Source organism: Capsicum annuum, chromosome 3, assembly GCF_002878395.1.
Source record: "Capsicum annuum cultivar UCD-10X-F1 chromosome 3, UCD10Xv1.1, whole genome shotgun sequence".
NCBI lineage: Eukaryota > Viridiplantae > Streptophyta > Magnoliopsida > Solanales > Solanaceae > Capsicum > Capsicum annuum.
Window position 1 is genome coordinate 222,158,950 of NC_061113.1, and position 72,089 is coordinate 222,231,038.

A 72,089-nucleotide genomic window follows, 5' to 3' on the forward strand; every position below is an offset into this window, starting at 1 on the left:
CATATCGTGAGCACCTACACCTATTTCTTCCTCAAAAGGTGTATCAAGCGGTGCCGGAGGCGAAGACACACGGGTATATCTACTACTTGAATTACCTCTACCACTAGTAATTCATTTTTTACTACCACTACCACTTCCGGGACAAAAAATTTTAACACCTTTAGTAGTGAGGTTTCTTAATTTATCCATAGTATAAATTAAATTAAACTAAAAAAAATAAAAATATGCAAATATAATAAAATTAAATATGAAACAATTAATAAAATAAATAAAAATTAAACATAAGAGATGGAACGACAATACCAAATTTTGGAAGTATCCGAAGGTTGCGACTTTAGAAACTTCTGCTCGTACTTTGTAAATGCAAAATTAAAAAATTAAAGTGAATACTTTAAGAAATTAAATATATTGAATATTTGAGAATTGAGAATTGAGAATTGAGATTTGAGAGAGAATGAGATTTGAGAGAGTAAAAAATTGTGTGAAAAATGATTTGAAGGTGTAGGGTATTTATAGAATTTTTTTTGGATTAAAAAATAATTTTTAAAGTATTTTTTTTTTAAAGAAATGGACCCAAACTAGCTGTATGGACCCAAAAACGGCTATATAGCCTTAGGGCCAACGGCTAGTTTGGCCCAAAATCAAAAAAAAAAAATAGATTTCGGGCCGGATCGAGCCGGTTAACCGATGGGCTTGGTCCGGGCCGGGTTAACCGAACCCAAATTAAAAAAATAACCAGCCCGAAACCAGGAACCCTAAAGCCCTAGGGCTTACCGGGCCAGGTCAAACTGGGCCAGCCCGACCCACTTAACAGGCTTAGGAAAGATAATTATAGAATGCTAACTTTTTCCTCTCTCTACTAACCACCACTTATTTAATACTTAACATCAGAATGTCCAACTTTAGCCTTGGGTTCATCAGCTTTGGATATTATTTTTTTGCCTTCTTCGTAGAAACACTCTCTATCCCTCCCTCCGGACCCCACTTGTCACTTTTAGGGACTATACTGGATATGTTGTTGTAGTAGTTTTTCAGCTCATTATGAGCAAACTATATAGCAGAGTAATTGATGTTCATTTGGCTAGCTACATTTCTTGCTCAATTTACGTTGTCAATTATACGACATATACAATAGAATGTGTATGCCTTTGGAGGACATCAAAAAATTTTGAAATGTGAGAAACCATACAAACACAAAAACACTATTATAAACTTCTATTATTTGTCACACCCCTTTTTTAATCAAAAAGATTATTTTTAAGTTTGAAAAGGATTTTTATTATTAAGTGAGAAGAAGAAAATAATTTATTTCGAAAAGAACTTTTAACAATCAAAACTCAGAGTCACCACCTGACATAAATCTGGTGTGCCAAGTCACATTCGAAAATCCTTTTTCAAAATGATTTTTGACTCTTTAAAACTGGTTTGCAAACAGAGATTCCGGCTAAGGAATTCTGTTGATCAAGGGGAAGGTGTTAGGAACCTCTCGATCCCATGCTTCGACCACAGTCGCTTCATGGAGTATATCGGCTAGCATGAATACTATGAATGTATAAACCAACAAATACATAAACAGGAAATAAATAATCAAACAAACAAAACCAATATTAGTGTCCAGTTCAATTCATTACAGACCCAAAATAAAAAGGTACTGAAATATAAACCTATGGTAACCTACACTAGTCCTAAACTACACTCCAATGCTTTACCCGATACCTCGGGCCTTGATCACGAGCCTCCTTTGCGTACAGATACTTTGGGGCATTTTCTGGTGAATAAGTACAAATGACCACGGGGCATTCCCCGACTAAATGAATACATTTTCCAGATGAGAGAAAAACAAAATCATTCAACAAACATTCCAAATACTCAACAATCCACAATTCCTAAGTTTTGCCTACCCGAGCCTACCGTTTGCCTACTCAACTTGACCTACCAGGGTACTATTGCGTTTCACAATATCAATACTTATTCCGAATTAACCAAACATCACCGAATCAAAATAATCAATATTCACTTTATCAAATTTTCAATTCTCGTCCCACTTATTCCCAATTGAGATATCATTTCATCACAATCCATAATCAAGTAAATCAACGTTACATCAAAACAAACAATTATTCATCGACAACAGGGATCAACTAACCAACAAATGATGTTCAATTCAATGCACCAAATATAACCAACAAAGAAATAAAAAGCTGGAAGGAGTAGAATTGGACCTCAATTTGATGCTTTCGAACTCAAATATTATTTGAATGAGAAGATGAAACTAGCATCCGAAGACCCTGGGTCAAACCTCAATATGAACAAACCGAATTCGGTACTATTTTTTCCAACATGAACCAGTAATTATGGAAAGAGGCAAAGCACACGTGCTTATGCGATCTGGTCACCGAATTTTGTGGGTTTTTCGACAAGATAGAAGATGGTTGACGGTTCTTGGATGGTTATCAGTGGAAAATCACCTAAATTACATGAATAAGGCTGTCTTGGTAGAAATGGGGATCAATAGTTGCAGGTTGGTGCTTTTCGGTAGGTTTTCGTCGAGACCTCGCTAAAAAATCTGACAACCCCATTGTTCCGACCAACTCTCTCTATTTTTCACCGGTTTTGTCCACTGTTCTCAGCTTGGTTTTCTCCCTTTTTCCTTATTTCTTTTCTCTCTGTGTATTAATGGTGAAGAAATAACAAAATCCCTTCTTAATTTTCTTTCCTCCTCACTATTTCAGTGTGTTTCGATAAAAATCCCTCAGGTGGGTATTGTATAGTGTGTATCTATTTCTCCCTATATGTGTGTATTGATGTGTTGTGTGTGATGTCGTCTGTGTGAGGTATGTAATGCGTTGTGAATTGTGTGTGTGGCATGTGGAAATCTCTGTGTATCAATGGTGAGGTCTTGTGTATGTTTCCCAATTGAGATCTGTGTGTATTTTTCTATATTTGGTCAATTGATGGAGTATCTATATGTGTCAAAGTTGATGGCCAAAAAAAAATGTAAAAAGGTAGGTAGGGGGTCACGTGGGTAGGGTGTGGGGTGGTGATATGAGGTGTCAAAATTTTACTGAGGGGAGTGATTAATTTTGTTATAAAAAGAATATTGGGGATTAAATTTGTTAGGGGTTTGTTATTTTGTCTTCTAGTGGAAAAATTATCACATGGGTGAAGGTATGTGGTAAGACGGGATAAAAATAGGTAAAAATATACTCTCAGGAGGGATAAAATTATGTGTCTACATCATGCCCTTTTTTGGATGTAAACACAAAGTGTTTTCAAACAAAGAAGTTGACACGACACCGAATTTTGATTTTGAAAAGGATCATTTACAATTAAATTCAGAGTTGCCACTTGACATAAATTGGGTGTGCCAAGTCACCTTTGGAAATTCTTTTTTAAAACGGTTTTTGACTCTTTAAAACTAGTTTGCGAACAGAGATTCTGGCTAAGAACTTTTGTTGATCGAGGGGAAGGTGTTAGGCACCCCTCAAGCCTTTGGTTCAACCACGGTCTCTTCATGGAGTATATCAGCTAGCATGAACACTATGAATGTATAAACCAACAAACACATAAACACGAAACAAACAATCAAACAAACAAAACCAAAATTAGTGTCCAGTCCAATTTATTATAGACCCAAAATTAAAAGGTACTGAAATATAAACCTAAGCTAACCTACACTAGTCCTAAACTACACTCCAATGCTTTACCCGATGCCTCGGGCCTTGATCACGAGCCTTCTTTGCATACATCATACTTCGGGGCATTTCCCGGTGTATAAGTACAAATGACCACGGGGCATTCCCCGACTAAATGAATACATTTTCCAGATGAGAGAAAAACAAAGTCATTCAACAAACATTCCAAACACTCAACAATCCACAATCTCTAAGTTTTGCCTACCCGAGCCTACCGTTTGCCTACCCGGCTCGACCTACCAGGATACTATTGTGTTTAACAACATCAATATTTATTCCTAATTAACCAAACATCACCAAATAAAAATAATCAATATTCACTTTATCAATTTTTTAATTTTCGTCCCACTTATCCCCAATTGAGATATCATTTCATCACAATCCATAATCAAGTAAATCAACGTTGCATCAACATAAACAATTATTCATCGACAACAGGGATCAACTAACCAACAAATAATGTTCAATCCAACGCATCAAATATCACCAACAATGAAATAAAAATATGGAAGGAGTAGAATTGGACCTCAACTTGACGCTTTCAAACTCAAATATTATTCGAATGAGAAGACAAAACCCGCATCCGAAGACCTCGAGTCGAACCTCAATATGAACAAACCAAATTTTGTATACCCTTTACTATTTTTGCCAACACGAACTAGTAATTGCGGAAAGAGACGAAGCACACCTGCTTATGCGATTTGGTCACCGAATTTTGTGGGTTTTCCGACGAGATAGAAGATGGTTGACAATTCTCGAATGGTTATCGGTGGAAAATTGCTGAAATTACATGAATGAGGCTGTTTTGGTTAGAAATGGGGATCGACAGTTGCAGGTTGGTGCTTTCTGGCAGGTTTTCGTTGAGACCTCGTCGAAAAATTTGACAACCCATCTGTTCCAACCAACTCTCTCTATTTTTCATCAAATTTTTCCACTGTTCTCAACTTGTTTTTCTCCTTTTTTCCTTATTATTGTTCTCTCTGTGTATTAATAGCGAAGAAACAACAAATTCCTCCTCAATTTTCTTCTCTCCTCACTATTTTAGTGTGTTCCGATGGAAATCCCTCAAATAGGTATTGTATAGTATGTATCTATTTCTCCCTATATGTGTATCGATGTATTGTGTGTGATGTCGTCTGTGTGAGGTATGTGATGTGTTATGAATTGTGTGTGTGGCGTATGGAAATTTCTATGTATCGACGGTGAGGTCTTGTGTGTGTATCCCAATTGAGATCTATGTGTTTTTTCTATATTTGGTCTATTGATGGAATCTCTATATGTGTCAAAGGTGATGGCAAAAAAAATATGTAAAAAGGTAGGTAGGGGGGTCACGTGGGTAGGAGGTGGCGTAGGGTGTGGGGGGTGATATGGGGTGTCAAAATTTTATTGAGGGGAGTGGTTAATCTTGTTATAAAAAGAATATTGAGGATTGAATTTGTTAGGAGTTTGTTATTTTGTCCTCTAGTGGAAAAATTATCACATGAGTGAAGGTACGTGGTAAGACGAAATAAAATGGGTAAAAATGCACTCTCGGGAGGGACAAAATTACGTGTCTCATAGTTCACAGAAACATGTTCCACATAGTAGCAAAGTTCCTTATCCTGACAACTTACATGAGCTAAGATTTAATAATATATCAAAATCAAGAACATAGAAGGAAAACAGAAAATTACTGCATGGCAGTAAGAAAATAAAGTCTTAAAAATTTATGAGAAGTTACAGTCCAAATGACACCAAAAAATTAAAATTAAAATTTCAAGTGAATTCCAAAGGAAGTATAAAGAACTGAAATCAGTATTCTTAGAAATTGAACCAATCTAGATTGATATTTGTACTACCGAGTGATTAAGTGCGAGTCACAAAAAAAAAAAGAATTATTTCATTAAAAAATGGGAGAAGAAAAAAAACAGAATAGAAAAAAGAGGCTTAAATTGGATTGTTTACCAATAAAAAAATTAAAAAAATAACAAGACATTCACATAAAAATAACTTTGAATTGTCATTTCACATTTGTGAGTCTCCTATCAAATACAAAATTCAAGAAACACCAAACAGTAAAAAGTCATAAAATGACATGCAAACAACTAATATGAACTTCTTCAAATTAATGAGAGCCATTAAACTAAATTATCAACACTTAAAAAGGCATGCGACTCTAGATCATTATCGTTTCAATAGTTTAATATAAAATATTCATAATTATTTTAAAAACAATTAATGAGAAAATGAAAACTTAACCAATACAAAGACAAAAAAACAAAAAACTTTTCAAGCAACACCGAATCAATTTAGAATAAATAAATTACTACTTCAATTTCACAGAGAATCTATATACATACATACATACATACATATATATATATATATATATATATATATATATATATATATATAAAGAAAGAAAAAACACAAGGCTGCTGATGTGGTATGCCTCTAAAGTCACAATTCATATTTATCTTTTTTCTGATTTTTTGGAGCTTTTGTTCCATTTTAATTATTTTCTTTAAATTTTCGTTGTTTTTTCTTTAATTAACCATTTAAGTGTCATTTATTGTTATCACAAATAGTATTTGAACCACACAAATAACGTACACAATTTTTGCCATTTTGAAAAAAAACACTTCTTCTTCACCTTCTTCTCTCACCAACAATCATTAATCCTCAGAAATTGTCCATGTTCTATAATGATAAAGATTTAAAGATTGAATTAGCAATAAAACTTCACAAATCAGTAAATTAGACTAAATGACCGAATGAAGAAATTTGATTGTTGAGTGAGTCAACCTTCTCCGACAGTAATACATCATCCTATTTCAAGTTAGTTTTTATGTGTTTTTTCAAGAATGAAAATATGTTAATTTAACTATTTTTTTTATTATATTGATATGAGAAAAATTAAAATTTTAGTACTTTTAGTGCTTTTTATTGTTAGTTGGTTTATTAAAAGCTGGAATCTTTCCAGTTTTGATGAGTATCTCGTGAATTTTTTTTTTACTTTTAAGGTCAAAGTTAAAGGGTAATATGAGTTAGATTTGGTCTTGATTTGATAAATAATCAAGAGAAATTGATGTTTGAGATTTGCATGTATGTACGTTTTTGTCATGTGTGAAATGATGTATGCATAAGTATTAGATGTTCGATTGGGTTTAGCTGTGAGTTTTGGTTTCTATTTTTGGATTAAATGTTCTGTTTCGCCTTGATCCTGTTGTTGTAACTCAGAAGCAGTTAATTATATCATAAATTTATTGTGGTTTCTGATTTTTATGTGTTGTTTGTTGGTTTATTAAAAGCTGGAGTCTTTCCAATTTTGATGGGTATTTTGTGAAAAATTTCTACTTTTCAGGGCAATATTGAAGGGTAAGTTGGGATAGATTTGGTCTTGGTTTGATAAATAAGCAAGGAAAATTGATGTTTGAGATTTGAATGTCTTTGTATGGACGATTTTTGAAGTTCTTTATGTGTGTTTTTCATGTGCTATATGATGTACGCTTAATTAATTGGATGTTCTCTTGTTTTCTGTTTTTGAATTGGATGTTATATTTCACCCCGATGCTGTTGTTGTAACTCTGAAGTAGTTAATTATATCATAAATTTGTTGTGATTTGTGATTTTTTTGAGTTGTGTCAGTTGATCTCTTTAAAGTTGGATCTTTTCTATTTTTTGATGGGTATTTTTGTAACTTTTCTACTTTTCAAGTCAACACTGAAGGGTAATCTGAGTCAGATTTGGTAAATAAGCAAGGAAAATGGTTAAAATCGAGACCTTGAGAAGTTAGGTGATGAATTTATTCAACTATTTAAAAAAGTAGAAAGTAACCAATAAGCAAGAAAAATGGTTGAATTCGAGATCTTGAGAAATTAGGTGATGAATTAATTCAACTGATTGGAAAATAGAAAGTAAAAATCAGAATTATATGGGTAAAGTGTCATCCAATGATGGTCAATCCAAGACTCCAAAACAGAAAAAGCAGTCGAGGAGTACCAAGGGAAAGTATTTGAGACCAGGAGCTTTGGCACAACTACATTACACTAAGGTAGCCGCTGCTAAATCTTGTGCGGATCTTGGGAAAAAAAGGGTAATTGTAATAACTTCAGATGAAACAAAGGATCAAGCTGCACTTCAAAATGATGTTATTGATAAAAGTTCCATATTTTTATCACCCATGAAATTTTGTTATGATTCTGGGAATACACCCATTGATGTATCTAAGCAGAATAAATTGCAAAGGACACCAAAAACACCTGGTGCATCTGAGTGCATAGCAGAGTCAAGGCTCGAGTCTCTTCCAATGAATTTATTGGTATAGAGAGTTCTATTCCTTTTGCTTTCATTTAATTGTTGATCATATTCTATACTTGTGTGTCAAATGGTCTGGTTAACATTTGTTTTTGTTTTTTTTGGCTAGAATAAGAAAGCTTTTAAAAATTCAATGCCTATAGAAAGAATTTATGCCTTTCTTTAGAAGTCAATCACCAATTAACTTGGTAAGACTTGAACAAGTAAATATCCTCCAGAAAATATAGAAGACCCAATTTATGGAGCCATAATAGGCCATAATATTGTTTCCATCAATACACACATTCACAAAACTTTTTATATTTTTGCTTTTTGTACAATGTTATCTCAACCTGATTCACTTCTAAAATAAAATTCAATGATATTAGGATCAGCAGAGATGAAGGGTAACACCACACCGTTAACTAATGGACATCAAAAATCGACTGAAGATGGCAAATGTAAAACACCGAGGCACTTATGATGGACCAGGAAAGAAACACTTATTCTCATACAAGGGAAAAAGGTTGCAGAGGAAAGAGCTCTTAGGGGGCATATATCCAATTTCATTTTTAGTTCAGACAAGCCGAAACCCAAATAGGACTCGGTCTCCTCTTACTGCATGCAATATGGAGCAGACAGAGGACCTGTTCAATGCAGAAAATGCTAGAGCAACATGATTAGTGATTTCAAGAAAATTAAAACATGGGAGTCACAGACAAATGAAAGCAATGAATCTTATTGGATTATTAGCAACGATCTCAGGCGAGAGAAAAGGCTACCAGGTTCTTTTGATAGAGAAGTCTATAATGTCTTGGATGGGAAGGAAGTCTCAGTGAAAGCATACCAACTAACTCTGGTAACCTAATCATAGATGATAAATTTAGCTATGGTATAGAAACAGTCGAAGAAGAGAAAGCGGAAGAGGAAGAGGAAGAGAAAGAGGAAGAGAATGCCGATGTTTCTCATACAAGGGAATATAACATGGAAGATAATGTTTTGCCTCCAGCCACGGAGGAAGTTGGAAGCAACCCACAGAAGGAAGGCGACATCAAAGATAAAAAAAAAAAAAAAAAAAAGCTAAGTTCATTCCCTCTCCAACACCTATATCAGGTAAATTAGAAGTGTTTCAAAAATTTGTTTTGTTTTCAACCAGAACTTCAGCACATATTTACACAGACTTCTGTACAAACTCTTTTTTCTTGCTTGATTTGTAACAGCGAAAGTACATGTTGTCTTTTCACGAATATACTGTCCGATTAACATCATTTTGTGAACTTGTATGTTTTGAACTCTGTGTGTTGTATCTTGTAAATAAATAACAACATTAATCCCTTAATCCTTCTATTGTGTTTCAAATTTTGACACTTATTTTTTACAAAAATTTAACCAATCCAAAAATTCAACTCATTATTTATAAGAATTGAATATTGAGCATAATCAAGAAAGGGGAAAAGTTGTACAAATACTACAAATAAATTCATAGCAGTGAAATAGACCATTTATCTTCCTACTCATTATCTGGACATAGTGCTTGATTAGAGTTAGTTTTTCTAATATTTTGAATTTGGCAAACACTTATGCAGAATGCTACAATAGATTAAAATAAATAGATCATGAACAGCAAATTAGTTTGAAAAAATTGTAAAGATAAATTATTGATGGTAACTTTATTAACCATATATATCTAAATGTTCGCACGAAATGCGGCCACATTCCCTAGTTTAATAGTAAGGGAGATGCAAAATAAGTGGGAGAAAAGAGAGGAATATGGAAGGATCATAGTACTAATTAATTCTAAGAAAGGAGAAGAGAGTGAAGCAATAGTGCTAGAGACTAAAAAATAAAATTAGGTGTGGATATCAGATGGCCCCCACACAGTTGATAGAAAGACAACCACGTGCATTTAATGTTTTTTGACAGTACAATTAATATTTCTTTCAGTACAACAATTCAATGCAACGTTGGTTCTCAGCTTTTGGCTTATATAATAGACTAGTTATATAAGATTCGTGTTAAGCTCGGGTCCAAACTCAAAATATTAAAATAATTAATTTAATCAAAGAATTATATTTGGCCTTTAACATTCTAACTTATGCTGCGGATGATGGAATCTTTGTATTTTACTGTGTCATCCTTAAATTTTTTAAGCCGATAATCTATCGAAAATAACTTATCAACCTCCAAAGATAAGGGGTAAGGTCTGTTACGCATATCCTCTTCATGCCTAATTTTAAATGATATTGAGTATGTTGTTATTATTGTTGATGATTTTTTTTTTATTCAAACTCAAGCTCACTTGTTTTGGACTCTTTTAAAATGTTAATACTATTTGAATCATCTAAATAACATAATAAACTTTTCACCAAAAGTTTATACGTAATATTTACAATCTTAATTTAGAGTCATTAGACAAATTAACTTAACAAAATTATAAGGATATTAATAAATAACAATTCAAATACATTATAAAGTAGAAAATTTTAAAACTATATTAGAAAATGATCCTAGGATAGATCTATGCACATATGAACTCTCTAAAAAAGTAACTTTTTGGAAGTTTAAATAAAGGCGGAGTCAGAGTTTCAACTAAGAGGATTCAATATTTGAAGAAAATCTAGTCGAAGGGCTTCAAAAACTATTACAAATACATAAAAGTTAATTTTAATTATGTATAAATGATATATTTTTCCGTCAAAAGGGGCTCATCAAATCCCCTACCAAAAGGGCCTGACTCCACCCCTAAGTTTAAAACAAAGAGATATAGAGAGAAACGTACGACATGTGACATGTTTAAATGTAAAGTAAAATTTAATAAATTTTTCTTTTTGAAAAAGATAAATTGACTACAAAATTATCTAAATTTTACAAAAAAAAGAAAAGAAAAAAAAACATTTAGTACAACAATAATAGGGTTTTATATAATTAAAAAAAGTATTTCTAAAACCCTTTTTATCCTTATTTAAATAAGTGAATCTTTATATAACGAAGAAATCATACCAAATAAATACTATTTAATAAAGAATAATTTAGTGAAAAACAGATTTTAGTTTTTTTAGAAGTGAGTAATTTCTTAAGGGTTGTGTCCGAACTAAAAACGCTATGTAATATACTTTTAATGTTCCAAAATAAATGAACTTTAGAGTTTTTTTTATGATAAAAAATGAATGAATTTTTCAAAGTCTAAAAATATATTAATTCTTCTTCTCCTTTTTTATGGGAGTCTAAATTATCTGTAATTTCAAAAATATAAAAAGACAATATTAATAAATTACGTACTATTATTTAATTGATATCATTAACTAAGATATTATACTTGAAATTTATTTTAGCAGAGAATAAACTGGAATAAGGTGCAAGAAAAAAAAATTCTCACAAAATTATACTGTTCTCCAATTGTAAAGACAGAAGTGACACTGCACCTTAAGAAATGAATATGGACGAAAAATGGCTAGCCACGTATTAAACTGTCATTCTTAATTATTCTATTGTAAAAAAAAAAATTGGAATACATGATAAAAGACCATTACAACAATCACTTGCAAGCTTAAGACTGGCCATCTAAGAATGTGAGGACTACCAAAGTAAGGCATTCTACCTTATATATAAGTAAAACTAGAGTAAAAATATTTGTGCAATTACCACTAATAATGTGAATATGCTTGGTCATTGGATTTAGGATCTGTTATTTTTTATTCCTTTCCCTATTTTTACTTATCTACTATTAATTTGACACATATTTTAAAAAATAATAAGTAATAGGGGTAATTTTAATTTTGTTTTAACTGTTGTAGGACTCTAATACTCTAATGGATCATTTGGTAGCTATTTAGAATTAGAGAAAATGGTCTGTTACCCCAACCTTTAGTCGAAATTTCAACTACACACTCAACCTTTTAATGTGACCTATTACTCCCCTGAACTTATTTTTCCCGAATTTATTACCCCCAGTTGCTGACGTGTCATTGGACGTGACTACACGCGCCCATAAGCTCGTTAGTTGACTTTTTTTCTCTTTAAAATCATTATTTTTTATTGCCACATCATTATTTTTAATAATAATTATTTTTTCTTAATAAATATTGGCTTCTTCTTCAATGGCTTCTTCTTCTTCTTCTCCTCGTCCTCCTCCTCCTCCTCCTCCTCCTCCTTCTTCTTCTTCTTTAATGTCTTCTTCTTCTTCTTCTTCTTCTTCTTCTTCTTCTTCTTCTTCTTCTTCTCCTTCTCCTTCTCCTTCTCCTTCTCCTTCTCCTTCTCCTTCTCCTTCTTCTTCTTCTTCTTCTTCAACGCCTTCTTCTTCTTCTTCAATGCCTTCAATGGTGCAGCTTCAATGGTAAAATGTTGAAAAATTCAAAATTCCGTCGACTTTTTTTTTGATGAATTTCACGTAATTCGATTCAACATTTTGATTCAACATGTTGATTCAACATTCGATTTAGCTTCACGTAATCAATGGCATTCGAATTTTTTGATTTAAAATTCTCACATAATTTGAGTTCTTGGAGGCCATTGAAGAAGAAGAAGAAGAAGAAGAAGAAGAAGAAGAAGAAGAAGAAGAAATGTCATTAATGAGTTCTCACTTGAACTAAGAACTTCGATTCAAAAAACTTGAAAAAAATTAAGAACTTGAATTCTTGAATGAGGAGATGAGGAAGATGATAAATTAATTTTGAATGCCATTGATTAGTTCTTGGATGCTATTGAAGAATAAATGCCATTGAACCCGAATTAACTTGAAAAAATTTAAGAACTTGAATTCTTGAATAAGGAGATGATGAAGATGATAAATTAATCTTGAATGTCATTGATGAGTTCTTGGATGCTATTGATGAAGAAATGTCATTGATGGGTTCTTGGATGCCATTGAAGAAGAAGAAGAAAAAGAAGAAGAAGAAGAAGAAGAAGAAGAAGAAGAAGAAGAGGAAAGAAAAATAATAATTACCATTGATGGGTTCTTGGGTGCCATTGAAGAAGAAAAAGAATTAGAGAAGAAGAAGAATTGAAGAAGAAGAAATAAAGAAGAAGAACTGAAAAAGAAGAAAGAAAATTAATAATTGGGAAATAATAATGTTAAATTATTATTTTTTTTAGAGTAAAAAATAAAAAATGATGTGGCAATGATGTGGCATGACGTGGTGGCGCGTGCATCACACCATATTTGCAATGACTGGTTGCCAGTTTTGGGAGGTTTAATAATTCCACTTAAAAATAGTTCAGGGAGATAATAATTCCACTTTAAAATAGTTCAAGAGGGTAATAGGTCACCTTTAAAAGTTGAGTGTGTAGTTGGGATTTGAGGTAAAGGTTGGGGGGTAACAGACCATTTTCTCTTTAGAATTATACCGCTATTAGTAATGCAGATATTAATTATGCGGGTGATTGGTATACAAGTATTAATTATTCCATCTTCTACCCCGCATAAGATAATACACAAATTTCCTTATAGCTTCTATATCCATTAGTTAGTTATGTGTGTATCAAAATTGCAAACCAGACATCATATTAATTTTGTATATGAATAACTTACTTTCTAACTAACTCCAAACATTGTACAACTCATACAAAATTAATACATGAATAATTACCTCTTTATTAGCTACCAAATGATCCCCACTTGTTGAAGGAATTAAGGCAATACTACTTTTTAAAGCCCTATCATTAATGAAAATTTGAATTAACTTTTTATGTGTTATAAATGTATTTACATTATAATGAATGTCTATCAAGATCTACTTTGATATCTATTAGGATTTGAATCATCTGTCTTTTACTCAGATTATGAGTAAATTTTCCCTATAAATAGAAAGGTTCATTCATTGTAAATTACCCCTCAAGAATCCCCCAAGAGAAATAACAAATTACTCTCTATTCTCTCTCTACTCTTCTTCTTTGTTCTTTAATATTTTATAACACATTATCAGTACGATGCTCTGACCAAAATCAAATATCAACGTCTGGCGAAGGTATGAATAAGGGTGGAGTAACTTTGAATTTGATATCAGATTCAAAAAGAAACTCAACTAGTTTGAATTGATTGTTTCTTGATGCTAAGCGTGACATGTGGCATAATGCTTCTCAACATATCAATTGACATGTGTCAATTTGAAGCAACAATTTTCATTATTACATATAGCTCAAGTTATATATTGATTAATTAAAGTTTATACCCCTTAGAAATTTGAGAGTTAAAAAGAATCAGAAAAAAAGGTAATCGATGTTGTGATTTTATTTGGCAGAGTAATATATTGTGGTGTTTTCACTTCCAAGGTATAGAAACTTATAAGCTGTCAGATTGAATCTACGTATAGTTTGATATTCTAATAGGCACTAGAAACTTATTGCAAAATTATATTAGTATTGATGAGATTACAGAAATATATTTTTATCATTTTTGTTTGCTAATATGATTCGTAGGAATCATCATGTGATGTGATCTTTTTTTTTGTTAATTATTAATTTTTTATATATACAAAGCCAATTGCATGCTGGATCTAAGAGAACTAACCGCCTTCTCAAATTTGAAGGCTAAGGTATTATTTTATTTCTTTTATATGATTAATAATCTTACAAAACTTGAGTTTATTGCCTCGAGAAAGAATTACCTCTCATGGATGTTGGATGCTGAAATCTACTTAGATGTTATGGGTCTTGGGGATGCCATAAAAAAATACAGCATCTAATCAAAATCGTGCTTAGGTTATGATTTTCTTGCGTCACCATCTTACTACTAAGGATCCACTTGTTTTGTGGAATAGCCTAAAAGAAAGATTTGACCACTTGAAGTTGGTCATCCTCCCAAAAGCACAATATGAATGCATACACTATGAAAATAAGATGTTGGGTTCAAACCCCATCGATTTATTGCCTATGACGCCTTTGTATGGATAAGACATCGATTTTGAATCTCAATGCACCATATTATTGATATAATGATAGCTAAGGCAAAATAATGTGTTTTTGTGAAAAGTCACGAAAGAAACATGTCTTATTGAATATGCTCCATTCCCTGGAGTGAATGTGGTAGCAATGCATAATATGATAAATCTGAAAGTTGAAAACTTACTTCATCCTTGAAAGAAGACAGGTGATTGAATGCACGAATATAAGCGTGGAGAGACAAATATGATAATAATCATCAAAAGTGATAATATTTTTACACGCTTATTATGATTATAAGATATGATTAGATAAAAATTCTCTACACGATATGCATGCCTCGATTTGCTCTTGAAGTAGCAATATCATGAAAGAGGTTATAAGCTATCAAAATTTGATAGACTTAGGGCATGATTATATTCCATTCCTGGGGAATGAAAATTTCAGTTGTTTCAATACAAACGTGCACTTAATTGTGATGGTATCACAACTCACCTCCGAATAAGGGATAATAACTGAGAAGAGTTATTTTGAAATAAAGAGTTATTCTAAAATCTACCTCTAAAGTAGTAAATTCAAAAATTTTCATGTAGTAGTAAATCTAAAATTTACTAAAGTGAAAAATACATGTCATGGTAAACGTGGAGTTTACTAGTATAAAAGTTCATAAATTGACATGAAGGATTGCGACATCTTAAAGATGTGCATATTAAGTATTAAGCATGTATTGAAGAATTCAAAAATTCTTCATGAACTTTAATTTTGCTTGTTCTCATGATACGTTGGTTGGACCAACTAATTTTGGGATTGGATCCCTTAAAATCTGAAAAATATAAAAGGTGAATATGGGTCCGTTCACCATTCATGTGATCAATTAAGATGCATCGATATGAGATGATCATTTATACGTTTATTGTCAACCTTGTAACACCCCGCATCGTCCATGTGTTAGCTCGTGGTAATATGCTCTTAGAGTTAAAGATTTTTTTTAGTGTCAGAGAGACTTAAGCCTCATTTTTTTTTACTTTCAAAGTGAGTAAAGTTTAAACCATGTATATAATTTTTCTTATTTTGACTTTTCATCACATGAGAAATTTGATAAGATTTTCGCCGATTTAAGATTCTCCCAAATCCGATACTCGGGTAAGAAATTATGGCTAATTTAAGTTCTAGTCTAAAAACACCGTCATTTTAGTGCTTGGCGCATCGCGGAGGGGGTCTATTTAACAATTGTCAAATTCCGTAGCCTAAAGCGATTTTGGCACGTCGCGCTGAAGTTCCAAGTCCCAACCAATAGGACAACGCAATGGCTCTGCATCACAGTGACCCTAAGAATCTCATTCGTTAATTTCCAGTGAGCCACCGCGATTGTGGCGCGTCGCGGTGGCCCATAAAATTGGGCTCCCAGTTGTATTTTATTTCGTTTCATTAAGGGTATATTAGGTATTTTCACCCCCTTATCAGCTTAAACATGGGATTATACTCCCAAGTGACCTCATTATTCATATTTTCTTCAAAAAAATTCACAAGAACACTCTCTAGGTTTTCAAACTAAAAACTCAATTAACTCAAGATTCAACCGTGGGTTTTCAAAACTGAGTGAAGATTTGGAATCCCCAAATCGTAGGCTTCAAAAATCATCCATCAAATTTCTAAATTGAGGTACGTGGGGTTTATCCTAAAAAACTACATGGGCTTGTAAACGCTAGAACATGATTTGAATTTTATCAAGCATGAATTTTAAAGGGGTTTTGAAACTTATGCTTTAAATTTTGCATTATGGATGCTTGGATAATGTTATTGTTTTGGTCTTTAGGCCTTTTCCCCTTAAATTGATTTAAACCTATATGAATAGGTATGATGTTGAGGATTTGATTGAGAGCATTATTATTCAAATCCCTCTCTTTGATGATTTAGAGTTGATAAACTTGTTGGGAATGATTTAAGATGCTTGTTTAATGTTTTGAAGCGGATATTTTCAATATATAAGTATTTAACATGATTTTGATGATGATGAGAGGGAGTTTCTTGATATAATTTCGTTCTTGTGTTAAAAAAAAGAATTTCATGTAATGGATATCTTTGACATGACCACCTTGTGTATTTGAAATGTTGAAAAATAGAGTTTCTTGCATATATTTACATGAGCTTTAAGAAAGAGTTTCTTTGAAGTGATTTATTGATACGGTAGTCCTAGATTTACGTTTTGAAACAGAGATTATTATATGCTAATAATGGCTCAGAGAATGTGACTTGCAAGTCAATGGTATGACGATACCATAAGTATTTATGCCATAACAGAGTATGTTTTTCAGAGTTTAATTTTAGAGAATGCATGTTTTAAAGAATTAAAACTGGGCTAAAAGAGGGTTAGGTGGTTACTCGAAGAAGGTTTGAGTTCAAGTAACTCTTAACCTAAAATAGTGATTTGCAATCCGGGTATACTATTTTACGATGGCGACGGCCGTGTGGCGTAGCAGAGTCAGAGACTCCAACCCCTTGCGTCACACTTGGGTTGGGGGTTTCCCCGTCGATTCAATGACGGATTTCATATAGCCCGCAGAATTTTAGATTTGTAGGGTATACCACCTAGCGCAAAAGTAAAACAAAGAGTGTCACAGAATTCATATGATTTTACAGAGTCTTTCAGAAATGCCCATGAGATTTCTTACTATATGATATGTTTATGAAATGTTTTAAATTGCTCTCATATATGTTGAATATAAATTATTATTTTGGATTTGCTCTGCGTACCAGTACAATTGTATTGACCCCCTACCTCCCAGGTTCGGAGGCTCAGTCTAGGGGTCCGGCTAATCAGTAGAGTATCCAGGGAGAAGTGATCCGTGCAGTGGTGAGCCTTCTTTGTTCCAAAAGGCCTATCATTTCAAATTATGTTATTCCTTTGTTTTGGTCTACTAGGGGCCTTGTCCCAGCTTTTCAGACAGTTATCTTTAGATCATGTAGTAGAGATTTTGCAGACTGTTCCAGAGTTGTTTAGTTGATTTCGGATTTCATTCTGTATGGTTAAACTGAATCCAGAGTATGACCATGTTTCCGTATTAGATTATAATCTGCATTTTCTTCTATTATATGAATGTTGTACATGATTACTAGATCAGATAGAGTAGGACATCCGGGCTTTCATGGTTCAGGATGTCCGTCACGGCCAGGCCCTAGTTCGGGTCGTGAAAAAACTTCAGTTTGACATTAATAAAGTTGTTTGCTCAATAAAATTGAGTTAAGAATATAACTTTCAAATTTTGTAATCAAGACAATTCATCTTGCATTGATGATGATGGTTTGACATTAAATGTCTTCGATAAATAATTAAACCATTACTATGAGAACAAAGCTTCATGTGTTGGTCCAAAATCTGATATGTTGCATACAATATCATTTGTATGCATTAGACCAATAAATTATAATTATTTCTTCCCTCTCAATTGGTTCAAGGTCAGGAACCAACTATTCTATCTAATAGTTTTGATGTGTGGCATACGATTAAATAATATATCATGATGCACAAAGTTGGATTCCTCAAAGAAGGTGAATGATGTATGTTAGTTTTCCTAACATAAGGGGAAGGTTATAAGCAGCTATGAAATATGTTAGAAATTATCATAAGATCCTCATTCATAAGATAATTCAAGTCATATGCCGAAAACATCTCATATTTAAGCTGCAAGTGCTCCTATTTTGTGTCCTTGAAGGATAAAGTCTATGCATACATGAAGCATGGTAGACTAATTGGTTCCAACTGAAAAAAAGGAGCAAATAATCATAATAAGAAGGCAATGTGCTCTTGAAGAGCCTACGACATAACACTTCATGAAACCTTATGATAGGTTCAAGTACCTGAAAATAATAAAGTGATGAGATCTCAAAATGTTATGTCACATTGAGAACCGATACAAAATGAGAAACCATCAACGATATTTTTAATACAATATTGGCATAATATTGTGAAAGATTATGAGGATTTGAATTCTACATTTATTTAAGCATACCGACGTAGAAAAATTTATCAAGTGACATGAAAGAATGCATCTTAGTAAGCATAAAACTTATTTGATTTTGTAATGCCTCAAATCTGGTATCCGAAATGCTATACAGTGCTCATAATCCCAAAGGACCACAAGCTAACCCATGGCTGATATCTGTAACTGAGCACTGAATAATAATATTAATATTGTAAATGCGGAAACATGAACTGAAAGGCCATAAGGTTCAATAATGATACATAACTGAAAATATGGTATAACAATACCAAAATAACTGAAATAATTGTTTGAACATGTTATAGTTTGAAAGCCTCAAAATAATTTAAAATTTGAGGAGTTGATAGGACATGTCCCCAACTAACTCCGAACTACGAAAATAATAAAAAAAAAAATAATCATGTTATCCTTGAATAATGAGGACTCATTGCTAGTCTGGCTACTGAACGTCTGATCTACTAAGGATGCTCGAGAGCTCGAGCTTCTAAACCGATAGTATAAAACACCATAGCGCAAATGCGGCAGTACGATTGAATGTACTGGTATGCAAGTGAGGTAGGCTGAATGCAATAGTTTATATGCATGAACAATACTAACTGACTGAATAACATGAACGTGAGAATACATGCATGAATACGTAACTGTAACTGAGATCGTGATAACACTTACTCATGAATTTTGATAACGTGGATTTACTGATATCTGAGTACTAATACTGGGATACTGAATGACTAAGTCTATTGAGTGCTGAGGAACTGATGTCATATTACTGATAAAGAAATGATTATTTCTGACAGTTCTGATTATGAAGAACTGGTCTGATTGACTGTATCTGACAATCCTAAAATCTGAATACTGGTAATATGAATTTTGTATAATTAATATATTATTAACTGAGTGATTGTGTCTAACAGTCCTGATTCAGATGGAACTAGCTGAGTTCCGTACTGAGCTGAGCAACTATATCTAATAGTCCTGAAATTATAGAATTGAACTGAGTTTTATTACTGAGACTGGATTCAAAACTAAGACTGTGGAGGGTAATCATCTAACCGACATTCCCCAAAACTGAACTGGTCGAGTCCAACCTGTAACCCCAACTAGAAGAGTGTCACTACCGTGCCATAGGTAAAGACAAGCTGTGAGTAAATTCTCCCTGGTAGAGAGATCTTCCATCAACCCCTCCTGTAAGAAAAACTCAAATGAGATGTATAGTCCCTAGACTCGTAGGGGTACATCTCAACCTATGCTGGCTACGTAGTTCTGGAACGCAGGGATTGCTACTAAGTATCACACCCTCTACTGGCCGACAGTGTGTGTCCTCATCCCTAGGTTCACTCGGTGCTGAATTCTACTCCCAACTGAAAATAGACATCAAACTAATTTCCTAGTTCATACTAAGTTGGACTGATCTATTACTGATTTTTCTAATTAACTAGATTGAACTGCGTTCACCGGATTTCCATTGACTGAGGAAATACTACTGAATTCTGTTAACTGATAAAATGCTACTGAGTTCTACTAGCTGACTGAGTTTACTAAGGTCTGAACTAAATACTACTGAGACATGATGACTGACTGAGATCACTGAGATTCCTGAGATTACTGAATGGGACTGGACTGATACTGAATTTACTAAATTTTCCTCAGTCACATGACTGACTGAGTTCTACTGATCAAGGCTTGACTGTGAGTATCATGAAAACTGACATTGGATCTAGGCACATAGCTAAATTGTTGGGTACAAGTACCCCCAGGACTCGATAGCATGAAACTGACAAGACTTGATACTTCTTAAACACGTGACCAATTCAACAATTCGTAATACAATAAGTTGGGTATTTCATGAAGCGCGTGGTTATCATAATATTGTACAAGGATGGAATTGCATATAGACATGTCATACTTTCATCGAACTAATCTCATGAACATTTCATCAAATACTCATAATGCACACAATATCATGGAAGTCATTCTTGGTCATAAGGGTAAAGCATGCATTTATTATTTGAGTCACAATTGAGCTATAATACACAATTTCTATCCTCTTAGGCATTTTGTCAAACACTTTACATGAACAACTTAGGGCATAGGTGCAATCATCAACTTACACATCATAAACAACTCAATTTCATGTATTTCAACTTGCATGCAAATGTAGTTTCAAAAAAAACACATAAAGCTTCCAACTTGAGAATCATACAACAAGATAAACATGGTTACAAATAACCCACAACATAAATATCATGTTTTATAATTTGAAAGAGGGTTCTTGGAATTCATAGATGAAAGGAATCCATAAATCAACACTTAACATACCTTAGTTCTTGATTTTACGAAGACTGATGGAGAGATTCTTGAATTTGAGTATTGAATTTGAATCCTTAATTAAAAATCCTAACTTGTTCTTGAGAGAAACTTAAGAGAGACACTATATTTTGGTTGAATTGGGGCTAAATCCCATGTTTTAGACTTATATAGTTGACGCATCGCGCCATCATTACGTTGAGTCTCAGTACTTTGACCCTGGCAACCTGCAATAATATCAACCAACGTGATTGGCGATGTGGCGCACCAAGATCGCATTGGTCCACTGTTTTGGGCTTCCAAACGTGGTCTAAATGTGATCCAAAAAACCCGAAACTTGTTCGGGACCATGTATGGACCTCTCTGATCATGAATTAATGAAAAGTATTCGTGGGATTGAAACGTAAAGCATGCGTAAGTATCGGGAGGGTTGAAGTACAAAACTTTGCACTGAGGTAGGAATGGGTTGGGAATCATTTTCCCTTATTGATTTTCTACATATACTGGCATTACTACTAGAATTTGAAGGCCTGACTTTTTGAGATATCATATCCGAACAGTTACTAAATACCTATCGGGTTGTGTTACACTGTCTCACTAGGGTAGAGACTGGAAAAGGTCCTATTAATATTTGGTCTGACCCTAAAGTTGACTGATATGAAAGGAGTTATAAAAGAAAAGAAGATCCTGAATTTGAAGAAACATGATATGTAAATGAGGGATCTGTAGTATACCAGTGGCTGCACCAGGAGGACTTTTCTGATCCTGGTCGGGGAACTCCTTTGGACCCTCTTCAGAATTAGAACCGGAGAATAAGAGAGAATTCATTTAGGTGAAGTCCCCAAATCCTGGCTGCAGCTGAATTGGCCACTGGGTTGGCTGGAATAACAGCTGGACGTTCATTCTGAGCTGTGACTGAATTGGCTAGAGTAGTGAATGCAGCCCTAAATTCTGTATGAAAGATATATTCGCCTAAAGGGTTAGGCTGATCGGGCTGAGGGGCTGGCTGATCTCCCATTCCTCTTTCCTGAGTCCTCTTTGGAGGCATGTTCTGTAAATGGGAGAACAAAAAGGATTAAACTAAGAGTTTGGTTGGAGCTCAATTCTCACTCACACGATATGAATACTAACAGAAGGGAAATCATTCCTAAAATATCTCATAGCCTCTTGCACATAAGTGTGGTGCACAACACACCCATGTACAAGACTCTACTAGATGCGGCTTTTCAGACTTTCTAGGATACTGTTAAACCTTAGGCTCTGATACCAAGTTTATAACACCCCGAATCAGATACCCGGAACGCTATATGGTGCTCATAATCTCGAAGGACCACAAGCTAATCCATGACTGATATCTGTAACTGAGCACTAAATAATAATAATAATATCATAAATGCGAAACATGAACTGAAAGGTCATAAGGTTCAATACTGATACATAACTAAAAATATGGTATAATAATACCAAAACAACTAAAATAACTATCTGAATATGCTATAGTCTGAAAGACTGTAAACTGCCTGAAATATGAAGAGTTGATGGGACATGTCCCCAACTAACTTTGAACTACTAAAATAATAAGGAAATAAAATAATCATGTTATCCTCGAATGATGAGGACTCATTGCTAGTCTGGTTGCTGAATGTCTGATCTACTAAGAATGCTAGGAAGCTCGTGCTTTTAAACCTATGGTATAAAATACCATAGCGCAAATATGTCAGTACAATTGAATGTACTGGTATGCAAGTGAGGTAGGTTGAATGCATGGTTCATATGCATGAACAATACTAACTGACTAAATAACATGAATGTGAGAATACATGTATGAATACGTAACTATATTTGAGATTGTGATATTCTGATAATGTGGATTTACTGATATCTTAGTACTAATACTGGGATACTGAATGACTAAGTCTATTGAGTACTGAGGAACTGATGTTATATTACTGATAAAGGAATGACTATTTCTGATAGTTTTGATTATGAAGAACTGGTCTGATTGACTGTATCTGACAGTCCTGAAATTTGAATACTAGTAACATGAATTTTATATAATTAATATACTATTAACTGGATGACTGTGTCTGACAGTCCTGATTCTGATGGAACTAGCTAAGCTTCATACTGATCTGAGCGACTGTATCTAACAATCCTGAAATTGTAGAACTGAACTGAGTTCTATTACTGAGAGTGGATTCAAAACGGAGATTGTGAGAGGTAATCATCTAACCGATATTCCCTGAAACTGAACTGGTGGGGTATAACCTGTAACCCCAGCTGGATGGGTGTCAGTACTGTGCCATGAGTAAAGAAAAGCTGTGAGTAAACCCTCTCTAACAGGAAGCTCTTCCATTAACCCCTCTTGTAAGGAAAACTCAAATAAGATGTATAGTCCCTAGACTCGTAGGGGTACATCTCAACATACGCTGGCTACGTAGTTCTGAAATGCAGGGATTGCTACTAAGGATCACACCCTCTACTGGATGACAGTGTGTGTCCTTATCCCTCGATTCACTCGATGCTGAATCCTACTCCCAACTGAATAGACACAGAACTGATTTCCTAGTTCATACTAGGTTGGACTGATCTGTTATTGATTTTTCTGATTAACTAGATTGAACTAAGTTCATTGGATTTTCATTGACTGATGGAATACTACTGAATTCTGTTAACTGACAGAATGCTACTGAGTTCTACTAGCTGACTGAGTTTACTAATGTCTGAACTGAATAATACTAAGACATGATGACTGACTGAGATCACTGAGATTCCTGAGATTACTGAATGGGACTAGACTGATACTAAATTTTCCTGAGTCACGTAACTGATTGAGTTCTACTGATCATAACTTGACTGTGAGTATCGTGAAAATTAATACTAGATCTAGGCACACAGCTAAATTATCGAGTACAAGTACCCTCAGGACTCGATAGCATGAAACTGACAAGACTTGACACTTCTTGAACACGTGACCAATGTCAACAATTCATAGTACAATAAGTTAGGGATTTCATGAAGCACATGGTTATCATAATATTATACAAGGATGGAATTGCATATAGACATGTCATACTTTCATCAAACTAATCTCATGAACATTCCATCAAATACTCATAATGCACACAATATTATGGAAGTCATTCTTGGTCATAAGGGTAAAGCATGCATTTATTATTTGAGTCACAATTGAGCTATAATATATAATTTCTATCCTCTTAGGCATTTTGTGAAACACTTTACATGTACAACTTAGGTCATAGGTACAATCATCAACTTACACATCATAAACAACTCAATTTTATGGATTTCAACTTGCATAAAATGTAGTTTCATAAAAAAACACATAAAGATTCCAACTTGGGAATCATACAACAAGATATACATGGTTACAAACAACCCACAACATAAATATCATATTTTATTATTTGAAAGAGGGTTCTTGGACTTTATGGATGAAAGAAATCTATAAATCAACACTTGACATACCTTAGTTCTTGATTTTATGAAGATTGGTAAAGAGATTCGTGAATTTGAGTATTGAATTTGAATCCTTAATTGAAAATCCTAACTTGTTCTTGAGATAAAATTGAGAGAGACACTATATTTTGGTTGAATTGGGGCTAAATTTCACGTTTTAGACTTATATAGTCGACGCATCGCGCCATCATTACGTCGAGTCTCAGTACTTTGACCCTGGCAACCTGCAACAATATCAACCAACGTGATTGGTGATGTGGCGTACCAAGATCTCATTGGTCCACCGTTTTGGGCTTTCAAACGTGGTCTAAACGTGATCCAAAAAATCCAAAACTTGTTCGGGACCACGTATGGACCTCTCTGATCATGAATTAATGAAAATGCAGACCAGTAAAGGACGTTAAGTGGCGAAATGAGATTGCCAACTTTCGAAGACCAATAATAGGCTAAGTCTGGGAACTTAGTTAGAATTTTTTTTCCAAAGTCTAGGACCCCTTGACAAGCTTAAAGGCCTGAATTAAGCTTAGCAATTTTACGGGGTCTTATAGATTTGCAATCCAAACCCTTGAAGATGTCACTAATAAAATGTTGAATATTGTCAATTGACAACATTTACATGAAAACTTTTAAGGATTCAAAATGTTTGAAGCATATAAAAGTTTCTGGGAAACTTATTTATAATCCTTATATTGTATAAGCTTATCACTAGCTTGAAAATTATTGGAACTCTTGGAGAATTTTCAAAAGGAATAGATTATTTGCTGAAATAAGAAATATATCAAACTGAATTGGTTATGGAGTACCATATCTTAGTACAATTGATGTACTAATATATCTTGCATATACTACAAGACCTGATATAGCCTTTTCAGTCAATTTGTTTGCAAGGTATACTTCTGCTCCTACTGGGAGACATCAAAATAGGATCAAACACGTGATCTTATTTTATTTTAAAGATTGCAGTCCCGGTCTTGTTGGATATTTTGATGTTGGGTACTTATCTAATCCGTATAAAGATCGGTCTCAAATAAGCTATGTGTTCATATATAGGGATAATGTCATATCTTGGAGATATATAAAACAGTCTATCATAGCCAACTCATCGAACCATACTGAGATAATAGCTATTCATGAAGCAAACCGAGAATCTGTCCACGATACATCTCATTCACGAAAAATATAATTTGACATGTGATAAAGTACCCATGATTTTTATGAAAATAATGCAGCATGCATAGCATATCTTAATAGAGGATTCATAAAAGGAGAAGAAAGAAGCACACTTTATCAAAGCTTTTCTATACATGAGCTTTAAAAGAATGGTGATATTAACGTGCAACAAATTCATTCAAGTGGCAATGTGCTTGATTTATTCAACAAACTTCCAACTGTAATTTTCATGAAGATGATGCACAAGATCGAGATGCAAAGGCTCAGGGATGTTATAAATTACAATAATTAAAAACTTAAATTGTTTTAATGATTGATTACTTAAATTCTATTTTTGTCACATAAATTGAGTTAAAAATAGGAAAAAGGACACTCTATAGCACTTTTTAAAACAAATAGCCCAAGTTTGAAAACTTTCCAAAAAGTGTCCAATCAGATATATTATTTTCGCTTTATAGTCATTTCCTAATTTGGGTCATTTTGGCCTACGTAGTCCATATACAATACTGATACAGTCTATATACAATATTGATACAGTATTCAACTTGGGCAATTTGACCCTTTTAAAAATATTTCAATTTTTTTTTTGCTATAAATTTTTTAAATGATCAAATATTCTTCTTTTTTTTATTGTTTATAAATAATAATTAAATTATATAGAAACGATATAATTGTTAAATAGAATATGTATCTATATAAGATATATGTATAGAAATTGTATAGTTCTATCAAATATGTATATGTATTAAATATATATAAAAAATATATAGAAAGTGTATGAAAATTATATAATTTTTGTATAAAACGTGCAAAATAAATATACAATTATTGTATAAATTGTGAATTAAAATTGTATAATTTTCGTATAGAATATTTATATGTATAAGATTTGTATAGAAACTGTATAGAAGGTGTGTAGAAACGGTATAGAAAAAGCCAGTAAATTGAAATGGTTAGAAAGTAGAATTTAAATTTCATGGTCATTTTCATGAAAATAGTTTAATTTAAAGTGTCGTTTATGTCCTTTCTCTAAAAAATAACATATATTGGGTCCGTACTAACGCAAGTAGCCAATATCTAATTTTTATAAAAAGAAAAATTTGATATTTTTCCAACATAAAAGCCGACCCATGTGATGCAAAGCAAATATATATAGTCAAAAACTCAGTAAGCTAAGGGTCTTTTTGTGTAGTACCTATTTTAGGCCAGGCAAGGAATTGCGTACCGTGGGCACATTCATTTGTTGGTCTTGCTAGTGCTCGCATGCATTTAGTTAACAAGTATTAGTATTCAGGGGTTTTGGGCTGTAGGTAACAAAAAAGTTTTAAAATGAGGTGTTGGTGACACAAGTCTTAATTATTGAGTGGAGATGACAATTAGTTTATTATGAATTAAGAAAGTTGGAAAAGATTGAAAATAGCCCAGAAGTTTTTAAATTTATACTTTGATCCAAATGTTTACCTAATATAACGGGAAACAGAAGGAAAAAAAGGTGTCTTTCTCTCTCTCTTCTCATCCATTGTTGTTTTCTCTCTCTTAGCGATTTTTGTTGTTCATTGTTGCTGCTGCTTTATTTATCATTTTCTGCTTCATTATCATCATCTTCTACTTCATTATCATCTTCATCTTCTTCTTGTTGACCATTGTCGTTGTTGTTGTTGTTGTTACCGCTACTGTTGCTATTTGATCAATTTCTTAGGTCAAATTGTATTTCGTACATCACTTTCCACTTTGGCATTACTTCATAAGAGACTTTGGTAAGTCAAATTATGATTTTTAGTTGAATTTTTCATCTAGGTAACTACTATTGTGCTATTTTTCCAGCAATGGATAAAACCCGATCATGAATCCAACATAAAAGTCATCTGTTTAAATAGTTAAATTATCTGTTGCGACATATGAGACATCTGTTTCAACGAAAGACTGATATGTTGGATTCATGTTTATGGTTCTATAGGTCATAACATGAATCGAATAGATGGGTCATTAGTTGCAACAGATGATTTATCTATTTAAGCAAATTAGTTATCTGGTGCAACGTGATAAATATCAGTTGCAATAGATTATTAACCTGTTGCAACAGAACCTGAACTTGATTGCAACAGACAATAAATATCTGTTGCAATATATTAGTAACCTATTGTGATAGAACCTGACCTCAATTCCAACAGATCGTCGTCTGTTGTAACAGGTAAGTCATCTGTCGTAATAGGTTAATTATCTATTACAACATGTCACTCATCTATTGGAATCAGCTTCAAAGGTGCCTCAGTACTGTAATATCAATCCCAACAGATATATAGTTTGTTGCAACATATGATTCACCTGTTACAACAGATGACTCATCTATTGAAATCAGCTTCAGGAGTGTATCATGAATCCCAACAGGTAAATAATCTGTTGCGACTGCTTACATATCTATTGGGATTAATTTACGGTACTATGAAATCACTATTAACTTATTTTAATAAATGACTTTATTTAGGTACCACTAATGAAGGGATCAATAACAATAGGGGTGGATTGTCATGGTCAATGGATCGAGAAGAGCAATCGATATGTATGGCATTGGAATGAGGGTGAAATGCTAGAGACGATAGCTATGACAGTCCAAAGTGATATTTCGTATGATGATTTTGTGAACTTAATTATTAGTTATTGTGGACTGAATTTTCAATTGGAAGAACTCATTATCAGCTACATGCATAGCTCCTTTGAAAATCGGAGGGTACTGCCTTTCAAGATAACCGATCAAGTTTGGTTGCGTGCTTGTCTTAGTAATTTATCCAGGCCAGTGTTAAGGGTGTACGTGGTTGAAAAGACGATAGAGAATGAGAACCAGAACGTAGAAGAAGAAAAACAACAAGAAATCTTTGATGATAGGTTGGATGAACTAGACACGAATATTCCAGATGATGATCAAACACCTACGCCCATTGATGCGACCAATACGGAGGGTAGTTCTTCTCAATCGACACAGTCTGGAAATCTTCAAGACGATAAAACTATTTTTTTATTGGAATGTCATTCAAAGAAAAGAATGAACTATCTACCACTTTGTTTATTTCTTGCTTGAAAAAAGATTTCAGAATAAAGAAGGTGATTAATTCGAGCAGTGTCTTTTGCTTCAAATGTGCTAATGTGAACTGCAAATGGCGGTTGAGAGCAGTAAAGTATGAAAGTTCTGACAGATTCGTCATTCATAAACATGAAAAGCATCACACATGTGGTTCAAAGAACATCTCGAGCCAAAATCCTCACGCCACGGCAAAGGTCCTCGGTGAATATTTCAGGAGTAGTTTCCCCGATGGCAAAGGCCATTTAACAAGGGTTATGGCCAATCAAATCCTTACGAAATTGGGTATCCTGGTCATTTATTGGAAGATATATATGGCCATGGGTATTGCCAAAGACTTGGTTAGGGGGACACACAAGCATGGGTATACAGTCATGGAGGCCTACCGTTACATGATTGAGTCCACAAATCCCGGAAGTAAGACGACATTGCTTGTTGATGAAAATAGAAGGTTCAAGTACTTTTTTGTATCCTATGGTTCTTAGATTCAAGGTTTTCAAAATTTGAGAAAAGTCGTAGCCATCGATGGTACCTTCTTGAGGAGCAGGTATAATGGAGTTCTGCTAGCAGCGGTGGTGCATGATGAGGAGAATCACATCTTTCCTGTCGCTTTTTATGTAGCGGACAAGGAATGTGATGCCTCTTATGGATTTTTTTTGAACAACTGCTAAGCTGCGTCGAAGATACCGAAAAGTTGTGTTTTATTTTGGATAGGCATCTAAGTATTCCAAAGATGGGTTCAATTTTCTTCACTTCATCTTACTTTAGTTGTTGCATCAGGCATCTTGGAGAGAACATGTGGACCAACTATCACAATAAAAGGGTCGTGACCTTTTTGTATAGAGCCGCTAAAGCATATAGTAGAGAGGAGTTTTAGACCATTTCAATCAAATAACGGATGTGAATCCCAAGGTAGCAGAACTTCTCGTACATGTCATTTTTTAGAGATGGAGCCGGGCATTCTGTCCGGCAGATAGGTACATTCTTATGAATTCAATGTCTTATTTGAGTTACAAGTTTAGTATGATGTCGTACTAAGTGATTATTTTGTATAGGTACAATATTATGACATCAAACATAGCTAAATCGGTGAATTCATTGTTTGGCAATGAAAGAGAATTTTCCATCAAGGCTATGTTTGAAGTAATAAACAAGAAGTATGGCCAATTTTTTAACGAAAGACGTGTGTAGTTCAAGGGCCCAAAAAGAATCCGATTTGTTCTCAAAATTAAAAAAATAATATTAACGAACGTCAGTTTGGAAAATAGGTTATTATCTCATAAAATAGCAGAATACAAATTCAGTTTCACCGGTCATGGTGATGTTGCCACGGTCGATCATCAAATAAGATCTTGTACGTGCAGAGTTTTTGACTTGGAAAAAATACCCTTTCCACATGCCATGACAGCACTTCGAGCTCAAGACGGTCCAAAAAATAGATCTAAAGTTTACAAGCACTCCTCTCAATATTATTCGGTGGAAGAATATAAAATGGCATATAGTGGGCATATTACTCCGGTACCTCCTGAAGGATCTTGGGTTGTTCCTGCAGAGATTTTGGGGGAGATTAATACCTCCTTAATATATTGACCCAAGCACTATCAAATCAGGAAGAAAGCCATATAAGAGGAGGCGTGGAGTTGGAGAATTATTTTCATCATGAAGAAACAAGTGCTTCGTATGTAAGAGCGCTTGTCATAAAAGAACTACATGCCCTAATCGTAGTCCACCATGATCGTTGTAATTGCAGAAACTTATGTAGTTGTTTGTTGTGGACTTTTATATATTTAACTCATTGTTGTAAACGTAATGCTATCATTTATTATATATAAAATATCTTTTTTAATAACTTGCACATCGATAAAAAGAGGCAAAATATGAACTAAATAATACAACAGACCACAATTATTCTCAACAGATTAACCATCTGTGGCAATAGATGGACATTAGCCGAAAGAACACAACACAGTTCCATCAAACTGGAATGGTTTCCTCCAACAGATGACAAACATGTCGCAACAGATGGATAATCCATTGACAGAAACCCAACAGATGACCAATCTGTTCCAACACATGATCCATCTATTGAAAGAACTGAAGAGCCAAAATTGCTATTGCTACTGGATTCAAAATTACTCCTTACCTCCAATCATCGACATGTTAACATTAACATGTATGCTTAGAAGAAATAGACAGAATGAAAATTGAATAAGAATTAAAAAACCAAAGTCAACTAAAAATAAATATTTCATTAAACGAAAAATAAAATACATTAGGTATAGATCCGATATGAAAAACTAAAATACATACGCTAAAAGAAAAAATACATTCTAATTCTAATTATTATTATCATCATCATCATCATGATTAATGATAGTCGGCCAATCAACTCACAGCAGCAAGGCCCTCATCAGCCTCTGCATCTCTCTAAACATTGTCGCTCTCACTGCGACCAACTCCCTCTATAGGTCATTAACCTGCCTCTGAAGTTTCTGCACTATGTCGCATAAAATAGCAATGTCCCAAACAGGATCAGCCATATCTAGAACACACGTGTATTGACAAATGTAAAGAAAAAGAGTCCAAATATAATACAATGTATCCTACCAACTAGTAGATTTACACCAGAAAAAAAACTTACCTCAACGAGAAAGGAATATGTTCTTTGAAGAGAAGTGGCTAAAGATGTCACATGAAAAGAAATAATGCAAGAAATAAATAAATTTTAGTAGAATGAATAGATTAAGGAGGAACCTATTTATAGAGGATTGAATCTGAATGTGTCAGGCCAAAAGGCATGACTGTTAAGCTCCATTGTATTAATTACATTCAAACTGGTGGCATTTTATCTTCTGTGAAAAGTCATGACTTTTTCTTTTACATTAATACTTCTCACCTTTTCAAAATGATTTTGAGACTTGATAACAACCCTTATTATTGAGTTGTTGCAACAGATCGTCCATTTGTCGCAACAAATTTACCATCTGTTGCAATAGATTATTTGTATGTGTAATAGATGATTTGTCAAAATAGATTTACCATCTGTTGCAACAGATGGTTTGTATGTGAAATAGATGAGACATATGTTGTAATATATGTATTATATGTTGTGATAGATGGACCATATTTTGGAGATGTTTTGATTACTTCTAACAATTGATTCATCAGTTGTAACAGATACAGAATTCGATTCATCAGCTGTTTTAAATATGTTAGATAAAAAGTCATGACTACCTCTTTTATAATATTTATCACATTCGTGCAGATAAATAAACATTGTCTGGTCTGTCGTAACAGATTTACCATCTGTTGCAATATGTAGATTATCTATTATGGCAGATGAATTATATATTGGAGGAGATGTTTTAATTTCTTCTAACAGTTGATTCATCAGTTGCAGCAGATGGAGAATTCGATTCATCATCTATTTTGAATGTGTTAGATAAAAAGCCATGACTCTTCATCTCTTTTTTAATAGTCATCACATGCATACAGATAAATAAATAATGTCTAGTCTGTTGCAACAGACTTACCATCTATTGTAACATATGGATTATTTATTACGACAGATGGACCATATGTTGTAGGAGATATTTTAATTTCTTCCAACAGTTGATTCATCATTTGCAACAGATAGAGATTTTGATTCATTAGCTGTTTTGAATATGTTAAGATAAAAGGTCATGACTCTTTACACCTCTTCTTTAATAGTCATCACATGCGTGCATATGAATAAACAACACTGTCTGACATGTCTTGATGGGGTAGGAAGAATAAGGTGCGTGCTATGGATCTACTTTCATGTATGGGAGTTATGTATTATTGATCAGGCTACTGTGACAAACACACATAAAGTGCAATGATTTTGTGAATGCATTTTCTTACCTATTAGACATTGATCCTTCAAATAAAATCCTGCATTATACAGTTTAGTTTGATAGGTGCGAACTGATAAGGCCGAAGGGTTTCAAGAGGTGGTGTCGATACCCTGTTATAATTTACTGATGGTCTATGCTCATGTTTTTGTGTCAAGTTTGGGGAAGGGTTCAATTTTTTAGCAGCAGTGTAAATATCCAATAGTGATTGGACCAGTTTTAATGGCGCAATGGATTTCTTGAAAGGCCTTCGAAGCCTCGTACTACAGCAAAAAATGATGGAATCAATAAAAATTCCCCGGGTCCAAATTTATATGGATGGATTGCTAGAAAAGACTTTTATACAATAGAAGGTGCTTGGGAGAATACCTGTGCAGGAAGCGGGAGGTGGAGAAGGCCATATATCATCTTAGACCTTGTTTAGGAGGAAACACATAAAAGCAAGTAAGGAACTTCAAGCGAATCTGGCCAATAAAATTAACATGAGAAACAGTAAAACTGGATGAGCTTCAAATGTGGAAGTGTATCTAAATATAAAAATCTGCCAGTCATTGAAAAAAAAAGAATGGTCAACAGGACTGGAGCTGGACACTTTGCTCGAGAATGCAACTAGCAAGCGTGGCCTCAATGAAGACTCTCACAAAGTGCAGGACCAAAACTCTAAGGAAGAAGCTTCATGAGCACAGGAAATTGATACGATTGTCTGTCAGAATTAAAAACTGAACAAATAACTCCTGAATAAAAAATAAGGAAAGCCAAGGCGTCAATTTCTGAAGTCTAACTTGCATGCCATGCCTTCTATTTGTGGCTATGATCAGGTCAATGGCATTAGAAATAAAAAGGTCTGAAGTTGGCAGAAATCTCATGCCTTGTTGTTTCTACTGCCTTTGACCTGACCAGAGCCATAAACAGGAGGCATGGGATGCAAGTTTAACTTGATAAATTGCCACCTTGGCTTGATCCTGTATTTTTAATTAGTTGGTTCAGGGTTCAATTCTGGCCGACAATCTTACCACCTTCTGTGCTCATGAAGCTGCTTTCTTTGAGTTTTAGTCCTTCATTTTGTGGGTTTTCATTGAGGCCACGCTCGCTAGTTGCAGTCTCTAGCAAAGTGACCAGCTCCAGTCCTCTTGACCATTCTTTTTTTTCTTCGACGACTGATGGATTTTCATTTTTTGATACACTTTCACATTCGCAGCTCATCCAATTTTTTCATTTTTCATGTCAATTTTATCAGCCAATTTTGCTACACTTTCCTTCCTACCCTGTGTTTCCTTTTAAACAAGGTCTGAGATTATATATGGCTTTCTCAACCTCCCTCTTCCTATATAGGTTTTCTCTCAAGAACCTATTGCTGTATAATAGTCTCCTCCAGTAATCCATCCATATAAATTTGGACCAGAGAAATTTCTATTGGTTTCATCGTTGTTTGCTGCAGTGTGACTCTTCAGAGGCCTTTCAAGAAGTCCATTGAGCCATTAAAATTGGTCCAAACACTACTGGATATTTACACTACCGTCAAAAACTTGAACTCTTTCTTAAAATTGACACAAAAACATGAGCATAAATGGTCATTAAATTATAACAGGGTATCGACACCACCTACATGGTCCCTCAGCCTTACCAGTTCGAACCTAATAATCTTAACTGTAAAATGCCATATCTTATTTGAAGGATTAATGCCTAATAGGTAAAGAACAAATATTCACAAGATCATTGTACTGCATATGTGTTTTCACGATAGGTTGATCAGTAATACATACCTTCCATATATGAAGTGGTTCCGTCTAGAAGCAGCTTATTCTTTTGAACCCATATTTACTCTAGCCTTTAATGTTTGTCGAGCAAAAGTGGAACCAGTTTTACTTCCTTTTATCTGCAAACAAGAGAAATATATTTGACGTCAAACAAGAGAAAAATAAAAATAACATTACAAAAGGGTAACACAAAATTGAGCAAATCGACAGATGACCAATCTGATGCAATAGATTACCAATCTACCCAACTGATGAGGTATCTGTTACGACAGATGGATGACATGTTGCAACAGATGAGTCATCTGTTAGAATAAATCAAACCAGCCTTGCTACTGGTTTGATTTTTTCAAACAGTTGTTCCATCTGTACAAAAAGGTAAACACAAAATTAAGTGAATCAACAGATGTCAATTTGATGCAACAGATTACTCATCTGTTCAACCGATGAAGCATTTTGAAATAGATATAAAAAACAACGGTTCGTTCATTCAAGACTTAAAAGTCACCTTTCCTTCAATTTTCTCAATAAATAGTGTCACACCCCTTTTACGTACTCTAAAAGATTTATATTTTAAGTTCGAAAGAGTTTTTATTAAAGTGATAAAATGAAGATTGGTTCCGAAAAAGAATTATTTTTATATTCAAAATCAGAGTTGCCACTTGGCATAATCTGGTGTGCCAAGTCACCATTGGAAAAATTCTTTTTGAAACCATTTGACTCTTTAAACCGGTTTGCGAATAGAGATTCTGGCTAAGGAATTCTGTTGACCGAAGGGAAGGTGTTAGGCACCCCTCGATCCTGTGGTTCGACCACGGTCTCTTGGTGGAACGTATCAGCTAATTTTGACACTATGAATGTACAAACCACACAAACACGTAAAACCAAACAAACAAACAGACAAAAACAAAATGAATCAAAATATAGTGTCCAGTCCAATTTATACAGTCCAAAATAAAAAAATGCTAAGATAAATCCTAGCTAACTTATGCTACTACTAACTACGCTCCCGCTACCCTACGCCTCGGGACTTATTCTCGATCCGCCTTTGCCAACATAGTACGTCGGGGCATTTCCTGGTGAATAAATATATATACAAATACTTCGGGGCATTCCCCGGCCAAATGAATACATTTTGAGTTAGATGCGATAAACTAAAAAAACATTCAACACATTCCACATTCAAACATTCAATCAAAACCTTAATCCTAAATTTGCCTACCCGAACCTACATTGGCCTATCCATTTCAACATATGATAATTCTATCATGTTTCATATCAACCATAGATCGAAATTAATTTGAATCTACCCTTTTCGTCAATTTTCAATTCCCACCCTCAATTTCCTTTTATCACTCACACCATTAAAACTAATCAAATTCAATACGCAATTGACGAACCAAATTTTCACATTCAAATCTAACATCAAACAATATGCAATGAAGATTTAAACATGTAAAACACACGAATATTCATGATTGAGTAAAAATTAAAAGGAGAGAAGATAGAATTGGACCTTCCAAATGCTTTTATTACGCCAAATTACGCGATTAAAAAATGGAGACGTGTCCAGAATCTTTGAACCGAACCTCAATACCAACAAAACCAACTCGAAATATCCAATTTTTCTCTGGTTTTCTCCTAGCCGAACCAAAAATGATGAAGTAAAGAATAACCCGCACTGAATTTTATACCCCGTTACTGCTTCGCCGAAGAACTGGAATGGGAGGATCTGTTTTTTTGATTTTTCTGATGGGCTTTGGTGTTATTCCAGTTGAGTTTTTACCATGGTGGCCGGAATTGGACCTCCCTGTCTGTTTTCAACGTTTTCCGATGAATGAATAATAGCTACAATGACTGCCGAAGCTTTCTCAGTGATGATCCCGATCGATTTCCGGTAAGTAACTCACCAGAAATAGTCAAACCCAATGCCTTTTCTCTCCTCCTCGATCGATTTCAGCTCTTTACCCCTTTCTCTCCCTCTTTCCGATCTTCGATCACCTTCGCTCTCTCTATTTTTCCATCTCGATGTGTGTGTGTCTTTTGTGTGTGTGTGTGTTTTGTGTTTGTTAATTGAGAGTGAGTGTGTGGGTCTGTGAATAAAATGTAGTGGGTATTGATGGATGGTCTCTTTTTTGCTCTGTTTCTATACCTGTGAAGAAAATTAGAACAAAATTGGAGTCCTCTCTATCTAATCGTGCCTCCCTGTGTGTATTCGATTTTGTGAGGCGAAGAAGATGAATTTTGGCGAATTTGTTGTGAGTGTTCTCGTGTGCCTGTGAGTGATGTTCTCTGTGGTTTTTGGTGAGTGAGATTGTGTATATATGTGTGAGGTGAATTTTTTTCGTGAAGAAGATGACACCCCCCCCTTTTCTATTTGTGCATATGTATATATCCCTATGTGTTTTCTTGTGGATGAATCCTCTTCATTTGTTAGTGGTGGGCCCCTCTTATTTATCAATCTTCAAGGAAAGAAAAAGAAAAAGCCAATATCCAGTGGGCCCTCCCCCTTTTCTTGGTTGGTAGTTGGTTAAGATAAGATAAAATTATCTATAGGGTTGTTATTTTTGTCATTTTGTGAAGGGATAATTGCATGGGTGAAGGTACATGGTAGGATAAAGTAAAAATGGGTAAAAACGATATCGAGGAGGGACGAAATTAGGTGTCTACATCATGCCCCCTTTGAATGTAAACATGAAGTGTTTTCAGACAAAGAAGTAGACAGCGAGACCAAATTTTGACCCGACCATTATTCAAAGAAAGAAACAGAAGGAAGAAGGACAACCGGGTTTTGACTTAAGACATCCTACCTACCAAAGTTATGAGATAATCAAGTCATGGGTATTTCAAAAGATTGGAAAGAGTTGGACTATACTGAGTTGGAGAGTCGAGTGGGGTTCCATCGAGGTTCCGGTCCATGGTTCTATAATTACATTAAAAATGAAAATTACAAGTTAAAGCATAAATAAAATTACAATAATCCTATCTATACAGCTTCTTTTGGACTCTTGACTTGAGTTTCATCACCCTATTCTCCAGGCGGGCTCCTGACTTGCTATTTCATCAACTTGTTGCTATGCTTTCAACTTCTTCACCTGTTCTGCAGGCGGGCTCCTGAAATCACATCAAAACTAAAAAGAAAATTATCCCAAACGAATATTATTATAAAGAGAAATTTCGTTTATTTGCCAGAAAAGTAAAGTTTCAAAAATAGAAATTGAATTTTTGCCCCAGTTTATCCTCAGAAGACTTTTGGAAAAGTCACATCATACCTACTTGCATGTTGCAATGATGAATCAAGACTCTGACTAATAAATGCATCTCTTAAGAGTAAAATTAAATAACCAAGACTAGGAAGTGCATCTCCTAAGAATTAAAGTGAGGGATTCTAACTAGAAAGTGCGTCTTCTAGAGATACAAGTTTAAGTTAAAAGTGTGTCACCTAAAAAATGAAAACTATCAAGGAAGTACGTCTCCTAAAGATTAAGTGCAATAAATCGACTAGAAAGTGCATCTTCTAGGAATCAAGACTTAAGTTAGAAAGTGCATCACCAATGTTGCTTGAATTATCAAAATAAGGAAATGCATTTCCTTACCAATGCCTCTTGAATTACTCAAACAAGGAAGTACGTTTCCTTATAAATGTTTCTTGAATTGCCCAAGCCAGGAAGTGCGTCTCCTTACAAATATTGCTTGAATTACCCCAAACAAGGAAGTGTATCTCCTTATCAAATGTCGTTTGAATTACCCAAACAAGGAAGTGTGTCTCCTTACTAATGTTGCTAGAATTACCCGAACAAGGAAGTGCGTCTTCTTACAAATGTTGCTGGGATTACCTGAATAGAAAGTAAAATCTCATTTTTCAGGAGGGTCCTGAAGAGAAAGTAACTCTCATTTTTTAGGAGGGTCCTGAACAAAAAGTAAAATCCCATTTTTCAGGAGGGTCCTGAACATAAAGTAAAGTCTCATTTTTCAAGAGGGTCTTGAACTGAAAGTAAATTCCCATTTGTTCAGGAGGGTCCTGAACATAAAGTAAAGTCTCATTTTTCAAGAGGGTCCTGAACTGAAAGTAAATTCCCATTCTTCAGGAGGGTCCTGAACAGAAAGTAAAATCTCATTTTTCAGGAGGGTCCTGAATAGAAAGTAACTCCCATTTTTTCAGGAGGGTCCTGAACAAAAAGTAAAATCCCATTTTTTAGGAGGGTCCTGAACATAAAGTAAAGTCTCATTTTTCAGGAGGGTCCTGAACTGAAAGTAAATTCCCATTTTTCAGTAGGGTCCTGAGCAGAAAGTAAAATCCCATGCTCCAAGAGGGTCCTGAACTGAAAGTAAATCCCCATTCTTCAGGAGAGTCCTGAACAGAAAGTAAAATCCCATTCTTCAAGAGGGTCCTGAGCATAAAGTAGAATCCCATTTTTTAGGAGGGTCCTGAATAGAAAGTAAAATCCCACTGATGTGCATTTCCAATGGTAGCTGAATTAAGTGAAGCGAATCTGCCCCTATTTCAACAAAGAAAATTTGTCAGTTAAAAACTTAGTGGTAGTTTGCAGCACTTGGCTTTCCAGGCATTTGCTCTAGTGTTCATTCCCTTCATTTTATTTCAGATTGCTGATATTTGCCCTGCTTTGTCGTGTCATTAACCCAAACTCAAATCATTAAGAGTGACTCCAAAATAACTACAGTATCTCTGCTTTGTCATGCTTCTCAGATAAATCTTTCAAACCTTGGTATTTTCACAAGTTCACAATTATGTCTCTTTCATATGCTGACTTTGTCTTGCAATGTGCAATTTAAGAAGTTGGTGGCCAGTTTTGAAATCTTTTCTCACTTGTTTTGATATGGAATTGACTCAAAAACAAGAGAAAAATGACAATGACTTTTATTTGGACCACTAACTCAAGAAAACAAAATAAAATCAAGAGAAGAAAGAAAAGACAATGAGTGTCACCATTTAAAACAAAGAAATGACAAATTTTCTAAAAATGACAGTCAACTCTAATGATTATGCCATGCATTTTGGATTAAGCTACCTGATCTTTCCATCCAACCTTTCTACCAATTATTATTGAGTTAATGGCCTTGAAACTGAGTTGTTTCCTTAGGCCAATTGCATTCAGATCTCATTCGGCTAGTGACGTTTTGAAGGGTCTTTCCCTCAGCTCACCCTTGTCTTATGGTGTCTGTAAGGGTTTTTACTAATGAGACTCTCTTATTCTCATTTCTCCCAACTCATAATCATCTCACGGTGCCCGTGAGGGTTTTCACCAATATGACTCTCTCTTTTTTGTCTCTCTCAACTTACTATCGCCTTACGGTGCTCGTGAGGATTTTCACCAATGAGACTCTCTCATTTTTATTTCTCTCTTGATTCCTTGGGCTGAGGAAGACAGGTAGTTCCCAAATACATCATCATATCCCTTGCATGCTTTGCCTTAACATCCCCAAAGATTGATCTGAAGGTCTGTTCTTTGGTTGTAACTTGGCTTTTAGATAGGGTTGGAAAGAAAGGATGGCGTGAGGCCCAAATGACACTTGAAGTGGGTTAGGACTTACAACATTTGGAATCGAATCAAACAATGAGGATTAACTCATGCCCCAGTTTGTTTTGACTGGGTGATTCTAAATTATTTATTTGGTTAGACCGAGCCCTTAGTAGGGCAGCCTACGTATCTCACCCCCGAGAGAGGAGAATCAGGTCATGCGTAGTTCTGGCAGCTTGTCCTTTTGCTTTGATCTGATTTTTCTTTTTTTTTTATTCGCTCTTTTCACTTTGCGATTCTTTTTTTCTAACTCTATTTTTCTTGACACTCTTTTTTTGGAAACATTTTTGTCTTTTTTTTGTAACTTTTGACTTTATCTTCTTACTCGATACTATTCTTTGAACTTTGCTTACTCTATCTTGATTCCAAAAGAGGGGTATGAAAGAAAATAACACTAAGGCTCAAATGGGGTAAACAAAGGATGACACAATGTTTGGATAGCAGAATGAAATGCCTTCATCATATCAACCCTTGAGAATGCTAGTATATAGCATGCAATGTGAAAGTACACGACCAATATCACTTATGACATGTTTTACAACACTAACTTGCCTCGAACATGTGTTTCACCTCTTTTTATATACTTGTCAAAGATACAACTCTACCTTTGTTATGCATCCCTCACATCGAGTGATTCATGCTTCTATGGAGCTGATTATCTTCTTGTTAACCTTGATATAGGGATCACACATCCACTATTTGACCTAATTGGGACCTGCCTTTCGATCGATAGCTAAGTTATTCTTGTGATTCTCAAAATAATTGCCTTAACCTATTACCAAATTTCTCAGCACTCTATCTATTTTCTCATATGCTCTTTTTTCTAACTTTAACCCTCTGATTCAAAGTTCATGCTTAAACTGGATTTTAAGATCTGGCTAAAAATTTCACTGCATGTCATATCACTAGAGTTAACACAAAATGTACTATGTAAAAAAAACAAACAAACAACACATATTTAAAACACAAAGGAAAATGAGACACTTCATTTAGTCAAAACAAAAGATAGAAGGGTTTGAACATAAACAACAAAAGGACAAAACAAGACAGATCCCGAACTACAACTCTGAAATAATTCGAAGAACAAAAAATAAAACAAAACAAGCTACCAGACCCCTTCCTAGTAAGGAGAAGAGTGACTTCTTAATTGCTCAGCCTAACATCTTAGCCACTGGTTTGCATATCAGCATGACTAGAGCTTTCCTCACTGTCAGTGTTCTGTACCATGATTGATTTATCTTGAATCATCTTTTCAATTTCTCTTTTCAAACCACGACAATCTTTAATACTGTAACCCTGAACATCAAAATGATATGCACATCGTACATTAGGATTAAAACTTCTTGAATGTAGGTCGGGAGTATACCCAAGGAGAGGAGTGATCATGTCCTACTATACCAATCTCTGGAATAAAGTTGCATACGACTCTCCAATGGGTGTGAAGTTATCCCTCGACTTCTATCTCATTTCATTATTTGGCTTAAATTGAAAACCAGGCCTAGAAAGGCTTCGGTATGTATGTGGAGTTGGAGGATAAATCGGCAGAGTTGGCGCACGCCAGTGTGGGTAAGATGGAGGTTGAACATAAGGTTGCACATTATACACTTTATATGGAGGTGGGGGAATGGGATATAATGGATTTTGGTAAAGATTCTGTGGAGCTTGGGCATAAACTTGGGTTTGAGCCCGTGGGTAACGATGGTGTGGTCCTCTTGCCCATGGCTGTTGTCCAACTGCAATGGCAGATGCATCTTCCACATTCTTCTTTCCTCCCACACTTCCCAAACCTTTTTGAATTTCTTGAGTAGTCACTTTTAATGTTGCAAAACTCACAATGCGACCAGTCTTAATTTTATCCTCTATCATCTCCCCTATTTTGAGGACCTCAATAAATGGCTTGCCTAATGTAGGTAACAAGTGTTCATAACATGTTTCATCCTGCACTTGAATAAACACCTTCACTATCGTACTTTCTTTCACTGGCGGTTTCACTCTAGCAGCTTGTTCACGCCATCTAATCGCATACTCTCTGAACATTTCAGTACTCTTTTTATTCATACTAGTTAAGGATTTCTCATCAGGAATCAACTCCATATTGTATTGAAATTGTTGCACGAATTCATTAGCCAGGTCATCCCAGCTATTCCACTTGTCGATGTCTTGGTTAACAAACCATTCTGAAGCTAGACCTGAAAGACTCTCACCAAAATATGCCATGAGTAATTCTTCCTTCCCTCCAGCGCCCCTTAGCTGGTTGCAATAGCGTCTCAAATGTGCTATAGGATCTCCATGTCCATCATACTTTTCAAACTTCGGCATTTTAAAACCAAGAGGAAGATGTACACTAGGAAACATGCACAGATCTTTATATGAGACACTTTTGTACCCCCCAAGTCCTTGCAAGTTTTTCATAGTCAGTTCCAAACTTCTCAATTTTCTGGCTATTTCCTCTTGTTCTTCTGTCATAACAGGCTTCTCAGTGTTAGGAGGAAATTCAGGCGGTTGAGGGCAATCGTAAGGACCAGTCAACTTAAATGTAGGCTCGAGAGCATAATGCTGATCACTAAAAATATTTAATGCAGGTTCTCTTGTAGAGTAGGGAGGCACAACTTGTGGATGAACATCAAAAGTAGAAGGTGGGGGTGATGCCGCAAAAGCATGAACAGCAGCTGGAGCCGAGTATGTGGTAGTCTTGGATTAGGGAGTGAGGAAATGAACATTGGAAGTGGTTGGATATTGTTGCCCCGGAGTCGATCCTGATGCATGTTGTGGCATATCAACAAAAATGGGAAATTGTGCATGTGACACGGGAGGCAAGCTAGAAAGATATTTCAGATTATCAGTGGGAATTGGAGGAGACGGCAACCCATTAGCCCAAGCTTGATGCATTTCTATTATTTGCCGCCTTAATTTCTGAATCTCTTCATTATCTCCTACATTCTCATTTCCCGAACTCCCTATCTGATTAGTGACAACTAACTCGGTATCCTTGTTGGCCATAACTTCCTCTGTGACTTGGAGCAATATGGAGGACCAGCTAAAATGCCACAAACCAACCACCTTAAACTAACTGAACAAGAGATAGCAAATGCGTTAGAGTTCAACGATTTTTCAAAACCTCTTTTTATTTTTTTATTTATTTTTTGAAAAAAAATCACCGAACCCTAGAAGGGCGCCTACGTATCTCATCCCAAAAGGGGAGAATCAGGTGTGCGTAGTTCATGAAGTCTTGCCAAAATGGCCAATTAAACTCTTTTTTTCATTCTTTTCCTTGAAACTTTCAGAAGAAAAGAAAATAACAATTTGTCAAAAGAATTGACGAAAATCTTTTTGCATTTTTTACTTTAAAAATACCTATACAAAATAAAACCTATGATTACCAAAGAAAAATCTTTTGGGGTTTTCAATTTTGAATTTCATATGAAAATAAAACTTGAAACTATTAAAGGAAAATCTTTTTGTAGTTTTCTCTTGAAGATGTATATGAAACACCTACTCTAAATAAAGAGTGAAGAAAATCTTTTTTGAATTTTTTGAAATAAGATCAACCAAAAATAAAACCTACGACTATTAAGGATTTTTTTTTTTGTATTTTTATTTTCAAGACATGTATGAAACACCAACTTTAGATGAAAAGTAAATTTTTTTTTTGAATTTTTTAAATAAGATCCCCGAACCTATAATAGGCTGCCTACGTATCTCACATCCCGAAAGAGGAGAATCAGGGGTTCGTAGTTCATTCAGATAGGACAATTAATGATTAACTAATAGATTGACCCTAACTTAAAAGACACAACCAAAGACAAGCAAATAAAATCTTTTTTTTCGAATTTTTAATTAGACACTTCAACTAAAACTGACACCAACAATTACGAAGGAAAATCTTTTTGGCATTTTCACTATATAAGAATGTACAAAGCTCCTATTGAAAGGAAAAAATATTTTTGGAGTTTTCGAATTATGAATACTTACTAAAGAAATGAAAGGAAAAAATTTTAACATTTTTGATTTTGTGGGAAATTAGTGCAAAAAGTAAAAAAATATTTTATTTTTTTTTTTTTAATTTTTGAATTGTGAAAAACAAAAGTCATAAAGAACCCTAAAAACTACCAAATCTTTTTTTTTCTTCACTCTTTTTTTTCAACAATTTCTTGCATACACACTTTGCTTCTAACTCATGTTTTTGCCCAAACCAATCGGTCAAATAACCTCGTTATCCTCAAAGATACAACATTTAGCACGTAGGGATGCCTTAGAGGTGAGTCTCCAACAAAAGGCCATGTGGGTCCTGCTAGGTCGTATGATGCACATAAGCATGACCTAAAGGCTGACCTACGTTGTGGTTCACTAACAAGGCTGTTCGGGGGAGCGTATGGTCGATAGTGGCTGCTTTGCTTTCCACCTACTCCATAACACCGACGGCTCCCCCCCCATAAAACAAGGGTGACTCAACTAGAGGTCGTGTACAACACGTGTACTACGGACTTGTTGCAGAAAGAAGGCCGGGGGGGTGGACACATGATGACAGATATAAAGCGGTAACACATAGGATAAATCTTATAAACAAAGAGCACGAGAACGCACAAAAGTGAAAACAATAACACAAACAATAATCACAAACAATGCTTATACACTCGTAATACCAAACAAAGCCAATACGACTCCAAAAATAAGCTCGAATTCTGAAAAGAGTCCCCAGCGGAGTCGACAGAGCTGTCACACCCCTTTTACGTACTCCAAAAGATTTATATTTTAAGTTCGAAAGGGTTTTTATTAAAGTGACAAAATGAAGATTGGTTCCGAAAAAGAATTATTTTTACATTAAAAATCAGAGTCGCCACTTGGCATAATCTGGTGTGCCAAGTCACCATTGGAAAAATTCTTTTTGAAACCATTTGACTCTTTAAATCGGTTTGCGAATAGAGATTCCGGCTAAGGAATTCTGTTGATCGAGGAAAAAGTGTTAGGCACCCCTCGAACCCGTGGTTCGACCACGGTCGCTTGGTGGAACGTATCGGCTAATTTTGACACTTTGAATGTACAAACCACACAAACACGTAAAAACAAACAAACAAACAAACAAAAACAAAATGAATCAAAATATAGTATCCAGTCCAATTTATACAGTCCAAAATTAAAAAAAATGCTAAGATAAATCCTATCTAACTTATGCTACTACTAACTACGCTCCCGCTACCCTACACCTCGGGCCTTGTTCTCGATCCGCCTTTGCCAACATAGTACGTTGGGGCATTCCCCGGTGAATAAATATATATACAAATACTTCGGGGCATTCCCCGGCCAAATGAATACATTTTGAATTTGATGCGATAAACTAAAAAAACATTCAACACATTCCACATTCAAACATTCAATCAAAACCTTAATCCTAAATTTGCCTACCCGAACCTACATTGGCCTATCCATTTCAACATATGATAATTCTATCATGTTTCATATCAACCATAGATCGAAATTAATCTGAATCTACCCTTTTCGTCAATTTTCAATTCCCACCCTCAATTTCCTTTTATCACTCACACCATTAAAACTAATCAAATTCAATACGCAATTGACCAACCAAGTTTTCACATTCAAATCTGACATCAAAAAACATGCAATGAAGATTCAAACATATCAAACACACGAATATTCACGATTGAGTAAAAATTAAAAGGAGAGAAGATAGAATTGGACCTTCCAAATGCTTTTATTATGCCAAATTATGCGATTAAAAGATGGAGCCGTGTCCGGAATCTTTGAACCGAACCTCAATACCAACAAAATCAACTTGATATATCCATTTTTGCTCTGGTTTTCTCCTAGCCGAACCAAAAATGACAAAGTAAAAAAGAAACCGCACTGAATTTTGTACCCCGCTACTGTTTTGCCAAAGAACTAGAATGGGAGGATCGTTTTTTTTTATTTTTCTGATGGGCTTTGGTGTTAGTCCAGTTGATTTTTGACCATGGTGACCGGAATTGGACCTCCTTGTCTGTTTTCAACGTTTTTTGGTGAATGAATAGTAGCTACAGTAACCGCCGAAGCTTTCTCAGTGATGATCCCAATCGATTTCCGGTGAGTAACTCATCGGAAATAGTCAAACCCAATGCCTTTTCTCTCCCTCTCGATCGATTTTAGCTCTTTACCCCTTTCTCCCTCTCTCTTCGATCTTTGATTACCCTCGCTCTCTCTATTTTTCCATCTCGATGTGCGTGTGTGTGTCTTTTGTGTGTGTGTGTGTTTTGCGTTTGTTAATTGAGAGCGGATGTATGGGTCTATGAATAAAATGTAGTGGGTATTGATGGATGGTCTCTTTTTTGCTCTGTTTCTATACCTGTGAAGAAAATCAAAAGAAAAATGGAGTCCTCTCTATCTAATCGTGCCTCCCTGTGTGTGTTCGATTTTGTGAGGTGAAGAAGATGAATTTTTGCAAATTTGTTGTGAGTGTTCTCGTGTGCCTATGAGTGATGTTCTCTGTGGTTTTTGGTGAGTGAGATTATGTATATATGCGTGAGGTGAATTTTTTTCGTGAAGAAGATGACACCCCCCTTTTCTATTTGTGCATATGTATATATCCCTGTGTGTTTTCTTATGGATGAATCCTCTTCATTTGTTAGTGATGGGCCCCTCCTATTTATCAATTTTCAAGGAAAGAAGAAGAAAAAGCCAATATCCAGTGGGCCCTCCCCCTTTTCTTGGTTGGTAGTTGGTTAAGATAAGATAAAATTATCTATAGGTTTGTTATTTTTGTTATTTTGTGGAGAGATAATTACATGGGTGAAGGTACATGGTAGGATAAAGTAAAAATGGGTAAAAACGATATCGGGGAGGGACGAAATTAGGTGTCTACAAATAGGAAACTGATAATGGGTAAATCATTAATAGCAACAGATGTAAATATCTAATTTAAATAACATACAAAGAAGAAAATGAGATGGAAAAAGCAATAATGAACCATACCTGCAATGTGAAAAAAGCAAAGCGATCAGAACATCCAGTTCAATCGAGAAAATATATTGATCGATTGAGATCCGAAAGGATCCTCATCTGAAAGAAGAGAGAAAAGAGAGGGAAAAAAAGAAAGAAAGAGAATTGAGAATAAAGAAAAGTGATAGATGAGTTGAGTCTTACTTTATGGTTGAAGGAGAGAGTATTCTTCTAGATATGGATTTTAAATATTCATTAATAACTTTTAAGGGCACGAGGAGACGGTGACATTGAAAATACCAAATAAGACTACTCACTCAAGATATTTTTTAGTTATCCAAGTAGTAATATTTTTTACCGCCTAAGTATTTTAACTTTTTTTTATCTCGGACAGGAAATACCTAAATTGCTTTTTAAAAAGGGTCTTAAAACATCTAAGTGAAACAGATAACAATTTCTATTTGAAAATTTCCAAAGCTCGATCATCTATCGTAACAGATGTAGCACCTGTTTGATAATTTACAACAGATGCATAATATGTTACAACAGATGACTTAATTTGTTTGATTAAATCCAACAGAAAAGATATCTGTTGAAACAGGTTGAACATTTATTTTTATACAATTTCAATTGAGTTCATATATTATACTACTACCATAATTGATTAATCTAGGACCAGGGGTGAGTTCTCATAAGGTCAACTACAACTTCAATTAAGTCTTTTGGCAATTGTATAATGAGAAGGTATTACATTGCACCTAACCAGAGTTGTCGATCAATCACTCTTGAGCTGAACTGATTCTTACTACCTCATATATTCAACTAATACCTTAATTGATTAATCTAGGACTAGGGATGAGTTCTCATAGGGTCAACTACAACATATGGCAGCACTTATTTGGTAATTTACAACAAATGGGTAATCTGTTGCTACATATGACAATCCATTTGATAATTTACAACAGATGGGTAATCTGCCATAACAGATGACTTAATTTGTTTGATTAATTACAACAAATGAGTAATCTATTGCAACAAATGACTTAATTTGTTTGATAACTTACAACAGATGGTTAATCTGTTGTAATGGGTTGAACATTTATTTTTATACAATTTTAATTGATTTCACATGTTAGAATAATACCTTAATTAATTAATCTAGGACCAGGGGTGAGTTCTCATAGGATTAGCTACAACTTCAATTGAGTCTTTTGGTAATTGAATGATGAGACGGTATTGCGTTCCTCCTGACCAGAGTTGTCGATCGATCACTCTGAGCTGAACCAATTCTTATTACCTCATATGTTATACTAATACCTTAATTGAGTAATCTAGGACCAGGGTTGAGTTCTCATAGGTTCAACTATAACTTTAATTGAGTCTTTCAAAAATTACATGATGAGACGGTATTGCGTTCCCCCGACCAGAGTCGTCGATCGATCCCTCTGAGTTGAACCAATTCTTACTACCTCATATGTTAGACTAATACCTTAATTGGTTAATCTAGGACCAAGGGTGATTTCTCATAGGGTCAACTACAACAGATGGCAGCGCCTATTTGATAATTTAAAATAGATAGGTAATCTGTTGCAACATATGATAATTCATTTGATAATTTACAATAAATGGGTAATCTGTCGCAATAGATGACTTAATCTTTTTGATAATGTACAATAAATGAATAATCTATTGCAATAAATGACTTAATATATTTGATAACTTACAACAGATGGTTAATCTATTGCAATAGGTTGAACATTTATTTTTATACAATTTTAATTGATTTCACATGTTAGACTAATACCTTAATTGATTAATCTAGAACCATGGGTGAGTTATCATAGGGTCAACTACAACTTTAATTGAGTCCTTTGGCAATTAAATAATAAGACGGTATTGAATTTCTCCCGACCAGAGTCGTCGATCGATCACTCTGAGCTAAACTATTCTTATTACCTCATATTTTAGACTAATACCTTAATTGATTAATCTAGGGCCAGGGGTGAGTTCTCATAGGGTTAGCTACAACAGATGGGTAATCTGTTGCGACATGTGACAATCTATTTGATAATTTACAACAGATAGATAATCTGTCACAACAGATTATTTAATCTATTTGATAATTTATAAAAGATATGTAATCTGATGCAACGGGTTAAACATTTATTTTATAGAATTTCAATTGAGTTCATATACCAAAATTGATTAATCTAGGACCAGGGGTGAGTTCATAGGGTCAACTACAACTTCAATTGAGTCTTTTGGCAATTGCATGATAAGAGGGTTAAATATTATGCATATCTTTTATAATTTTAAAAAATAATTAAGATCAATTCGGACCAAATTAATATTTTTAAAACTTGTCATTCTTTTTCAAAATACAAATCAACCCATACAAATCATTCATTTGCGAGAAAAATGTTTCATCATTTTAAATCTCGAGTTCTCGCTCTTTTCTCTTTCTCACTCAATTATACAGTGCAGACAACAACTACTCAACAAATTGTTCTACCCTTCACAACAGATCAATTTTCTTCTCATTTTTGACCGCATAGGTGTTATTTTTGACTTCATTCTTGCTTGTATCAGTTGTTTTCTCTATTTTTGTAGGTAACAGAGTTCAAGAAGAGTTCTATATTTGTTATTTTTTAAAAAAAAAAATAAGGGCTTTTAAGTTAATGATGAAAAAGAAAATTTTTAGTTGTATTATCTTCTAGAATGGGTTATTTTGAGTTTTGATGGTAAAATTGTAGGAAGAACTCGACAAAACCCTAGTTTCTATCGCAGTGTTCCATTAACTATCGTGGTATTATTGGATGGTATTTGTGGTGTTAGTGGTGGTGGTCGTCGTCGTCGTTGTCGTGATAGCACTGGTGGTGGCTGTTGGTGGTATTGGTTGGTGGTGTTTGTGGTGGCATTGGTTGGTGTTATTTGTGGTGGCTATCATTGGTTTCAGTATTCATGGTATTTGTGGAATTGGTTGGTAGTGTTTGTGGTGGTGGTGGTTGTTAGTGTGTCGGTATTGGTGGTGTTTGTAATGTATTTTTTAAAATTTATGCATACATCAATTGTAATGTAATTTTTGTTTTTCTGTTGTTTGTAGGTAAAATATGTCTACCAAAAGAAAAGAAAGTAAAAGTGGATCAACGTCTGACCACCCAAAAAAAGCTACAGTATAGAGGGATTCGGAGAAGCTTCCTGAACAATCTCAGTCAGGAAAAAGTAAAGATGAGGAGAGATATAAAAAAATATTGAGGGAGGTGGACAAGGGGCTGTAGATGGTGATAAAGAAAATGAAAGTGAGAAAGAGGAGGAATTAGAGAGTGAGAAATAGAAAGAGGATGATCATCAACATTATGATAATGGATCATCAATGGGGCGTGAATTAATATCGGCATCCCAGCATGATCCTGTCAAAACTTTTAGTATTGACAAGTTTCAAGTTGTGATGCTGATAAATGACCCAAAAGCAGAAAAAAAACTAACTGGTGGAATTGTACTTAAATGTCAGATGGGGAGAAAATTTATTTATTTTAGGAAAATTATGAAGAACAAAAATATAGATGGACTTTTTAAGAAGGGCTGCTTTGGATGCTTTGTTGAGCTGCCTGAGGACCCCCCTGCCCATTTCCATATGAGGTGGTATATGGTCTTCTCAAGTGCAGGATCAAGTACGTGTGGGATGATGAAGATTTGAAGGAGGGAGCAAAAAGATGGATGAAATCTGGATCAACTACTGTGGTATGCCGGTTTGTTTTGGCTTGCAAGAGTTTGCCACAGTGATGGGCTTGAGATATCATCGTCCAGAAGAACCACCTATTGCCAAGGGAATATCCCGCAAAAGATCCAAGGTAAGAAAATTCAAGGAAAAAATAGATGGGTTGTTTGACATTGCTCGACATGGCTACAAAGCATTGGATTTATTGACAGATCTCATGGACAAAACCATATCAAAGAAGTATAGGGAGAAATTGTGCTTAGTTTGGTTTTCCCATTCATTATATTGGCAAGAGACGTCAACAAGGTCATAGAAGATGATTTGTTGGTGCGTGCTGAGTATTTTGATAAATTCAATAATTATCCCTAGGGATATGACAACTTCTACTTAACTGTCCAATATTTATTGACAAAGCTATCCTCAGGGAAGACCACATTATACGGTTTTCCTTGGGCTTTCCTTGGGCATTCATGGTAAAATTAATCACGATTTTTACTCATTCATTAATTTATATTGAATATAGTTATTATGACTTTTTTTTGCTTGCTTCCTATTTATATTTTTTAGGCTTGGGCATTTGAAGTCATTCCTCCCCTCTGATAGCAGGTAGTGGATTACCCGAATGAGGCTTCTCATCCAAGGATGTTTAGGTAGTTGGTTGTAGAGAACAACACCAAAATTAAGGAAGCTGATCTTTTTAACCTTCTGGATGATGCAGTACGTCTTCTTCAAGTAAAATAATTTTACTCAATGAAAGATATTAATAGACGTTATATCTAATGCAACAGATGTTATATCTGATGCACCAGATGGGACATTTTGTTGCAACAGATTACCCGTCCTGTACCAACCGATGTAACAGATGGATAATTTGTTGTGACAGATGGTTAATATCTTACATCAGATTACCCATCTGTTGCTTTGTTTCTCTAAACCCGACTCCTAACAGATTAACCATCTACTACAAATTATGCAATAGATGTGTGATATGATGTAACATATTATTAATCTGTTGTGACATACAGATCATTTGTTGCATAATATGTAACCCAAAAAATTACCCATCTTGTGCAACTGGTGCAACAGATTAGTAATCTATTACGACAGATGATTGATATTTTGTATCAGATTATCCATGTGTTGCTCTGGTTCTCTGAACCCGACTCAAATGAATTTTAACCATCTACTGCAAACTATGCAATAGATGGGTGATTTGATTCCATATATTATTAATCTGTTGCAGAAGTTGACTATTAAAATGTAACATAACTGTGAAAAATATTATCTTATATGATTGAAATGTATCTGTCTTTTTTTTAGGTTATGCATCCATGAATCATGCCTACTGAGAAGGAGTCGTTGATGACTTCTTATATTACTCTAGGTCATATTGATACTATAGCCGACCCAACGGTGGATTTAATAAAGAAGGAATTGGCTGAAGCAACAACCATAAGAAAAACAGTTAGGCAAGGTCAGCCTAATGTTGAGGCTCTTCAAGACCAACCTACTAAGGCAGATCTGGGTGCTTCTTCTGGTGGAGTTGTTGGTATTGGTCGCAGGCATACTGATGCTACTACCACTCATGATGATGAGCATGTTCATGCTCAAGAAAAAATAAATATGTTTGAAAACACCTCTTTTCACCCTTACACAAGTCCCTCTCGCCCCTCTTCACCCTAGTGTTCTCATTGCAAATCTGAATAATGCAAGGACAACCAGGATGAATGCTTTGAAAAAGTAGAGGCTATCTCTAAAGCTGTTGAGGAATTCAAATCTAAGAGGGATGTCATACCATCCAAGAAGGTGAAGGAGTCATACACTCCTACAGTGTTGGTTAGGAGGAAAAAAGAGCAATAACCGACATACTCTCCGATTGGAAATCAAAAATAATTGCAACTCCTCCCTCTCTAAAAGTTGTTGAAGTTCAGGGGTCATTCAAGAAGGTGGACATATACGCAGAACTTAACGCCAAAGAGAAGAGGGATCTGTGATAGGCCAAGAATGCCAAGCCAGGCGTACCAGATTACCACAGGCCTCCATTCCCCCCCCTCCCCCCCAATAATTCCAGACTATGACAGATATGTGTATGCGGTAAGAGGACAAGGCAAGTTTACTTTTCCCAAACTAGCCTTCTAATCTACCCCATGAAGAAGAAACTACACAACAGATGTGAAATCTGTTGCAACAGTTGTGTATTCTAGTGTGACTGGTAGTGGTTCTGTTGTAATTTATTATCCATCTATTGCATAAGTTGCGTTGGATCATTGATTCAAAGAACCCTATGCAACAGATGGACCATCTTTACAATTACTAACCTATTTAAAAATTAACTTCTTATATCACAACATGTTGAAAAAATTCTCTGCCTCATGAGAAAAAGGCAATTAACGTATCCTGAAGCTTAAGATGCTACCGGTAGGATAATGGACCTCAAATTCTGTAAGAAGCTTAAGGATAAGTACGATCAACTCAATGCTGATGCATCAGCTTATGGCGCGGAACTTCATTTCTTAGTTTCTACGTTGGACTTCGATAAAGAAAAAATGATAAAATATGTTAGAGGAGAGAGGCCAAATCCACACGGCAAGAGCTGGACCAAGGCAAAGAGGATTCTTGCAGTCGTTAGCGTGAACGGCATACATTATTGGGCTATTGAGATACTGCTCGAGGAGGGAAAGATCAAATTTTATGACTGGAACGAATCTACCATTGACGAGGTCGATCTTTTTTGCATGTGTAGCCACTGATGGAGCTGTTACCCATCTTGTTGAGAGAGAGTAAACTGATGAATCATTTGCCAAGAGAAGTGTTGATAAAGAAATCATGGGATTTTGAAGGTCGAAACAAGGGCATAAACCTTTTAAAAAATGATATCGGTTAAGCGTTCAGCTCGCACACTCTTGCACACATTGAATGTTTGCTGACCGGCAAAGAAATGGCCGAGTCAATGACCTTTCTGTACAACAACACTGTGAAAAACCTGCAAGAGGTCTGGGCTTATGGGGTACTAACTGGATGTTTGGAGCTTGTGTATATAGAAGAGCCTGTGAAATAATAATTTTTTATTTCAAGTCACACTTCACTTTACTTTAAATTACATGTACATGTAGTGGCAATAATTTTTTCTGATGAAATTTGAGTTTTTTATAATGCAGTAGATTATCAATCTATTGTAAAATATATGCTATCTGTTCTGGCAGATAGTGTATCTGTTGCAATATGTTGGTCATCTGTTGCAGTATGCCGATGTTATTTCTATCTAATATAAGTCTAATCTGTTGCAACAGTAGGAAAACCTGATTGATAATTTCCAACAGATGATCTAAATTTTACAACATATGCCTGTCTGTTTGATATTTTATAACAATTACGCTTGAATATCCATGTGCTCGACAATACCAAACTATTAGCAAATACACCACCATGAAAATTTCAGCAATTCGACTTGAATATCCATGTGCCCAACAACACCAAACCAGTAGCAATAACGATAACAATGTAGTATTTTCTTGCTCGATTTTGTTTCTCTTCTAAAGCCTTGACTTTGTTCAACCAACCCTAGATTACATGATTTGCTTGTGAAGGGTGTCATTCTTCGTACCAAACAAAGTAATTGCATCCACCCAATTTCTATAAAAACAAGAACACAATTACAAAACAATTATAAGTCAATAATTAATCAACTAATTAAATAGAAAAATATTACCTTTGAAATCTTACAAATAAAAAAACCTATGACTTGAATTTTGTTGAATTCAAGAAATCTTCAATAGAGCTTCATGATCGCACTTACAATATCAAAAATCATTATCACAAAAAATAGTGGAAGATGCGCTCGACATTTTCAAGCTCAGTTAAAAAAAATTAAAAAAAGATAGAGAAAAGAAAGATCAAATGCAAATAATTTGAAGAATTTAAATAGATAAAAAAAAGATGACGATAAAGAAGAAGATTTGGAAATTTAGGGTTAAATATTAGGAAGAAGATGAATATATAAGACAATAGGGGGAAAAATGACCGATGAGGGCCAAATCAGATGCCAAGTCAGCAAAAAGTGTCAACCTGACACATTTGATGCCTAGTTTATTTTACGTGTTTAAAATGAACACTGTTTACTTGATGCCTATTTTATTTTAGGTGTTTGAACTTAACACTGTTGATGGGTTTTGTCTTTTTTGTTTAAATTCACTTTCATTTTTTTTACATATAGTGGCAATTTTTTATGTCCAATGAAAGGTGAATTTTTAAAATGCAACAGATTCTTTATCCGTTGTAACAGATATTCTACCTGTTCTGACATATAGTTTATCTTTTGCAATAGGTTGGTCATCTGTTGCATTATATCGATGTTTCTATCTAAGTCTATCTGTTGCAACAGTGGGAAGACTCATTTGATAAATTTCAACAGATTACTACCTATTGCAATATATGTCTAAATTTGTTTGATATTTTCCAACAGATGTATCGTCTGTTGCAACAGATATATTATCAGTTGCAATATTTGAATCTAGTATTCCATTTTAATTAATAAGTTCAAAGCTAAGGAAAAAATAAAATTCACAGATAAAATAAAATAAATTAAAGCCTTAAAAAATTAGCTGAAATAAATCAATGAATAAATAAAATGTAAAAAAATTATTATGGGTACAGATCTCAACAAATACATCAACAATTTAAGTATTGATGCCAAGGATTCCTAAGGAGGGGTGAGGTTATTACTTTGACAGACTCAAGTTATAAAGATCTACTCAATATGGATAAGTTTTACTTCATCCGGTGCTATGGAATTCGACTTTGCTCATCGTGGATCTTTATTATCGCTTACGTACGATTTCTGTGCTTTCTGTTCTCTGTATTTCTATAAAAAGAGTAGCATATTGTCAATGTTGTTCAGCAGTAGCTTCTACATCCACCTGGAAAGCCAGAATTGGTCTATGCTAATCACGGAGATACAACAAAATGGAAAAGGATAACTCATCCGTTCTAGCAAATCAAACAGGTCTTCCTCCTTTTTTAAATTATCCCAAACATATTTTATTTTTGGTACAACAATGAATCAACTATTGGGATAAATTTCTACATGAAGAAGACCTGTATGATAATTTCCAAAGGATAAACCATCTGTTGTAACATACGACTCATCCGTTGCAACAGATAGGCCATCTGTTGGTACAAATAAAAGCGGTACAAAGAGCTATTTGATTTGCTAAAACAAATGATACATATGTCACAACAAATACTTTATCTGGTGCAACAAGTTCGTCAACTGTTGCAACAGATGTATATATCTGTTTGATAATTTTCAGCAGATGTGTCATCTGTTAAAATAGAAATGTGTTTGTTAGTTGGAAGACATATATATTCACCTTCTTCAGCTCGTGCTGCTCTTCTTTGGACATTGTACATTTCTCAGTATAGCACACAGACAGAGGAGTTGTAATTTCACTTTTTGGATGCTTGATAATGCCTTGGAAATTACTTTTCTTCTCCTCTTAGCCTTAATCTCTAATGTAGTGAATAAAAATAAAATCCTCTTTGATGGAATGACACCCCTCTTAGATGTCAATTCCTTTACAAAATCAGTTAATGCATTAATAGCATTAATCAATACATCATGTTTTGCCCTGCAGTCTTGACATTTGCATGCAGAACATTCGCTGGGAGAGGCAAAATCTGTATAACCAGTATGATCATTCTCATAATGGTTTGTTTTAAATACTGTAAGAAAAGCATCATTAGCACCAACAGCAGCACCACTGCCACCACCAACAACTCCATCACCACTAAGACCATCAACAACAACAAGCCCACCCTCCAAAATTATTTTTCATGTAATGGTTGTTGCTCTAAATAGTTTTATTTTTATTCTGTCGATGACCTTAGAGTCCGATAAAGTTTTCACAGAACGTAAAGTAAGAAAAAATGGCATCTTTAATTCTCGATTGGTCGGAACTAGCGAATGATACACAATCTAACATAAATCATTACATATATTAGAATGATGATTAGATCATTCAAAAAATCATTAATTAAAATAAAAACTTAATTATAATTATAGTTATTGCATCCATCGGGGGGTTGAAGAGATCAAGAAATTTTATATTTTTATCAGTTTTGGCTGATAATCATCTCAAGATTCTTAGACAGGAAACATCTTCCTGGTAGTTCACTTGTTGTCTCAAATAAGGAATGGTTTCAAACGCCCAAGCCTATAAAATAACGCCAATAAATCAAAACCATTATTGAGTAAAAAATGAATGATATCATGATAAAAGAAAGAAACATTTACCATGAAAGCTCATGGAAAGGCATATAAGTTGACTGTCTTTGGCGCTAACGGAGTCAACAAATATTTGACAGTCATTTTGAAGCTTTCCTAACCCCAAGGATAGCTGTTAAACGCCTCAAGATCCTCAGAGAGCTATATTAAACCAACGCTTATGTTGTTGTTAACGTCTCTCGCCTAAAGAATATTATGTACAAACCAAACCAATCACAATGACTGCTTGTGCTTCTTTGAAAGTCCTTTACCTTTCAACACTTCTATCAAATTTTTATTTTTGAAGCTTGGACCAACAATGGACACCAGGTCATCCCTATCACACGACTTGCCTTTGCCTTTTTTGGGTGTACGGGGTGCTTTTTTGGGGTTAGAATAGGTATAACTTGAGAAGGAGGATAATATTTTAGTCCAGTAACTATGGCAAACTCCTTCCAACCAAACTAAACAGGCATGCCACTATAATTTATCCATACCTCATCTATCTTATCTCTATTTTTATACATAAACCTAGGCTTGAGAAGTTCATATACCATTTTCATTTAGAAACAAACATTGTTGTCCTCCAGCAAATCAAGATATTTCCCAAAGCAGCTGTCCCTAAAATAAGCATCCAATTTTTATTCTCAAAGTATTTTTCTGAAGGCATCAAAAGATTTTTCCATGGATGACTTAACCACGAATCACCCATTAAATCTGTGGCACCATCGCATAGTATTTTCACGGGATAACAATCAATGCTGAAGGTTTTGACCAACTCTTCGGTGGAAGGGCTATTATCATTTAGATCATCTCTTTTGAAATATTCCTCTTCCCCGTGTTCATCATATTCTGCTCCTGATTAAGATAACGTTTGTAAAGCAAAATCATAGAGTGGTAGATGTAGCCTAGCTGCTTCACTTGTTCCTTTACTTGGACTTGATTCAATTTCTGTTCTTTTGGGAGCCATATTATCTAAAATAACAAGAACATAAAAAAATATATTATAGTTGATTAATGCATCGTTAAAAAGGATAATAGCAAATCTAACAAGTAAAATAGTAAAATAATAGTTCCAATAGATCACTTATCTATTGCACCGGGTAGTATATCTATTGCAGCATATAACAAACATGTTGCAGCAGATGAGTAATCTGTTGCAACAATACAAAACATATCACTCATCCTTTAAGACAAATGAATGGTCTATGCAATAGATCACACTTATTGTAACATACGAGAGATCTGTTAGAACGGTTAAATAACCTGTTGTAATGGATGAGTAATCTGTTGCAATAATACAAAATACAACATTCATCTATTGAGAAAAATAAATGGTCTATGCAGCAGATCACACATCTGTCGCAACATCATTTGTTACAATATATGAGTAATTTGTTGGAATAGTTAAATACCTGTAACAATGGCTGAGTATCCTGTTATGATAATACAAAATATATCACTTATCTATTGAGAAAGATAAATGGTATGTGCAATAAATCACATATTTGTTGCAACATATGAGTAATCTATCAAAACAGTTAACTAACCTACAGCAACGGCTGAGTAATTTATTGCGACAACATAAAATATATTACTCATCTGTTGAGAAAGGTGAATGGTCTGTGCAACAGGTCACACATCTGTTGCAACACATGAGTGGATCTGTTGGAACAGTTATCAATAGTCAATATTAGTTAGATTTCTTCCAACATACAGGTCATCTATCACGGCAGATGAATGATCAATCAAAAAAATCAAGTCTTGAATATGTCTTGCTGGAAGAGTTGACAGGATTTTATCCAACGGGAGGTTCATCTATTGCATCAGATCATTAATCCGATGGTTCTTTTGATGCATCAGATGGTAATCAGTTGCATTAGATTTTTTATTCGATGCTTAATCTGTTGCAACATATGGTTAATCTGTTGCATCAGATAGTTAAATTATTGCATCATATGCTAAATCTATTGCATCAGATGATTAATCTTTGCATTAGAATTTTAATCTGATGGTTTCTCTAGTGCATCAGATGATTAATCTGTTGCATTATAGGACAAATCTGTTGCATCAGATGGTTAATATATTGCACCAGATGAATAATCTATTGGAAAAAATAAAAAATAGTAGCACACTTTTGTTCAACATAAAAACAGCAATATCATTATTTTTACGAAGAACAAGAACAGAACAAATCAACCCAAATCATTGTTTTGTTTGAATAAACACAAAAAAAAAAAAAAAATCAAACTTTAAAAAAATGCAACAAACAACAAAAAATCATAAATCACTTCAAAAAAAAAGAGAAGAAATACCAGAAATTAGGATTTTATTCAGACCGCATTTCAAATTAAAACAACAAATATTAAAATTGTTAACCAATATTATAAGAGAAGTTGGCTTAAGTTCCTCGTTTTGTCCAAAATTAAAAAGGCCATAATTTTTTATCTGTGAAAGAAGAAAAGGAACGATGATGATTTCGAAGTTGTTGTGGTCGGAGAGCAAGGTTTTCACGTCGATTGAAGATTGAATAATTTGAAGCTGTTATGGACGAAGAGTAAGGCTATCACGTCGATTGAAGGTTGAAGTCAAAAAAAACTCGAAGCCCAACTATTTATCGTTGGATGTTGAAGTCGTCAAAGATTGAAAGGAGAAAGTTATAGAACTATTGGTTGGGAGAGAGTTGAGAGAAGTTGTCGAGAGAGAGAGGAGAGACACTGGTTGATTTAGATTGAACAAGAAAACTCGAAGCCCAACTATTTGTCGTCGAAAGTTAAAGTCACCGAGAATTGAAAGAAGAAATTTACAGAACTGTAGTTGGGAGAGAGTTAAGAGAAGCTATCGAGAGAGGAGGAGAGAGACTGGTTGATTTGGATTGAAGAGGGGTGTGAGTTGGGTTGATTTATATTTTTGAAAAGATTAGAAAGTTTTAAAAATATTAATCAAGTGCACAATTAACTTAATCAAGTTTTCTAATGATGTTTGACCCTTTAAGTTAGTCAATGTCACCAATCCTTCATTCAAGACTTAAAAGACACCTTTCCTTCAATTTTCTCTAGTATCCGCACTATATGCGGATCAAATTTAAATAAAAGTAATCACTAAATAAAGATAACAACAACAAACTCAGTATGTTCCCTCAAAGTGGGGTCTGAAACTAAATTTTATTTATATTAAGAAAATAATTTAGATTTACAAATTTATCAAATGAGTAAAAACATGAAAAATATTTCACTGATCAATAGATAAATCAACATAAACTTATGAAATGTAAGTCAAAAATCTCTTATCAACTATAGTTTCTTGAATAGTTCATAACAAATAATTCATAATAAATTATTTCAAAAAAAAAAAAGTTGATAAAATCAATTTGAATTTGTTGAAAATGTTTACTTATATACGAATATTGAAAGGAGACTAAGTATAAAGAAAAAATATTATTGTTCTAATTATACCATTTATAACATTCACATTTAAGTCAACATAGGATCATAAAAATATCAAATATAAAAAGAAGATAAAAGTCATCTCTAAAAATTTTAAAATTTTAAACAAATAAATCATAATAATCTCAAGCAAGATCATGAAATTTCTATTTTTTATTCGCATCAAAAAAATTGATATATTTTTCGTGATACTATATTATCGAAAATTTTTATTTGGATAAATAAATTACTAAAGTAACAAACTTGTTTTTCTCAAGAAAGAAAAAACACTATGAATAATTAAAATCATTTTTAACAAATAATTTTCTTGTTTTAAATCTAAATTGTTTGAATATATAGTGACCTTCCCAAAAGTTTCCTCTTCTTGAAATCTTATCTTTAATTAGTGACAACATTGCTTCAACATGTTGGTCCTTTACTCTATCAAAATATGATATTAAATAATGATTAATAAAATTAGAAAAATCAATGATCTTTAGATCATAATTATCCAAGACCTCAAAATAATAGATAATTAAGAAATTATATTATTCATAGTACAAATTTGTATTTGTATAAAGAGATTAGAAAACTAGCAAACTTAATTTTCTCAAGAAAGAAAAATCATTACGAATAATTCAAATCATTTCAACAAATGATTTTTTGTTTCAAACCTATGTTATATTGTGATTACATTGTTCAACCTCTTCATACGTATATTCTTCCGTTGAACTCTCATTCTGAATTATTGATAACATTTTATTACTATGTGTGATGCTTATTATGTCAAAATCTTTATATTTAAATCATGACATTCATGAATAAAAATAGAATTAATATTTACTAAACTATTGACAATTCTTATTTCTACATATTCATCATAAAAAACTTGATAAATACCAATAGGGCTAATGATCAATAATAATAACAGAGAGAGCGAGGGAGGGGGGGGGGGGGGGGGGGGGAAGAAAAGTGTGACAATATTTATGTGTTATTGAATTGATATATATAGTCATATGAGGTCAAATTTTTCATATAATAAAAATAGAATGTAAATTATAAATTAACTTTTTCAAATTAGTACACAAATTAACTTAAATTCTTAAACTTAAGATATTTATTTTTCCAAAATTTAAGTTTTTCATTGAAACATCACGGAATTTTTATAAACAATATTTTGAAATGTGATAAATGAATTAAATAACCCAAAATTGTTGTTGGATTATATTTTTTTGTCTCTAAATCTTTTTTTAATACATTAGAAATGCTAAAGTCATACAATTACTCCATTTAAATAAGGGAATCTTGTTGAAAATTAATATCGCCTAAAATAGATTAATGCATATTTATTTGAAATTTCAGCAAAATATCTCCTCTCTTTTTATAGTCCAACAAAATAGTTTTTTTTTTTTAATGAAATGATAGTTTTCATCCAATAGAAATGAATCTTAATTGTTTTTTACCACAATATGAAATATGAAATTAATAATATTAAATATTTAAATAATCAACAAAATAATTTTTTATTATGAAATGATAGCTTTTTTTGTAAGAATTCAAATAAATAGTTCTCAAGATGACACTTGTTTTAATTTTAGGCTAGACTATGCTCCTTTATTATATATATGGTTCTTATATACTTATATAACATAAGAAATTTTTAAATAGAGAAGGGTCCATTCACTAACAAAGGATTCTGCTGGGACAGTAAGTACTTTTTTTTATCCTTAATCAGAGGTTTAATTGGATTCGAGTCCTAATGGGTACTGTACAGAGTCAACTTCATTAGAGGGAGCGTTTTACCCTCAGTGTGGGACTTTCATATACAAATTCGTATTTAGTTGAGGGTTCTGATGCAGATACATGATACTAGTTGGGAAAGCAAAAGAAGAAAAGGAAGGGTCCATTAGAGTAGGTCAAAAGTGAGGCCGATAGATGTAATCAACAACTAAAATTTACATATATACACAAGGTAACTTTACCTTATTACAATAAATCTCATATTGACAAAGTAATTACATAAATCCCAAACTTATTACTAAAATCTCCTATTTTTTACTTTCTCTCTCATTCCTCTTATACATAAAAATAAAGGCTCTGTTTCTTTACTTTCTCTCTCTTTTCCATATTTGCTCCCTTTTTTTCTCCCATTAAACAACAAATTTCTTTACTTTCTCTCTATTTTCCATATTTGACTCTTTTTTTTTCTCCCATTAAACAATCGATTGTTTCTTCTTTATTGAATCCACAATCTGGTTCGCTTTTGATTGCATGTTTGTTTTTTATGAAATTAATTGCTTTTGCAAATCCATTCCAGTTTGATAGTTCGATAATATCATTTTTTTTTCATTTATTAAAAGTCAGATCTTTATAATTTTTATTTTAAAATTGTTAGTGCTTATTCAGGATAGTATAATTGTAATGGATTCTCGTCCTGGCTTTAGTGTAGAACTTAGTCAGTTAGATGCTCAAGTACAAACTATTCCCGTTTTTGGTATTATTAACTTATAACAAATTACTTAAAATCTGTTATAAGTTAATAACACACTGAACAGGTGTCTCATACGTTTAGAGTAATGTATTACATAACATCATACGTTTTGTTAAAGGATTATGGCTTAGTAGAAAATACGAAAACTTCACCATCATAAATATTACTAAAGTATAAAAAACAGATCATACATTTATAACATATTGTTAAGGTATTTTACATTTAGTACTCTGTCAATTTTTTAAATATTAAAAGTATGATTGGTATGCAAATATGAGTACATTACACTGTATATAAATTATATCATACATATATGCTCAAGTATAATATACTATCATACTCATAACACACTATATAATGGTAACTTAGATTTGAATGAAATACGATACATGAGTCTGCCTTTAGATAGTTAAAAAAAAACGTTATACATTACAAACATATGGCAGTTTAATGTTTACCAGTTTGAACAAAAAATACATTTTGACAAATCTTTACTGTTATAGCTGCTAATTTTGATAGTTTTTTCATACCTATGACTACGTTTTAAAGGCAATGCAATCCGATATATGTATACTGTATAACATTGTTATGAAAATGTCAAACAATTATTAAGAACTAAACATTAGATAACAATATAAAACATCATTCATAATTATTCAAGAGTATCATCATAAACTAAGTAAAATGATTATTCCAACAAAACCAAACTAAGCATCAGCATATATAAAAACAAATAATCTTCTTCGCATTTTCTTTGAAAAGAAATCGCACGTCCTTCGGTTGTGACCTGCACGTCCGCATTTACCGCAACAGTTCAAACTTGAAGAAAGTGATTCACTTGATTTCAAATGTCTTCCTTTCTTTGGCCTATCCGAAGGTCTTCTGTATTTGGGTGGCACAACTTCTTCTTCATCAACAAAATGTGGAACATTCCAATTCTTCATGTCTGGCATTGGAACTATCGGGAGTTCATACGTCTTGACAGTGGTGCTTGGCCTGACACGTTTCCTTTTTATCATAAATATTTTCGAATGATTCATACAAGACGCCTTCAGGACCCAATTACAGTCTTTGTTACGACAGTGCAATACATAGCTACATCAAATAAAAACACGTAGTCAAGTATTATAAAAAATATCTAAAATTCATAATCTCAGTTAAATGATTAAATTGTGGCAGTTATGATTTCATCATACATTCGTTCGAATGTATAACAATATGTTATACATTCGTAATACTACTTTTAACTTCAATAGAAACAAACTACAAAACAACAAATCGTTCAAAACATCTGATACCTTATAACCATACATTAAAACATCAAAACATTAAAATAAAAATTTTGAATAATATCTTTGTTTGTCAAATCGTTTACCTTCAAAAATGTATTTTACTTCAATTTTTTTTGTACTCCGTCGATATTCAATTCCATGGCGATCGAATCAATCAATTTCAAGAAAGTTGTACTTTTCGAAACAATAATTGCATCACTTTTGTAGGATTGCTAACTAATTTCGGACTCCTAAATACCCGAATGTCGCAACAATATGGGGATGTTCATATTGATTTTTTAGAGAATTGAAGAACGAAGATGTAGAAACTTTTTTTTTTCCTGAACGGAAATCTACAAAGAAGACAACTTTACTGTGATGTTTAAGAAAATATTTGAATTTAAATTTCAGTTACTATATTTAATCATACGCTACATAATGTTAGCTAATTAATGGCTTAAATTAAGGAGCAGAAAGATAATATTTGATTTACCTTTCCTTAAATATAGGATTATCAATTTTATCATACATTCCTATATGTATGAGGGACGACCTAATGTATGAGTATATTTATAAAATTCGGGAGAGAAAAAGACTAAAGAAATTTTATGTAATTACTTTTAGGGAGGGGATTTATGTTATTTATACAATAAACAATTCTACTCACTTTTATAGGACCAACACAGTTTTTGGTTGAGGACAATAATATCAAATTAGGCCCATCAAAAAGTTTTCAAGGCATATGAAAGCCACAAATTTTTCATTGTGGGAGACATTTAAGAATTCTTTAGTTCGTATAATAACACTTCTTGGGCCGAAGGGCAATATTTCAAGGTTGTTATGATATAAAATGCCAGAATTGAAATAGGTAATTTAGATAATTAATTAATCACAACATGTTGCATTATTGCTATTTTGATAAGGTACCACCCATGCTTTGTTTGGCAAACTTGTGTCCAATTATTGAGTAGGAGTCTCGTATGGTTGTATACCAACCATGCCTTTGGAGTTACCATGAAACAAAATTTCAAATCATTATATCTACTCCCAAAGATGGAGAATATTTTCATTTCATAATATAAAAATCAAAGATTATATTAGAATGAAAAATTTGCTTCAAAAATTTTACTCGCATGACCAGCGATTAGACGCAGACCTAGAATTTAAGTTTTATGAATTTAATTTTTAAAATCTTTAGCATTTAATCTATTGTAATTTTAATTTTTTAGATTTTTACACAAAATTATATTTCGCATAAAAATATTGAATTCAAATGAATCCACAGCTATTAATTAGTTGCACCTCCCCTGCCAGTGACAATAATAGGCAACATTCGCTAAAGAATGTCAGCTAAAGCCATTTTGTAACAAGTTGTAACAAGAGTTATACTCCTGTTACGTAAGTTATAGAGAAAAGAGAGAGAGAATCTGAGAATAATTTTTTGATACATTTCATTTCCACTTAAACGGTTATAACAACAACTAAGTAAAATAAGAAAATGACACATGTTCTCTTTCAGCAACAAAATAGTACCAGCTAGCAATGAAGTTAACTAACTATATGGACCAAAAAGAAAATACAGAATTGGACTAATTAAAAACTTAAGGGACTTAAACTGACATTTTGAAACTTAGAAATTTAAATAACAATTAGTGACAATCCATCCTCCTCAAGATGATCCTTGTCCTCAAGGGTCTTTAAATTCAAGAAATTGTGATTTGATGAACTGATGCTCTACTCTTCCGAAGTTGCTTCTTCGGATAATAAGTTGGCCCATTGGACTAAAATTTGAGTGCATACCCTATTGCTCTTCTTTATGATTCTTCTGTCTAGTATAGTTACTGGCTCAACTAAAGGCTGACCATTGAGGCACATATAGGAGGATCTATAGAAGGAATCACATGCTCACCAATCCTCTTCTTGAGCTGTGAAATGTGAAATACTGAGTGTATTTTTGCAGTAGGTGGTAAGTCTAACTTATAGGTCACTGGTCCAATCTTTTGAATGACTTGATATGGACCATAAAACTTGGATGCTAACTTTAGACTTCTTCTCACAGCTATGGAAGTTTGTCTACAAGTTTGTAGCGTCAATAACACCCAATCACCTATCATAAATTCCCTTCCAGTCCTCTTTTAATCAACATTAACCTTCATTCTGTTGAGGCACATATAGGAGGATCTATAGAAGGAATCACATGCTCACCAATCCTCTTCTTGAGCTGTGAAATGTGAAATACTGAGTGTATTTTTGCAGTAGGTGGTAAGTCTAACTTATAGGTCACTGGTCCAATCTTTTGAATGACTTGATATGGACCATAAAACTTGGATGCTAACTTTAGACTTCTTCTCACAGCTATGGAAGTTTGTCTACAAGTTTGTAGCGTCAATAACACCCAATCACCTATCATAAATTCCCTTCCAGTCCTCTTTTAATCAACATTAACCTTCATTCTGTCCTACGCCTTAGTCAAATTTTCTTTAAGTGCCTTAGCCATTATCTGCCTTTCTCCGAGAATTTGATCAACTGTTTCCACCTTTGATTGGGCAACTAGTTCAAAGGATAGCTGAGGAGGTTCATAACCACATAGAACTTTAAAAAGAGTCATCTTGAGTGAAGTATGGTAGTTACTGTTATACCAGTATTCAGCTAAAGATAACCACTTATTCCAATCTTATGGCCTGTGACTAATCATGCACCTTAAATAATTTCTCAAACATCTATTGAGCCTTTCAGTCTGCCCATCAGTTTGTGGATGATAGGTTGACAAGCACAATTATACTGGTAATAGTTTGAATAGCTTCTTTTAAAAATTACTCAAGAACACCTTATCTCTATCAGTAATAATGCTTTTAAGCAAACCATGCAGCTTGTATATATTATCCAGGAATATCCTAGCTACATGAGATGTAGTGAAAGGATGAGATAACGAAATAAAGTGAGCATACTTACTATATCTATCAATCACCACTAAGACGGTATCTTTCCCTTCTAATTTTGGCATCCCTTCAATGAAGTTCACGGATATGTGCTCCCATAATCTTTCAGGTATTGGTAGAGGTTGAAGTAACCCAGGGTAGGGTACTTATTTTTCTTTGCATCTCTGGCAGATCTCACATGCTTGCACAATTTCTTTTACCTGCTTAATCATAGCATGTATGGGCCCTTATACCTGAGTTGTGAATAATGGTGATCAGTTTCTTTCTTAATTGTCCGTACTTATTTTCCTTTATATCTCAAGATTCCTTGATGTAAGGATAATTCTAAACTAGGATCAGAATTGTTGCTTAGTGAAGTAATGGCCTGTAACACACCTCCTGGTCTTCTTTATAACTCTCCAGTATTTCTTCAATTCATTTTGGTTGTATCTAAGTGATTACCATACATTGAGTGATGGATAGTTTTCCTTCTACTTTCCTGGATAGTGCATCAGCCACCAAGTTTCCCACCCTTTCTTGTAGCGTATTTCAAAGCTTAACCCCATTAACTTGGTTAAACCTTTATGCTGCAATGAGGTAGTGATCTTCTGATCCTGCAAAAACTTTAAGCTGAAGTGGTCAGTTTTAATTATGAAATGTTGTGGAAGGAAGTAGTGTCTCCATTTTTCTACTGCTTGCAAGAAAGCAATTAGTTCTTTTTTATAGGTGGACAATCCTTGATATTGTTTGCTCAATGCTTGACTCATGAATGCTAAGGGTCTCTTGTCCTGCATCAATACTTCACTAATTCCAGTGTTGCGGGCATCCAATTCCAAAACAAAAGTTTTGGAAAAGTCGGTAGTGCACAGGAGCACTTAGTTCTAGATTTGAACGATTAAGACATATTCAGACCTACTAAGAGTCAAAATCTTAATGTAAAACAAATGCACTTAATGGTGTGAAGTCTGAATCATTTTGATTCAGACTTCTATTAAGTCCAAACAAATGAGACATAAGTCTTAATTATTAAGAGGTATTCTTGTGTTGGATAATATTCACCACAACTCTATCTATAATCATCAGTCACCACCACTTACCACCACTACCACCACCATCATTGTCAACCACCACCTAGCCACCAACTACCGCCTCCACCATCACAACCACCATTCACAATCATAATTGCTACTAACCACTATTTTCAACAGCTATCATATCTACCACCTCCATTATTTTAATTACATTTGTCGCTATCACCACCGTCAACGCCAACGCCAACACCACCACCATCATCAATCACTATCGGTCAATCCCAACTACTAACCAACTCATCTATCACAGTTAACGCCACCGCTAACTACCACTAACACATCATCAGCATCCACACATTCTTTGACCACCACCACCATTGTCATCGGTGCCGCCACCTCTACCACTGCTTCAACTACCATCATCGCTACAATATATCTTTTACTAATAATCATCTCCACAATCAAAGCGAACAACATCTCCAACTACCACCAATACATTGTCAACCATCATGGATTCATTTTTAAGCTATCACAATCAACACTTCTAACTACTAACATCAACCAACTTCATATCACTACCACCACCATTACCAATCGTCACCATCATAACAATTACTACAATACCAAACATCTCTACCATCAAACTATCACCACCAACATTACTAATCACTAACATCAATCATTACCACCACCACCACCATTACAAACCATCTCCATTGTCACTAACAAATATAAATATTTTTTATAATTAAATAATAATTTTATTATATTAAATTAAATATTTTTCTAATATATAATTATTTTTTATTTGCATTATATTTTTATTATATATGCAAATAAATAAATTTTGCATATTCAGATATTGAAAAATAAAAAGACTTCAATTTTCAGATTTGAAAACATCTTGATCATTCAGATATGCATTCAGATTCAGACATCTGAATCTTAATAAAAATAAATACAACCTTAATTATCGTCTCACCTGACCATCTCTACTTCCCACAACCAAGTGGCGTAGGAGTACTATCCCCCACCCCCACCCCCACCCCTCCAATTGAATTCAATATTAAGCATTACTAAACTGCTTGAGTTTAAATTCGATGAATCCAATGCTAAGAAGTACTTAGTGAATTTAAATCCTCGAGCTGCATCTATGGTGAAGCGCAACAAAGAGAAAGTGGGAAAAGAAAAAGAGATAATAACCAAGACAATGAGTATATGAGAACAGAAAGAAAATTGAAAAAGTTTCATATAATGAGTCGAACCTTCTATATCAATGAAAAAATAAAGAAGCTAAAACCTTCTACATACTAACAATATCATATTACTAAAAATTACATAAATCCACAACTTATATTTTCAATATTATAAAAAATCTCAATTCTCTAAACATATTATAAAAATCTCACGTATACACAGAATGTTATGTATATATAAATTATGTTATGTATATTAATAGGGAGAGAGAATAAAGTAATTAAAAAAGTGAGAGAAAGTATAATTACTTTTAAAAGGTTGATATTTATGTTATTTATATCATATTATGTATAAATAAATCAAAATAAATTGTTCATAAAAAGTGGAAAATACAAAAATAATATTTCCTCCATTCCAATTTAATTGATGCAATTTAAGAAAGAATGAAAAATTATGTGATCTAAAATATGTCATAGATGTTGGTATAAAATAAATATAAATCATTTCATTAAGAATAAAATAAATATTTTAAAATTAAAAATTATTACTAAATATAAAAACATATCCTTATTTTGGTATACTTACTAAAAAGGGAAGAGAATCATAAAAATTGGACAGAAAGAGTACAAGTTACCTATTTTAACAGTTTAATAATAATGTGAAAAAAAATGATCCACACAGCGAATATATACAAGTTAACAAGTGTAATTCATTTCTTTCATATAAGAGACTTTTGACCAGCCATTTTAAGTATTGAACCAAAATAACTTTTGACCAATCATTTTAAGTTTTGAACCAAAATAAGGGCCAAAAAGTTGGTCAAACGCTATACTCCTTATATGAGAAAGATACATATATACTCTACAAGTCATCATACGATCTGTTCTATGGTTGATTATTAAACCGATGGTTCACGTGTTACTACAAATTCCAAGCAATTAATGAAAGGTCATTTTGGATGATTTACATGTTAATTAGTATCGAAAGGAAAACGTTTTAAGAGTACTTGAAGGGGGCAAAGTACAGTTTTATGATCGCCTCACTCCACAAAGTAAAGGGGCAGATGAACTTAGAAAGACAATAACTTTGACTCAAACCTTTTATTTGTACTAAAGAAAAAGTATTTAATATGTAAACATAATTATTCAGACTCCAGTAAACAGAAGTGTAGTTTAAAATCTATAAACTAAAAATCTTGGCCTCTACCGGTTAGCAATGTTGCTAGCTATCGTCTGTGCGTATCAATTTCAATTGCGTGAAAACCTACTCCAATTATTACGAGACCCACCATGCTCACTGCCCTCGATAGTTTTCAGCTGAGTTAACGACAGTGCGCTGGACAAGACAATGTAGCTATTCTACGCCATAAATTACTTGAAATAATGTGGAAGGCATAATTAAGTAATTAAAAGTGTGTTGTCTCTAGTAATTTATTTTTTTAATGAGATGATCACGCAATTAAATATGATATCAAAGCAGACAAAGATCTTGAGCTCGAGTCTCACTGTCATCCATTATCAACAAGAATTTCTACGTGCTTAGCTCGTGAAGAAAAAAAAAATCCTCAAGTACAATATTTAATTACTCGTAAAGAAAAAAAATCCTCAAGTACAATATTTAATTATGTCCTAGGTTATTTTTTTATATACATAGATTATTGAATTTTCAAGAAGAGAGAAAAGTTGATTCAAGTCTAGTATGCAATATTTAAAGCATCCTCGTCTGTTTTCTGTCTATTTCTCCTCGTTCTTTTAGCTCAAATTATAACGTTAATACTTCACCAAATCAAGCCAGTTATATTAATTTGTACATTTCGAAGGCCTCAACTAGGAGGTAACACCACCAACTTTTAAACGATTTAGCCAAGCTCATCAAGAGATCAAATTAACTCACGTCTACATATGCCAGCCTTGAGTTTATGAGAAGTTCAATACACTAAGAACACGAAAGCTTATAAAGCCACAACAAAAGAAACAAACCCAGAAATAAGAACTGAGAAGCCTTTTACTATATAAATCCAGATAACCTCTGAACCGGCAAGCGAACCATTAACCCATTATTATCCATTATTCAATTACTGAGCGGAAATGTAAAGTGCAAACAATAAATAAGCCATAAGCCAGATTGTAACATGTAGAAAATCCATCTTCATTTTGTTACGAACAAGAAGCTCATTTTGTGGCTTTAGCTTGAGCCAGAGATTGCAAAATACTGCTTAATGTCACCTTCTACATGAACCCAAAAACATGGATATCGTATACACCACATCCAATACATTTTTAAACTCTCAATATTCCATTAATCCATTAATTCATGCACCAAACAACCCAGAGACATTTCTTTTATGATTCTCTAATCCTAACCTCTGGTCTATGCCCAAAAAAAGTGCGGACTAGAGTGACCAGTGACCAGCAACCATCATCGTGTTCACAGTTAATTCACCACCTCATTTAAATAGCCAAATTCAGTTATCATCATTCTAGCAGAAAATTGGAAAAGAGAAGCAAAATCTACTAAACATGTTCATAGACTGTTTGAGAACAGTTGCCATTTGAAATGGTGGTAAAATTGTAATTCTGACTAAAAAGAAGGACCCAAAATAAGCAAAAATGTGCATGGAAGAACTATCAGCTTCAGTTGTGCTGGTATGCTCCTTTACCAAATAGCCGTATTTTGAACATGTACTTACCAGATCCGATACTAAAAAGCAAGCACACTTCACATTCATTGCAAAACTATCTTAAATCTGTAAAAAGGACTATATTCTACCATTGTTCATTGTACTAGTATACATACC

The 72,089-nt window shown here is 33.9% G+C and overlaps 2 protein-coding genes and 1 pseudogene across 2 annotated transcripts in view; 2 read left to right on the forward strand and 1 right to left on the reverse strand.

The window, feature by feature from the left end:
* The first annotated feature begins 7,608 nt into the window (after positions 1-7,608).
* Positions 7,609-8,001, forward strand: LOC107865066 (F-box protein At4g35930-like). The gene has a single exon (XM_016711425.2). The coding sequence runs from the start codon at positions 7,609-7,611 to the stop codon at positions 7,999-8,001; it is 393 nt and encodes a 130-aa protein (XP_016566911.2).
* A 369-nt stretch (positions 8,002-8,370) lies between these two features.
* On the forward strand, positions 8,371-36,346 carry LOC124896817 (annotated as a pseudogene).
* A 35,644-nt stretch (positions 36,347-71,990) lies between these two features.
* Positions 71,991-72,089, reverse strand: part of LOC107863200 (trafficking protein particle complex subunit 1) — a 15,951-nt gene continuing 15,852 nt past the window's right edge. Inside the window, exon 6 of the mRNA XM_016709017.2 lies at positions 71,991-72,089. This exon is cut by the window's right edge and continues 294 nt beyond it. The gene's annotated coding sequence lies outside the window, so the exon portion shown is untranslated.

Excerpts from the sequence above, each read along its gene's own strand:
- LOC107865066 (XM_016711425.2), top strand. The coding sequence starts at position 7,609 with ATGGGTAAAGTGTCATCCAATGATGGTCAATCCAAGACTCCAAAACAG.